At 50.8% G+C, this 70,662-nt stretch overlaps 1 protein-coding gene across 1 annotated transcript; it reads left to right on the top strand.

The window, feature by feature from the left end:
* Positions 1 to 12,890: 12,890 nt before the first annotated feature.
* SLCO2B1 (solute carrier organic anion transporter family member 2B1) lies at positions 12,891 to 68,989 on the top strand (the record flags this gene model as incomplete). Its single annotated transcript, XM_082479998.1, has 14 exons — positions 12,891 to 12,971; positions 23,567 to 23,704; positions 23,804 to 23,966; positions 25,414 to 25,641; positions 26,781 to 26,879; positions 29,764 to 29,894; positions 47,679 to 47,787; positions 55,281 to 55,445; positions 56,985 to 57,177; positions 57,986 to 58,145; positions 63,419 to 63,588; positions 66,126 to 66,190; positions 67,272 to 67,392; positions 68,417 to 68,989. 14 exons carry the CDS (start codon positions 12,891 to 12,893, stop codon positions 68,589 to 68,591), a joined length of 1,998 nt encoding a protein of 665 aa, XP_082336124.1. The 3' UTR covers positions 68,592 to 68,989.
* Between the last annotated feature and the right edge of the window lie 1,673 nt (positions 68,990 to 70,662).

The raw sequence follows: 70,662 nt of genomic DNA, 5'->3' as shown, positions 1-70,662 counted from the left end.
AGTAAATCAAAGAAGAAGGGCAAATGAGGCAAAAAAGAAAGACACTTAGGGCTGGTTATGAGCAGCACCGAGGACACCCAGCCATACAAACAGGCCAGGGCTGAGCTGCTTCAGGAGCTTATAAAAATTCTTGTCTATATTTCACCCTACCAGCTGTATATGATAACCTTACATAGCGTCCGTCTGAGGCAGCGCAGTGCAGCTCGCCCACGGTTGCTGGTACAGCTCCAGCGGGGCATGGAGCATCCTTTATCCAAGCTCCCATCAGGATCTGATTTCTCACCAGTGGTCCAAGCCACATCGATCCGCTCCAAAGGGCCTTTTATCAGTTGTGTGCAGAAATTTCATGACTGCATTTTTTTATTTCTTCCCCCCCTCCCCCGCTCCCTGCCCTGCACTGGTCTACGACGTCTTGTGCTCAAGCAGAAGATGCCAGAAAGGTGAAAAGCATTAGAAAGGAGCCTCCTTTGGCATCCATCTGGGCATCCATCGTCACATCCACCTGCTTTGCCATCCAGTAAGAGGCAGCAGCCATCAAAAGCCATGTAGACCAAGCGAGGGTTTGCCCCCCACCTTGTTTGCACGGACACGTGCAAAGCTGCGCTCTGCATTGGCCAATTCCCACATAAAGCTTCTGAAGGGCTTTTGGGGGAACCGCTGGCATCAAGCTGGCTGTGAGAGCCCTCCTGACTCCCGCCCCTCCTGGTTGTTATTTATTGTTTGGCTATTTTGCAATACACTCTAGTTTTTCTTCATTTTCCCTCCTTCTCTTTGAGTTTTCTTCCCTTTTCCAGCCATCTTTCCGGGCATGGGTGGCATTTCCAGGCTCTGAAATGCTTCATCCTGGCTCACTCAAGCCCTCCTAACCCAGCCACTCAGCCGTGCTGGGCTTCTTGATTCACTGCTCCCTCCTGAAGCAGCAGCCCAAGGTGTCTCTGGGGACCCTGGTCTGGTCAAAAATAGATCCCAACCCACTTTCTCTGTGGTTCCTGGCTCCTGGTTTTGGTTCCAGGGCTGCACATCCCAGCTTTACCCTGAACCTGCTGCACGTGCCCTGGCTTGAGCCATCCCCGGGATGAAACGCGTGGTGTCTGGAGCCATTACTTTGCTAATGGGGACTTGAGGGATGGTTTGGGAGCCTTGTTACCTATCTCGGGACCCTTCGTTAGCCCCCAGGTTTTGGAAATGTTAATTGTCAAAAGAAATGGAGACAGCGGTGTAAGATGCCGCAAAGCAGCGAGCGAGGTGGGGAATTTCTGGCTTGAAACACGATTCAAAGGCTGCAAGGCTCTGAAATATCCTCCGGGAGATATCGATAGTGGGAGGCTGGCCGGAGAAACCCCGGGACAAGATTGCTCCCAGGGATGCAGGAGAAGGTTCGCCGCCAGCCGGGTGCCGGGCTGCAGACAGGTAGCTCAGCCGGCGCCAGATGTGGCTCCAGCTACAGGTCTGGGGACTTCCAGAAAATAAACTCCTTTTTCACTGGGCTTCCTTGATCCACATGAGCGTGCCGTACCTGCTCTCGGGGTGAGCAGGAGATGCTTCTTCCAAAAGGTGTAAAAAACCAGCAAAAAGAAAAGAAGTCGGACGCCTCCGTAATAAAGAAGACTTTCTGCAGTCCATTAATATTGAATAATGGAGGAATGACATTTAGTTGCGGCATGAATTAATCCCCGCTGCTGCCCAAAATATCAGCGTTTCTCCCCTTTGCCGTGCCAGCTCCAGCCCGCGATGGCTGCGCTGGGCTGGGGTTTGGTCCAGCGCTTGCTCCTCATCCCAACATGGCCCCATAACATCACCGAGTCTCTTCTACCCTCAGTGTTCCCCCCCTGGGTGTTCATAACCAGCTCCTCTCTGCCTCTCTTTTGCTGGCTAAGGAAGTTTTCCACTTCTCCTACGCTCTACTCTCAGTTCCCCCTTCATCGTAGCAGCGTTTCTCTGCACCTACCCATCGATCAATCCCTCTTGCGTGCGGGTGGCCGGCATCGTTCCCAGCGCCCGGTGAAGTAAATCTTACTGGGCTCCCCCCAAAAAATCTGGGGACACTCTGATTGCTGATCTATGGATTAGTTTGGAGGGAGAAAAGAGCTGCCCTCGAATGTCCCGTGGAAATAAATGGGGAGGAAGTGGGTGAACTGGTGTGTAGGGGCTCCTCATGCAATACTCAGCATCAGCGTTGGGGGATCAGCTCCGCAGTCCTGGGCAGACCGTGTGCGCAGGTGGAAAGTACTGTTGGGTTTTGGTTTGGTTCTTTTTTTTTTTTTTTAAGAAGTTATACATTAATATATAGCAAACAGCATCTGGATTGCTGCGGGAAGGTTGTGCTCCGGGGAACAATTGGGGCTTTCACTCAGGCTGCGCGTACGAGGCACGAGGCTTTTGCAGCCTCTCCTGCTCTTCGTTTTGCAATAGCTTCCCCTTCGAAAAGTTAGTTTTTCTCATCGGAGCGCGTCTGCATCCGTCGCTCGCTGCGGCCCCTCTGCCTGCTGCCTTTTTCTCGCTTTCGTACCTTTCCTCCAGCTGCTGCTTGCAAAACGGCACTGCAAAGTCTTACAGCTCTTTAGAAATACTGAGCAAAAAGCTCAGTATTCACTCACGGGGAGAAACGTGGGCAGGAGCTGCGCCGAGGTGTAACGAGACGTCGTTTTCGCACGGAGCGGGATGTGTCCCGCGAGAGCTTGGGAAGCAGCAGGAGCAGGACGGTGAGCGGGGGGTCTCTGGGGGGTACCCACGGCTCCGGAGCCCCGGGCAGCCTTTAAAAACCGTGCGAATGATTTGTGTCCTTACACGACCTCTGCGATTCCTTCCCGCTGCGCTCCGAGCCACTTCTGCTCTCGGACTCTTTGTCCTCTCGCCGGTGAGGCCACCCCAGCCCACGCGATGGGTGCTATCTTCTTCCCAAGGGTGCATGATGGGGACAAACTTTTTAGCAGTGCCTGTAGCGATAGGATGAGGGGGAATGGCTTTAGACTGAAAAAGGTTCAGATGAGATATAAAGAGGAAATTTTTTGCAATGAGGGTGGTGAGACACTGGCCCAGGTTGCCCAGAGAGGTGAGAGAGGCCCCATCCCTGGAGGTGTTCAAAGCCAGGTTGGACGGGGCTTGGAGCAACCTGGTCTAGTTGAAGATGTCCCTGCCCAGGGCAGGAGGTGGGACTAGATAGCCTTTAAAGGTCCCTTCCCACCCAAACCATTCCAAGGTTCTATGACGGTAGCAACCACCACCACAAAGGTCATCCAGCACACAGGGAGAGTCCCCATGCTCATGGGTCTGATGGCCTTGATCTGCGGAGCTGCAGGAAAGCTGCCTGGTGAGCAGGACCAGGGAAGTGATCATCCCCCTGTACTCAGCACTGGTGAGGCCCCACCTCGAGTACTCTGTTCAGTTTTGGGCCCCTCACTACAAGAAGGACATTGAGGTGTTGGAGTGTGTCCAGAGAAGGGCTACAAAGCTGGTGAGGGGTCTGGAGCACAAGTCTTGTGAGGAGCGGCTGGGGGAACTCGGGGTGTTCAGCCTGGAGAAGAGGAGGCTGAGGGGAGACCTTCTCCCTCTCTAGAGCTCCCTGAAAGGAGGTTGTAGAGAGGTGGGGGCTGACCTCTTCTCCCTGGTGACAAGTGATAGGACGAGAGGAAATGGGTTCAAGTTATGCCAGGTGAGGTTTAGATTGGATATTAGGAATTTTTTTTTCACTGAAAGGGTTATTAAACATCGGAACAGGCTGCCCAGGGAGGGGGTGGATTCGCCATCCCTGGTGGTGTTTAAAAAAAGGGTAGATGTGGTACTTGGGGACGTGGTTTAGAAGTGGTTTTGTCAGAGTAGGGTAATGGTTGGACTTGATGATCTTAAAGGTCCCTTCCAACCTCAGTGATTCTGTGATTCTATGATCCTATGCATGCTCTTGCAGAAATAACCACCCAAAAGCAACCTGTTTTTTTTTTGCAGGAGGGAGACTTTCCCTTTCATCCTGCCTTGTGTTCCCCCAGGGACTGAGTGCGACTGCTGCTGATCTCATAGAATCATAGAATCACAGAATGGTTTAGGTTGGAAGGGAACTTGAAGACCATCGAGTTCCAACCCCCCTGCCATAGGCAGGGACACCTCCCACTAGACCAGGTTGCCCAAGGCCCCGTCCAGCTTGGCCTTGAACACCTCCAGGGATGGGGCCTCAACAGCCTCTCTGGGCAACCTGGGCCAGTGCCTCACCACCCTCACAGTGAAAAACTTCTTCCTAACGTTCAATCTGAACCTGCCCTCTTCCAGTTTAAAGCCATTCCCCCTCGTCCTATCGCTACATGCCCCAGTGAAAAGTCCTTCCCCAGCTCTCCTGTAGGCCCCCTTTAGAGACTGGAAGGCCGCAAGAAGGTCTCCCCAGAGCCTTCTCTTCTCCAGGCTGAACAGCCCCAACTCTTTCAGCCTCTCCTCATAGGAGAGGTGCTCCAGCCCACCTTACATCTCACCTTACATCAAGCCACTGGATTTTGTGCCATGTCCCCAGGCTGGATATGTTGCTGCCTTTGCCATTAGCAAATACACCTTGAGGATGCGACTGGCTGTCCTCCTTCTTCTGGTGGCCACATCATGTTGGTTTGGGTAGTGGAAGTGAAGGTTTCTCTGTTGACTGCAAGCGTAGTTCAGGAGGTGGCTCAGGGGCAGATGTTCCCTGTGCAGATGTAGGGTCAGGTGAACCCCCTCAGATGCCTGACAGCATCCACAGCTCCAGCTCCTCAACATAACCCTTTTGCAAGTGCCTCATCTCCATGGGGGATGGTGTGAGAGCTCCCATCTGCTGTTTTGGAACCGCCAGGTGAGCTGCAACCCCTTCACCACATCTTGCAGTGCTGGAGCAGGTGAGGACCCCTCCAAGAAGGGCTCGAGCATCTGTCAGGGCATGCTGAGGAGGGCAGGGAGGTCTGTGAGACCTCACCACAAAAACAGGGAGGGAGGCTTCATCCTTCCCAGGCCAGAGAGGGTCAGGGCTGGCAGGGACCTCTGGAGAGCAACCGGTCCTGCCCCACACCGGAGTAGGGCTGGTGCCTCTTCCTCATCGCCTGTAGTTACGTTTCATGGGTTTCAACACCAATTTTTCTCTTTCTTCCGATCTTTTAACTTCTTAGTAGCAGATTTCCTTTTGTTTAGCTTCTTGTGAGGTTTCTGGGATGTGTCATCCCTGACACATTTCTCATTATAAAGAGTCACCGAGCTGCGCTGATCTCGTTTTCACTTTCTTTTTGCCCAGTTGGTGCAAGATGGAAACAGCTCTTTGGGCACATCTACGTACCCATTTTACCCCCCAGTCGTTTTCCAGGGTGGGAATGATGTGTATACGTTGGATTATAAAGCATCTTTGCCACCCACATTTTCCAAGCCAGCTTCCCATTTAACACAGGCACGCTCATAAGTACACACACTGACGCTATTCCAGTTTTACCGCCGGTGAATGTAAATTATCTAGAAATTCAGCAGAAGGAAGACAGATTACGGGATATTTGCTGGCGTCTTGTCTCCCCTGCTGGGATTTAATTTGCTGTGTTACATTCGCCGTTATTTACTCAAGCTCTGCTGAGCCCAGCGCACGCTTTTCCTCGCTCAGCTAACAGGAGCCGCGCTGCTATTAATAAAGGCGCTGCGATAGATTTATGTCCCCAGGGATGGGACGGGACTCTGGTGCCACCGAGCCCGGTCCCCTGCTATCACAACCAGGAACATTGCGCAAGTCTCAGAGAAACTGGGAGGTTTTTGGGGTACTTCTGCTGCTCCGGTATCAAAGAAAGGACAGATTCGGGACATCGGAGCATCTTCATCTGTGCTGCAAAGGTTCATGGGATTATCCAGCCAAGCTCTGTGCTTAGAGGGTTATTCCCCAGGTTGTAGCCCCCCACTTTGACGCTTTGCAGGTCACTCTCGCCTGGGAGCGGTGACGAGATGTCAAGCAAGCAAGGCTGTAATTAATGGCAATGTTTTCTCGTAGCCTGATGGCATCAGTTGGTGTGGGACTGACCAAGCTCAGCTCCCGGCGCCCACAACACCCGGGGCTTGTCGTGCCAGGCTCTGCCATCCCAAGGGATGCTGTGACCCAGGACAGTAATGTGGAGAAAACAGGGCTCTGAGGACAAATCCTTCACCCGTAGCTGAGGGAATAATATCAGCTGATGGATCAGGTTTGCTCTCTGAACAACCGCCCATCCATCACCTTCCCTGGAGTCTATGAGTCATCCTGCGGGTGTTTGGTAGCTTCTGGTTGGGGTCCTGCTGAGCCCCTGCACCGAAAACATCTTGTCCCAAGAGGTGACCCTCGGTAAAGCCTGGCCAACCTCACCAGACTCCTAAACACCGCCGTCGAGCACGGAAAGTCCCTCCAAGTTTTATGGGAGAAGCGATTTTGCTTGAGAGTCTACTGGCAGGTGTATAAGGAAGCAATTTTCTGCTTCATCAGGGTGCAGCGCTGGCTTTAAAGGGCTTTGTGACACCGCTTGGGGTGACGGACCCTGCCACCTCTGCCTGTCACCCTGCATCCCACCCGACACCAGCCTCCCCGTGGCTCTGTCTCCCTGGCAAATGAATTTCACGCTCCTGTGATTTGAGGGACAAAAGGTGAAATGCACCGTTGAGGGCTCCAGCGCAGCAGCGTTTGGCGTCACAAATACCTCGCTGGGCCGAGATAACATCTCTCCCCTCTGATGATGTGTGTAAATGAATACAGCTGTGTCGGAGCTGATGGGTACGGCTGGACATGAGGGAGCAGAGCAGAAACGCTGCTTCATTGTGGGGCTTCACTCCTCGTGGTCGAGGAGGGGAAGGGAGGATGAATAGAGAAGTGTTTGGATGAAGGTGCTCGGAGGGGTTTCTCGGAGCAGAACCGCGGCTCTGCAGGCAAGGGAGGTGTGAAGGTGTGGTGGGGAGCAGATGCTGGCCACATTGTCTCTGCTTTCCACTCGTGGTGAAGACCAACCCAGGAGGAGGAGACCCCGCGGCTAAGGCACTTCCGTCAGGAGGTGTTCAGGGAGAAACATGCCTTTGCCATCATTCCTTTGCCCCACTGTTGTGTTCCTCAGACATCCCTTCCAGTCCATGTATGGGGCAAGCTCCATCTCCTTTGGTCAGCAAGAGGCCATCAGCTCACCAAGAAGGCTTCCAGCACCTGTTTTGTCCTCATTAGTGACTCACCAGGAGCAGAGGACTGGAGCCAAGTGGTGGCGTCTAATCCAGCTTTGCAGAAATGTCCCATCATAGGTTGGATGGGGATCTGAGCAACCTGATCTAGTGGAAGGTGTTGGACTTCATGTCAGGGGGTTGGACTAGATAGTCTTTAAAGGTCCCTTCCCACCCAAACTCTCCCATGACTCTATGATCACCATTGCCAAGAGACCAACTTGCAGAACCTGTGTCTCTGGGGGTCAGGAAGGAGGGGGGGTGGTTCTGGGCCACCCTCAGGTCTGAAGGCAGCTCGGAGCAACCTCTGCCCTCGTTCCTGCAGGCAGGGATTTGCCCGTGGCCACAGCCTGGTTCTTCAACCACCCGGCCCGCGAGACAGCATTCCCCAGCTCACAGGCAGCAGCCTCTGACACACATTAAACTCATTGCATAATCGCGGCATGTTGTGTAAACACAGCCTAATTGCTCTTGGGTAGCTAATTAAGATAGGTGGGAGGGCCACTTCGGGTTTGTGGTTGTAAACGGTGCCGCATTCACAGCGCCTGCAGGAGCTGGGTCTTGCAGACCCAGGGATGGTTGGTCCCTTCCTCGCGACGCGGGTACCGCTGCTCACAAAACGCTTTTCTGGGAAGGAGCTTACTCACCTCCTGCAGTTGAGAGAGGTTCTGGCGCTGCCCCCATCACCCTGAAAACCAAACACCATGTTTTGCTGCTTGGCTTAACCCTCCCCACCACCACCACCACCGCCGCTGTGCGTGGGGGTGACGTTGCTCCGACACCCTCCTTGTGCCGTCTGGAGATGGAGGAGGAGGTTTGGCAGGGAGCAGATGCTCAGCTGCAGGGATGCTGTGGAGGTCGTTAGGAGGTCCAAGCTCTCGTAGCAGCACCTCGGCTTGCACTTTATAGTTGAGGACAAAGTTCGTTCGCAGCCACAGCTGGGTGCAGCCTGCAGAAGTTGCGGGAAGGAGTAGACAAGGCTTTTTGCAGCACCCTTTCCTCCCCGCTGTGCTAAGCCAGCCCCTGCTGTCGCAACCCACAGCCTTTGCCTGTCCCAGCTTACCCGCTGCTCCCCAAACGCTTTATAGGGGCAGGGGGGATCTCTTCCCTGGCTTGTTCCTGGGGAAACTGAGGCACAAAGCTGGGAAGCGGCTGGCTCTGCAGCCGAGGTTGGGAGGTGGGATGCTGTCTGTCCTGGTCCTGCAGGACTGCTCTGGGAGCGGGTTTGGGTCAGGCTTTCTGAAATTAAGGGGTGGAGCTCCGGGACTGACTATTTCTCACCTTTTCCCATTGCACTGGAGTGGCCCCTGCCTGCTCCACGGGTACCACGGTGAATGCACGGGGACAGAATCATAGAATCGTCTAGGTTGGAAGGGACCTTTACGATCATTGAGTCCAACCCTTAACCTCACACTGCCAAGCCCACCACTAACCCATGTCTCTCAGCACCACGCCTGCCCATCTTTTAAATACCCCCAGGGATGGCGACTCCACCACTTCCTGGGGCAGCTTGTTCCAATGCTTGATAACCCTTTTGATGAAGAAATTTTTCCTCATATCCAATCTAAACCTCCCCTGGTACAACCTGAGGCCGTTTCCTCTCATCTTATCGCCTGTTCCTTGGGAGAAGAGACCGACCCCCCCTCGCTACACCCTCCTGTCAGGGAGCTGTAGAGAGCATGGATGCCTGGAGCAAGGCAGGAATATTGATTCCCACCGTGCACGCTCTTCCCGGGGTGCTGGAAGGGGCTTGGGCCATCAGGGAGCTGAGGGCTGCAGACCTGAGCCAGGCACATCCCTCCCCCCTGCACCATGACTCTCCTTGGGGGTTTGGTCTTTTTGCTTTCCTCCCTCCTTACTCTGACGCGGGTATATCTTCTGGTATTTGCCATCTCAGCCCCTCCTTTCTGGCCCCTTCCCCTGCGGCACTAATCCTGCAGCGCCAGTTCTGCCTCCTTCCTGCAGAGGAGCGGGTTCGGTGAGACCTCTTGGCCTCACCTAGGAGAAATTGCATTAATCGAAAATAATCTTTCTCTCCATCCAGAGGGGGGGTCCATCCACTAGGAGTAAAATGTGTCTCTCGCCAAGCAAGCGCCATCCCCAGAGAGTGCCACCATGGGCTGGGCTCGATCCCGTCGAAGGAAACGAGAACCAGACTGACCTTGGCATGCTGCTGTCTTCATGCAGTTAGTTTTTTATTAATTAAGTCTTATCTGCCTTTTTATTTGATCTGGTCATTGTTCTTTGTGCTGGATCAAAGGACTTTTCCTGTTTTGTTTTGTTCTTACATCAGCATTGCAGTTCAGTGGTGTCTAAATGCAAGAGGTTATTCTCATTTTTAACTGCTGGCAACCTCCGCGGCGTTCCAGATCTCTGCCGAGTGTTTCCCCTCGGGTCTCCCAGCTGCTCACCCATCCTCCCTCTTTCCCAGGCAGTGCCCACTCTCGGGTAATACTGACATGGAAGGAGGAAACCTTGCGGAAGGTGAGACGAAGGCGCGCATGGTGGGATGGAGCCAGGCTTGGCTGTGCATCCTTGGCCACCAGCCGCTGCGAGATGATGCAGGTTCTCCTTCATGCAGGGGACTCCCCCCAAGAAAGAGGAACTGAGTTCCTCTGTGGAGGTGTGGGAAATTTGGGGTGATTATGGTGCGTGGCGAGGGGTGAGGGGCTTTTACACCTTGCTTGGGCAGGGATTAGTGAAAACATCTCTACCAGTGCATTCGACCATCTTCTTCTACCAAGAAGACTATGAAAACTGATTAGGGAAGAGGTTGGGATAATTGCAGGTGTAGCAGCTTCCTGGACACCGTGAAGGGTAAAAGGATGCAGACATTTCAAGGAGGGCCTGGAAAGGATGAGCAGGGGGACCAAAATAATCCTAGAGAGCCCAGGAGCTGTCGTTTGCAGGTCTACTTGAGTGCGTCTTTGGTGAGGTGGGGCTAGCGAGGACATGAATAGAGTTAACCAGGGAAAGAAGGGCATCAAGGTAACAGCGGTTACCAGCTCCGTGAACGTGCCCGTCCCTGCAAATCGGGGCTCTGACTCCTTTTGGTTTCCTCCCTGGCTACCCTGGCACCCTTTTTCTTTCCCCTGCGCAGCCCATGAGCTTTCAAGAGGCTCCAGCAGCGAAGTCGGTAGCTGTAAATAATTCATCACAGCGCTGCTCCCAGAGACAGGCAATATCGGACGCCGTGGTCCGGAGACAGGCAGATGCTTTTGCTCCTGCGCTGCTTAACCCTCCAGAGGTTCAGGGGAGCTTTTCGCGGAGGCTTTAATTTACGATCGAATTTACTCTATTGATCCCATCCTGTATTTTGTTGTAGCAATATCTCGTCTCTTGGAATGGGGCTGAGGGCAGCAATTGCTTTTTTTTTTTTTTTTTTTTTGCAGAGAATGCCGTAGAACTCATAACTCAGCCATACGCAGTTCCCCCCTTGTGAATTTACCTCTCCTGTGCAGTGCACTTAAGGGTTGTATAAACGCCACGGTTAAGACAGTCTCCTCCTGCTAGAATTTACATCAACCCATACATTTGTTAATTTGTTTTAAGGCTGCGGTACTTGCTCCTTTGCCTCCCATCGTGGGGGAAATAGAGTTACGCAAGATAATAATGGAAAGCCTTTCACTCCATTTGCTGTAGAGCTCGCAGATGCCGCTGGGGTGGAAACATCTATTAGAGTGCCCTGCACAACAAGCTGAAGCCTAATGGGTTTAACGTGCCTCCAAACAATACGGCTTCCTGAGCGGGAAGTCTGGGTACTAAAAACCCAACAAAGACATCATCCGCCCGCACATCGTTCATTCCGCGGATGTAGCCTGTGAGAAGGGAGGAGGCAGCGCAGGTCCGAAGGGAAGGATGTCTGCGGTGCAGGGAGGAGGACAGTGCCTTCCCACCGATTTGCATTTCTTTGCGTGGTTAAATTTAGGTGGTGGTTGGGAGCCGGAAGGCGAGCGTGGAAGGATCCTTCCAGGGGAGAAGCAAAAACACCGCCGGGGAAAATGAGAGGCGGGAAAGGAGGTCTTCGATCCATCAGAGACCCGGCATATGGAGGGATGGAGAAGGGCTTGCTGAACCCCCTCCTGCAGGCAGGAACTCTGTGCCTCCTGCCTCCAAGCCCATGGGGGAGTCCACAAACCCCACCCTCGTTTAGGCAGAGCAGTGGTTGTCTGTAGCCTGCTCGTGGGAAGGCAATTTGGCCAGCCAGTGTCTCCAAAGCTGCTTGATCTCATGCGCGCGCTTCTGCATGCCTTGCCTTGGTGCCACCATCAGCCCTGTGTGATGGGGACGTGAAACCAGTTACATCCCAGGAGGACATTCAGCAGCAAATGTGGCCTCAGCTGCAGCTGGTGAGCTTGGCCTCGCCTTGGTGGGACATTCATGTCTGGGCAGATCCCTCACACTTGGCCCAGGACTGTTCCAGCACCGTTCAAGAGCTGAGCTAATGCCCAGCTGGGTTTCTCTTCTCAGTCCCTCTTCCCATCTCTTCAATGCTGTGGGTATTTTTCTCACTCTGTAGTGCTGACCTTCAACTCCAGTGTCACTGCGTAATGCATATGGCAAACATACCCAGAAAGCTAAGACAGCTTGATATAGTGCTAAATATGATGCCGAGGCTGGATCCTAACCCAATCACAGGAGCTGCTCTGGGGTTTGTGGAACTGCTTTACCATGGGAGGGAGAATAAGGCTCAAGGGGGTTCACACCAGCACGGTGGAGACCAGAGCCTGCCCCAGGCACCATATGAAGACCCTAGGATTCTCCTTGCGGCTGGGGTTCAGGGCGGGATTAGGGGAGGTCTGGGGATCTGTTTACTAATTGGGATGGTCAATCTAGGTGTGTGGTTGATAGACAAAAAGAAGCCGAGATATCCTGTGTGGTTCGAGGATATGAAGGAGCAATCAGATTCCCACAGTCTGGGACGGTAAAGATTGCCCTCCTTCCTCCTAGGGGTATTGAAATGATTACTACAGGACCATAGAATGGCTGAGGTTGGAAGGGAGCTCTGAAGATCATGTCAACACTCCTTCTAATGCAGCCCAGCTCTCTTTTTGTGCCGCGAAGGAGCATTGCTGGCTCATGTTCAACCCAAGGTCCTTCTCTGCGGAGCTGGTTGGACCCCAGCCTGTGCTGGTGACTGGGGTTGTTCCTCCCCAGAGGCAGGACTTTGCACTTCTCCTGGTTGAGCTTCATGAGGTCCTCCAGCCCTTTGAGGTCCCTATGGATGGCAGCACGACCATCAGCTGTGTTGGTCGCTACTCCCAGTCTTGCATCTCCTGCTAACTGGCTGCCCCACCACCCAGGTCATCGATAAGCACGCTAAACAGTACCCATCCAGATAATGTTTAAACTATACCGGCGTTGATTTTGTTGAACAGTGTTGGCCCCAGTTATGCTCTGGGATGGCTGGGATTTAGGAATACCGAGATCCTGGCCCGGCGCTGAATTGTTGCTGTGGGGCGAGTGAAATGCTTGATCATTTTTAACCACTCAGGTGCCCTGGTGATGAGCGTGTTAGCGTTTCGCACGCTGCTTTTTTTACTTTGCAGAAGCGAAACGCTGAAAGAAAACAAAGCCCAGGAATAATTAATAATTGCTTACGACGGCCCCGCGCCTGCTGCGTGGGTGTTTGCAAAGCACGACAAGATTTTGCTGTGCTGAGCAAGGCCAATTCAGGCAGAGCAACTTAGCATTGTGCTGAATGATTTATTTTGGCAGGCGGATAAAGCAGACCTGACAGAATGACGAGTACCGCTACGAAGAGCAGTTACCCGGATCGGTCCCGGAAAACACTCTTCAGGAGCCCATTTCTCAGCATCAAGGTAAATACCTCCTCCTTTCTCTAATCCCCCCTTGGATTACTGGCCTGGTAAAGTGGGGTTTAGCTTTCCCCGGAAGGCATCGATAGGATTTCTGTTTACAACGTGTATTTGGAAACGGATGGGGTGCTCCTCGCAGCAGAAGCGCCGTTGGACGTGCAGCCGGCTCCGTCCCAAAGCAAGCGGCGGGACGGCGATGGCGCAATGCAAGTTTAACTTTCAGCTTCTGCGGTATTTAACTCGCTGTCGGTGAAACACCCAGAGCCCGAAGCAAACCTTCAAGAGAAACAAATCCCAGATCTCAAAGCAGCTGTGAGCCTTGTGGATGCAATTTTTTTATGATATCCGTGAAAAATGTATGTATGTAACGGGAAAGGGGGACTCAATGCTCACTCTCGGAGCTTCGGCACACAGCAGCCTGCAAAGCTTTGGGTGTTAGTCCCCATCTAGGCAAGGAACAGCATCTAGTTGGCTTAAACCCTGCTCTTGCTTCAATTTATTCACTGAAAACATATGTCCTACGTCATGATTCAGGCCACCCACCCCGCAACGCGGCCTGACCCCGATGTAAGTTCGCCCGGCTCCTCCTTGTTTTGCTGTCGGGCGTTTGGGGTCATGCAGGGAGATGGTTCCTCCACACCTCCACCCAAGAGCTCTGCCAGCTCCAGTGCAGGCAGCCAGATGAGTGGACTTCATTAAGCCCCTTGGAGAAGCCCCAAAAGTTGGTTGTGGTGGGAGCGGCAGGAGGTGGTGGTCACTTCTGCACAGCAGTCTGATGGTCAGAGGGCTGCCCAGGGAAGGCAGAGGACCAGCTCGCCTCACCAACATGGGCATGAAGCCACATTTCCTTTGTCCTGGAGCATCCAAAGCGTTGAGCCATGGGGAACCCTGAGTGAAGGTCCCTTTTTCTCCCCTTCTCAAAGCTGGGAAGAGGTGTGAGGCTAGATGGAGTAGAATCTGAGATCTTCTGGTGGTGGGGCCAGTGTTGCCTGTGCAAGATTAGCACATCAACCTTGAGCTTGCCTGCAGATGTTCATGGCCTCTCACCTCCTGCCCATAGCTGTGTTGGCACCAGAGGGGCTCCTCAGCTCCTTATTTGCACGCTCAGTTGTTTGCAGAGGAGGATCCATGATCCTTGGCTGTGGAGGTGGTGGGGAATCCTGTTCTCTTTGTGTATTTTAAAGTGCATTTAAAAAAAATTCCCATGTAGCAATGATGGTACGGTCACAGCACTCGTGCAACTGGTGGTCTGCTGCAAGGTACTATTGGAGAAGTGCAGCAACACTTGAAAGAAAAAGAGGGTGTAAACATTTAGATAAGATAAGCATCTGCAAAGTGGAAATAACAATCAGCATTGAGCGCAGTGATGTTGGAAAAAAGCGAGTGCTCAGCTTGCATCAGGGAACAAGTTCCTATTTCCATCTTCTTTTCTACAAAAAGGACATTTTGGAAGTTTTGTGCTCTTTTTCTCGCGTGTCACAAGGAAGCAGGAAACCCAAACCAAGCCAACTGTTGGTCTAGCTGGGTGACAACTGCTATGTTCAACAGAGCATGTCGTTTGGCGTGTGAACAACAGCTTTCGAGGTGCTCTTGTTTAAACACACGGCGATGACAGGTACGGCGTGTTTCGCCGCGGGAATTGTTTACTGCAGAGGGGGAGCTTGAGCCACAGAGTTCTGGGGGAGCCAAAGGTGGTTCGATGCGGGAGCAGATCAAAACCCGCTGGGTGAATAAATGGTGAACAAGATGGAAAATGCTTTTTCTATTATTGTGCAGCCGTAGGTTGGGGGATTTTCTTTGTGCGCACGCGGTGTGCACGTACGTGGTTTAACACGAGCACGTCGCTGCAAGCGTGTGGGGGAAACGATGGTTTCATTTACTTAGGAGAGTTGGTAGGGACTTGGTAAGTTGGGAGATCAGATTCCTCATTCCCTCTGTTGTCTTTTCATTTCATTTTAACGCAAGCCGGGGCCAGTCACATAAACCTTGCTTCTTCCAAGCCTCGCGGCAACGCAATGCTGCACGTGTCCTGCTGGACTCAGTGCAGCCTCAGGTCCTCTCCAGCTGAGCGTTTGAGGAGCTCTTTGCGGAACCACGGGCTGGTTCCTTCTCCTTTGGTTGAATAATTGCACCTTATCGATAGTGGCAGCGTTATCACCAATTCAGTGCTATATTGAGTGGAGCTGAAGGCCAATTAACGGACTCCCTAGAGAGTCTCACCAGGTTGTAGAGCAAAAGATGACAGTCAGTGTTAAAGGCTTAAGATTTCTCTGTCACATTTCTGGGGAAGGTTTTGGGGGTTTATGCTTTTTTTTTTTACAAATGCCGGTGAAGTTAATCACCCTCACCCCTTGTGGCAGAGGGGAATTGAGCTCAGAAGAAGCCACCAAGGCAAAGGGTTACCAGAGCAGCAGAGGCTGGAGGCACAGGAGAAGGGGAGAGCTCGGTGCCACACAGTGCAGAGCTTTCTCCCCCCATCCTCTTTTCAGTCCATTCAGCCGTTTCGTTTTTACATGCCAGCAAGATTATCTTTAAAAATAAAATCCCATTGATTTTTCCTTGCGGGGATATTTTAAAGGGATTTGAAACTTCAAAGATTAAAGCCACTGAGGTGCAAAGTCAGCTCGGGTCTGCGAGCAGAATCAACATCTCTTTTGCTGAGCGAAGGTGTCTGTGAAGGTAGATGTGGAGGAAACTCCTCATGGAGAATATTGCAGGCCAGACCTGGGCAGGGCAATGGGCAGCCCTGAAATTGCCCATGTCTATCACTTTCTGAAGGGTCTCTGGAGCCCACCCTGAGAAGGGCAGCAAGGGAGGGATTTTGGTGGAGAACAGTTCTCCTGATGGCCACCCTACTGCTGAATTTCTGCTTGGAGCTCAGCAGGGAAACCCTGATGGATCCCTCCAGGTCAGAGCAGCATCGTAGGAGGTTGCAGGGATGATTGTAATCGCAGCAGGCTGGGATCAACCTCGATAAAGCCATTTCCAGGCATTGTCCCATCATTGCTGGGTGTTATCCCACCATTTCCAGGCGTTATCTCATCATTGTCGGGCGTTATCCCATCATTGCCGGGCGTTATCCTGACTGCAGTCCACAGCCAAGGAGAGCAAATCCTCTCTTCCAATTCTATGGTCCATATTAAACTGCTGAAGGGCTTGTTTTACCCCGAAGGCAGAGCTGACCTGACTGTGCATGTCACCAAGCACACAGTTATGCTCAGCACGGGATATTTTCCGCAGATCTCTTTTTTTTGGTTTTTTTTTTTTTTTGGTTTTTTTTTTTTTGTGTGTTGGTTTTTTTTTGTGTGTGTGTGTGTGTGTGTGTGCGTGTTTTGTTTTCAAGAAGTTAGGTCACCCTGTCCGGTTTCTAAATGACTTCCTCAGAAAACAACATAACTTCAAGTCCAGGGGTTGAATGGTTCTTGCAGAAACACAAAACCATTGCACAATGTGGTTTATGCGTTTGAAGTGGCTGAAGGACCAAAAATCACAGCACTGCAATTTTTATATATATCTCTCTCTCTCTCCAGAGAGAGCGAGCGTGTCACGAAAACTAATTGCCACATGTCAAAATGCAGCTGAGAGGCATAACTCAAAACTGTCCTTCTGAGGAATGCTCCCGGGGCTGATGGCCGCTGAGCCTGTAAGTTACCTGGCCTGAATTCCTACAGTTCATCAGAGCAGATTAAATCAGGGCTCCTGCTGCTTCCGTTAAAGTCCAACATCTTGTCTTGGCTTCAAGGAGCATTTTGCATCCCATGCCGGACACACGAGTTTGGAAAGAGCCGTTCTGCTGAAGAGCTGCCTATGCAAAGACATGGAGGAGTAGTTTGGGACCCTCTGATGGAGAACTGCTACAGAAGGAGGAACTTTTATGGAAAAACTATGTTGGTGTTATGGCAACAGTTTACCTGCAGGTGAAAAGGAAGCAGATGGAGAGCAATGACTTGGGGCAGTAAAGCATAGTCCATAGTGTGATCCATTGTAGTCAATAGAAAGAGGTTTTAGCCAATAAAACCGGGATATCTGGAAGACCTGAAAGGCCAGTTGGCCACTTGAAGACTGTGGTTGCTAATGCGGTCACTGCTCTGTTGTTTGAGGGCTGCATGTTTTCAGGCATCAGGCAACGTTGGTGAAGCCCTGCCTGGTAAGGACACGCGTGGGAAGGTGAGCAGCCCCATGGGGATGCTGTGGTCCCATGGCCACGTGTTTCCCATCCCTGCCAGACCCTGCCTGTTGCCATCCTGCACCTTGAGGACGCGCACAATGACCTTCAAGCCCCAGAGGTGGCTTCCAGGTTCATTGGCGAACACAGCTGTGGATCCAACACCCCTCCTCAAGAGATGGCCCACTTCCTCAAGCTGTCGCGGAGCTGGCCGAGGACATTGACCCTCTATACAAGCTTCAGCCCTTGATGTTTTCTGCTCTGTGCTTTAGTTCAAGAACAAACTAGAGCTCTCCCTGCCCCAAGCCTTTATTACAAGTGGCTCTGCGCAGTGGTAGGGACTTGTGCCCAATTACATGCAACTGGTTGTGATTAAACTGGAACAAGCTGATCCCTCCCAGGCTTGTTTTCTCCTCTCTCTAAGCACAGCCCAGTGCACGGGATTTTATCATGTGTTAAGGCACAAAACCCTTCCTTAAAATAGCAGCAAAAGTCTCCCAAACACATAGAAACAGCGTGATAGGGACTTCCCTGTGACAACTAGGACAAGACTGTGTGTACAGCTTTCAGAGCCCTTACATGGAGGATTTGTTGCCAAACTGCATGATCAACACTAGAAACACAATGGAAGCTTTGTAAGAAGTTTTTTTCCAGTCAACGGAGAGGGGAGACGTTGGTGTTTAATCCCCAGTTCTGCAATTTAATGGCTGCTTAAGATTGAGTACATTTCTCTATTCTCTTACACATGCGGAGTGGGAGCAGCAATACCTCGCCGATGCGATGCGAGGTTTAATAAAGCAAAGCCTGCAAAAATATATTCAAAAATACAGAAAAAAAAGCAGAAAAGCAGCGAGTTCCTCCGAGAGTGCATGATTGCAGAGAAGTTCCTTGTTCAATGTTCAGTGTTCAACGTGTGGTAGAGTGGAGACTCACCCAGTGCTGGTTGAGGAGGGTGTAGAAGTTGGGTTGGGATGTCGTTGCCTGTGGTTGAGGTCATCTCACCAAAGACCTGGTGGGGATGCTTCTCTTCCCACTGGGGCACTGGGAAGATGTCTTGGGCACTCTCCATGCCTGACTGGTGGTGGGAAGCAGTGGTGGCACAGCTCCGGAGGAGGAAGGTTGCTCTACACCCTGGCACTGCAAGGGGAGTGTTTTTGGTGGGGGAACATCAGTACCAGACAGCCTCCATCCCTGACGTAGTGCGATGTTTGGTGTTATCCCAACACAGAGCCTGAGCAGGCTCTTGTAATAATGCTTCACAGATGTTTATTTTTGAAAAGCCATTAAAAAACCTCTTCCTTCTTTCCTTCTCAGCCTACATGAGTGCTCATTTAGATTTTCCGAATTCTTTTAATTCTTCTGGTGTAGAGGGGAAAGGAAGTGAGCGTGGCTTGGCCCATAATGGGAAAGAGGTGCCAGACTGCTGAGCTTGGGGTGGCTTCTGGGATTGCCCAGCTCTGGGGCTGCTGCTGTCTTTCCATGACTCTGACCTGCTGTCGGGATTCTGGTCTTGGGAAAAGGCTGGTGTCTGCAGTCCCAGGACACCTTCTGATCTTCTCTGGCTGCTGGGGTAGCCCATCAGACCCAGGCTGGCTGATGCCACCAGTCCCAAGCCTAGGCATGGAGGGACCCCAGCCTTAAGTCCTTGGGAAAAGTAGCTAGATGGCACAGAAAGATGACGTGGAGGATCTGCCTGCCCCATGGCGTGGGCTATCTCCCAGAGCTAGCTGAGAAAGAAGGGCGGCATCCAGGTCTGCATGTGGTCAGCCCTGCATCACGTATCGTGGGAGGTCCCAGAGGACCCCGGTGATAGACACACTGCTGATAGACCACCCACCACCATCATCAGAGCAACAATGGGGCAAACTGCAAATCGCACGCTAGCAATTACCAACTCTCTATTTTTCACTCATTAAAATATTCCCCAGCCTAAAAATGCCCCGTGGTTAGGGTGGTTGCCCACAATGACTCCCCAAGGAGCAAGAAGGAGAGTCGGCCTTGCAGAACTTTAATGACAAGACCTCCCACTTTGCTACCTAAGGAAAGTAAATCGCCCTCATGGAGAAATGGGAAACATGGGAAGTCTGGCAGATCCTGCAAAAACTCAAGTTTTTATGTGAGATTCCCCCAGCACCGGATGACTTACAATCACTGCAGGAGTTGGAGAAAATGCAGGCAATGGTCTTCACATTCTTGTTTGTTTCTTCCTTCTCAACCATTTCCGTCTTGATTTCTAAATATTTTCCTGCTTGCTCTGGGGTTCTGACTTGTCCCTAAAAGCTTTTGTGCCGCAACTAGTGCAGTTACCATCTGGGTATCCAAGTTTATATAAATCTCTTGGTCTTCGCTCTTGCAACGCGCACGATGCAGAAATGTCATGTTGGCCCCTCCAATGTGTTAGGTTGTTGGCAGTCGTTTTTTAAAAAAAGGCACGCGTTGAAGAAAAGAGCTTGAAATGTTTAATTAAAAACTGCTATCAATAGCTCGATCTTAGGAAGCTCTGCCGGGCAGCCCATGGGGATTTCCTTCCCTTCGTTTCATCCTGCTGTTTGAACAGTGGTCGGATGCCTTTGCAGCTCTTTCATCCCCCCTGCTCCCTCGGTGGGACACAGCGCATGCTTGGGGGCTCTTGCTGGGCTGTCTTTAACCACCCCACCAGCTCCCAGCATTACCCAGGACCCCTGTCCTCCACCTCCAGTTTCTTTAAGCTGCTGCAACCCCCTCACGATGTCCTGCCACCAACGACGTGCTAATACCCTTGGATTGACCCCAGCTTTAGCCGTCTTCCACAGGACTTGCAGTATGGCTTTTCTCCTGCAGAAAAGGGGAAGAGAAGCCTAGAAAAGTGCACCGCAGATTTCAGTGAAGGAGCTTTCTTCACTCCCAGTCTGAATCTGCATCCCCTGAAGCCCTGCCCTCCAGGCTGTGGCACGGAGAGCATTCCCCAAACCCGAGCCGACCTGGGGGACACAGGTGGTGGTTACTCTGAGGGCTGTAGAAAGTGCAGGATCTGTGTTCCGGTGTACAGTTTTGGTCTGGATGACCAGAGCTGCAAGCAGCAGCTTGCTGGGAGAAACTCAAAACCCTCTTTCGATAGGCATGGTGGTGCGGTTGTGTTCCTGGGCACATCCCAAAGGCAGGACCGAGCCTGCCCTGCACCCTCACCCCAGCACGGGCTGGAGGAGCACAGCTGGGCATGGTAACGCTGGTCCCCAGATCAGCTCCTCCGGGGATGGAGGGAGCATTTTGTATGCTGAGACCCTGAGCAGACCTCAGCATTACAACTCATCTGGCTGTACCTCTGAATTATCACCTGCTCCACGGCTTGTCCCTCGGCCAGCTACTACTTTCCCCAAAAACCTGGGAAGCTGAGGACTGGGGGTCATTCCCAGCAACTGTTTTAAGTCAAGCTGCCCTATTTTCATAGAATGGTTTAGGTTGGAAGGGACCTTGAAGATCATCGAGTTCCACCCCCCTGCCATGGGCAGGGACACCCCTCCCCCCAGCCCAGGTTGCTCCCAGCCCCGTCCAACCCGGCCTTGAGCACCTCCAGGGATGGGACAGCCACAGCTTCTCGGGGCACCCTGTGCCAGGGGCTCACCGCTCCCACAGCCAAGAATTTCTTCCGGATATCTAATCTAAATCTTCCCCTCTTCCAGTTTGAAGCCATTCCCCCTCGTCTGATCACTACACGCCTTTGTAAAAAGTCCTTCCCCATCTCTCCTGTAGGCCCCCTTTAGGCACTCTGAAGGCTCAGTGGGTTTGGTAGGATGGATGCAGGTTATTCTCTTCCCACTGGCATCAGAGGATGGCCCCGGCCTGTTTCATTTACAAGTATAGACTCAACCTTTGGGACTCAACCAAAACCAGGCTTGCAGGAGGAGACCTGAATCATGGCTCTTGGTGTCACACCCCTCTTTGAAGCCCACGTTAAGCTTGTAGTGTAAGGGTTATAAATAGAGCCTGTACTTTGAGAAGGTGGAAAGGGATGCTCTAGGTTGGGAGGTTGGTTTCCTGGGAGCTGGCAAGCAGATATAATTTGATTTTGGTGCGTTGCCTTCATTCTTAAGAACGCTGCTGTCTGCTGCTTCTCCCCCCCTTTGCTGGGAGCACGAACAAGCAGGCTCTGCCAGCAGGGAAGGATTTAGAGCAAAGCAGGCTTTGTCTGTAGGGTTAGCCCTGCCGAGATCTCCCAGGGCAGAAGTGCATGTTGGTGTGCGTGTCCATACGACCTCTGGCAACTTGGAGATGTTATAGGCATTTACGCCCTGTGTTTCTCGAGCGGAGCTGAGCTTAAGCTCTGCAGCAGTTGGTCCTCAGGGAAATATCTCCCTCTGTTTACGAGGGCCACGCTGGTGTCAGTAACGCTCTCTCCTTCCAGGCGCGAAGAGCATCTTTCCGGACCATACAAGTTAAAGAGCCAGATGTCTTGGTCAGATACAGAAATGTAAACAAGTGATTTTTTGCTGCAGGACAAAACGCAGCACCATGCGTGCAGCCAAAGGCAAACAGGGTCATATATCTCTCCAGTGGATCTAAAGGCCATGAGGCCGTTTCTTCTTTTCCTGGCAGCCGTGCTGTGATCCGATGGCGAACAGCAAGCAGCCCCTGGAGCCAGAAGAACCGGCGTCTTTGCCCGGTGCTGACACCAAGCCACCGCAAGTCCTTTGCAGAGCCATCTCTCATTCCTGTGCTTTAGTCTGCCCAGATAAGGGAGGATAAAATACCAGATTCCCAACCTGTTTTGACCTCCTGCACTGAAGAGGATGTGGGGCAGTGGTGGTCTACTGCTGAGCTGATGTAAACCAACGTGCCGTGAAGGCTCAGGATTTGGATACCCATTGGGCTGTGTGCTATGGGTGCCTGGAAAAAAAGTGAATCTGGCTTCAACATTTTCATCTGAACTCACGTATTCAGGAAACAGCGCCTGGACGTAGCCAGCGTGTCTTGCAGGAACGTAGGAGTTTTAGCAAAGCTGACTCCAGGAAAGTTTCCCTTTGGCTGGGTGACATTTTCCTAGTCCAAACACAGTGCACGCCTCAGTGGTGACATGAGCCAGGAAGGGGGAAGATCCTGGATTGCATCCTGCTTGGCAGGATGCCATCACATCACTTTTGGTGGTGGCACCCATACCCTGGTGCTCCAGCTCCCAGGGAACCCAGGGGGCTCGACCATCCTCCTCTTCCCTTTTTGCACTGTAAATAGTCCCTCTGCTTACAGAGCGGTCCAGTTTGGCAGTGACCCCACTTCAGCCCTGGATCAGAACGAGACAGAGCAGAAACCCAGGCCAGGCTGAGCGGCTCCTCCAGGCGAGACTCCTGCCTGGTGGGAGCTGGCTGCAAAACAAGCAGAGCCCGAGCAATGCCCTGCTCTGGCCAGTGACTGGGAAAACAGCTGCCAACAGCTTTGGGCAGTGTCCAAGGCTGAGGGCAGCATCTCTGCAAGGACCCAGGGATATTCAGCCTGTCCTACAGCGAGGCGAATGGTCCATCTCCTTAGGATCTAAGAGGATTTGGGTTGGTTAGTTTATTTTAACTCATTTGGGGACTGGAAGAATGCCTGTGGAGAGCCACGTGGCAGCAGGGAAGGAGGTGGCTTGCCAGGTCCTTCCCTTTGCTGAGCACTTTGCAGAGCTGTGGATGGAGGGCAGGTGGTCTCCATCCCTCCTGGGACAGTTCATTTGGCGTTTGTGAAATGCTGCTGTGTGAGGAGCAGGAAGATGGATGCTGCTCCCAGTAATGGTGGGGCAGCTCGAGCCATGTGTTCGCCTGGGAAGCCGAGCGCCAGTACGTCCCAAGCTCTGGAGGAGATGAGGTCAGATGATTTTGTGGGAGATGATGGTCTTTGACAAGGTTTCCTTCTGGAAGTGGAAAAGAACCATCACATTTTCCCAAAGGAGATACGTCCTTTACATCCAGGGCTTCGCAAGAAGGAAAGGAAAACAGAAAGTCTGAATTATTCTCCCTGACCTTCTCCTGACTTTCTCTAACGAAACTGTTTGTTGCTGTGCATGGAAAGGCTCGTTCCTGTCCCAGAAGAGCTCCTGCCAGCACTGGGGATGGCTGCCTGCCTCGCGCTGGACAGGAGTGGGACGGTTGTGCAACCTCCCACTTCTGCTGCTGGTTCTCAGGGTCCAGGCCAACACAAACTAGCAGCGTCCCAACTGAAATGATCTGTTTGTCCAAAGCCACTTTCAGCTGAAGAAACTACACTCTCCTTGCAAGTACTAACCCTATTGTCATTTTTGGCAGAGGACTATTTATTGGCCCTGACCTAATTTCGGAAGACCGCTGATGGCAGGAGAGAGGGTAATGTTTCAAAGGCTCATGGTCAAAGGTTCTTGTTCAGTAATGACACCTTCGTGTAGGAGATGCCGTTTGTTATGTTGCAGCTTGCAGTAATCATGCTGGATGCTCTCTTTTTGTGTTGGCAGTTCTTCGTTTTCTGCCACGGGCTCCTGCAGCTCTCCCAGCTCCTTGTCTCCGGCTATCTGAAGAGCTCCATCTCAACCATTGAGAGACGATATGGCCTCTCCAGCCAGACGTCAGGGCTGCTCGCTTCCTTCAACGAGGTGAAAATGAGCTTGATTCTCTTAGTCTGCTTGGCCAATGCTCTTTCCATGCTCTGTCGTTCCCTTGTGAGACCTCTTGGTCTGTGTGTCCTGCTGCAGGTTGGAAACACGTTGCTGATCGTCTTCATAAGTTACTTCGGGAGCCGAGTGCACAGACCCCGTCTCATCGGCTGCGGTGCCCTCCTCGTCTCCTTGGCCGGGTTCCTCATGTCTCTCCCCCACTTCATAACTGGACCCTATGAGTATGACCAGTCTGTTGCCAGTAGGTACTCTAGGAACTTATTTTATGCCTTTTGGGACAGAAAAAGGAAATGGCCTTCCCTCGAGGGGTTGGGAACTGCAAGCTGTAGGTTTGTCCTCAAGGAATTTTCATTTTCTGAGAATGAAATCATCTCAGTCCTGAGAGGCAACAGCTGACGATGTGAAGTGCAGCCAGGGGACAGCTGGAATCACAGGAGAGGGCATGAAACCCATCAGAGGCTGTGCCTCTGATTCCCCTTGTCTTCTGCACATCCACGCAGCAAACAAAGACCAGGTAGCAGGAAGGTCTTCTCCAACCATCGGAGCTCTCATCTTCTGTGAGTTGAGGCAAGTTGCCCTCGTGCACATGAACTACTCCCTTATTTTCTTAACATAGATAAGATAAGGTTTCATGAACTCTGAAGCCCTTTATGGGAAGGAAACAGGAGGTACGGGAAGGAAGCAAGAGGTACGGGAAGGAGCTTGACTCAACCCAACGGGGCAGCTTTGGGGGTAAAATGCTGTTGCCTGCAATGAGGGAACACTGGTTTCACACCTAACTTCTGCTTGTGGGGCACCTCACCCGTCTTCCCCTGTCTAGTCGAGCTGCCTTTGAGGGAATGCTTTGAGGTTTTAGACCCCACCAGAAAAATCAACCTCTTATAAAAGAAGCACGCAGGTGTAAATCGCTCATGGAGGAGCAGGTCAGGGTGGATGTGGGAATTTCTCCTTGAAAGAAGGTGAAGGGATGAGAAAAGAAAGAAAGGAGAAAACCACACTCTTGTTACCTTCCCAAATCCTGCCACGAAGCTCCAGGAAATCTTTTAGAAACCACCACTGAACGGCTTTTCTCTGGCTCATCAGAGCGAGCGCAGCTGGTTCACTCAGCTGCAGCCACCCGAGGAAGATTTAGTGGGTGAATAATTCATGGATGCAAACAGGGTTCAGGTGCCAACAGCAGTTTGGAAACAATTAGCCGTGGGTTTCAGGAGCGGCTGGTGCAGGTGGCCCTGTGTGGAGCACTCAGAGTTGCATATGAGTTGGGGCATAACCATGGAAATCCTGCTATAAACATCTCCCCCCCCCGCCCCCTTCCCCCAGTATTTTAAGGAAGATAAGGGTGCTAGAGTCAGCACTTAGGCAGCTTTGTAGCCCATTTCTGGGTAAAATGAGTTCTCGTCTCCTGAGTAGCTATTCATGAAATCTGCAGTTTTGCTTAGTTACCTTTATTACAAGGTCTGTCAAAGGTCCTGGAAGTGATCTCAGCTCCGCTTTTCCCATGGAGGTGGCTTTTCATGGCACGTGCACCCGTCTCTCTGTGAACACCTGCACAGCAATCTTTGCGTTTTCTTCCACCGCCGTTTCCCACCCGACGTCTACTGAGTGCACACCGACGTGCTTGCTGCTGTCTTAGGGAAGCTCTTTCTCCAGACCGATCTCCTTGTCTCCTGCTCTCCTTGTCATCGCAGGCATGTTCAGCAACACCACCGACCTGTGCCAGCCGGGGGTCCCGGGATCCCGAGGGAACCTCAGCGATGCCGGCTGCACCCCCCATGCTGCCAGGGAGAACCACGAGGTTCTCCTCGTCATGTTCATCGCCCAGGCGCTGCTGGGCATCGGTGGTGTCCCCATCCAGCCCTTCGGGATCTCCTACATTGATGACTTCGCCAGTGAGAGGAACTCCCCCCTCTATTTGGGTAAGGATGGAGCTGCTGTGGAACGAGGGAAAAGGAGAATTAGCCCTCATAGCAAGGCCAGACGGTGCCAATTTGCCTTCAGGAGAGCAGAGCTTGCAGTAGCCCTTCTGCTCTACCCAGTGCTAGGAAGACTTCTGCAAAATAGTTTATCTGCTTCAAGCTTGGACAGACTGCAGACAGACCAGGAGTGCTGGAAAACGTTATTTTAGTGGAGGTGATGGGGTTTTTGGCCCAAGTGCTGTAAGCCGGAGAGCGACACAATAACCGTGTCCTCCTCCAAAAAGGCTTCAGCAAGGAGAAGAGGAATAATCTGATCTCCGTGTTCGCGGGGCACAGCTATGGGCTCAAGAAGAAGCAATGAAGACTTCGTTTAGGTATAGGAAAAATTATAGGAAGCTAAAAATAAAACCATCTGGGAGGTGGGCAAGTATCCTTCAGCGGAGGGGGTGCTGGAAGAACAGCTTGGATACGCACCTAAAAAGGATGTCCCAGGGTGGTGGGATGGACAAAGATGGTCCTTGCGGGTCCTTCTAGCCCTTTTCCAGCTGTTGTCTGTGGTGGCTTTTTGAACTGAATGGGACAGGGAGGGAGGCTCAAAACCGTGTCGATAAGAGACTGGAAGTACCGCATCAAATTTTGCACTGGTAGATGCTCCAAACCTCTGAACAATTATTTAAAAGGATTTCCTGTAAGATAGGAGTTGAATCTTACACATGTTTATTTTTTTTATCAGTAAGTCATGTGATTTTTTTATCAGTAATTTTATCAGAAATTCAGAGTTTGCTGATAACTTTTATCTCCTTAACCTTGTAAAAAAGAAATCCTTTGCATTTCCTGGATTTCTTACGCCAAGGGGCGCATCTTGTTGCTGGGCACGTTTCAGCCTCTCTAGGAGGCTGCAGAAAAGTGGTGGGAAAGATCTGAGTCTTGCAAAACCTTTCCTGTGAGGGGAGTGTGGAAAGCATGGGGTTGTTCTCCTTCAAAAGGTGGGAGACAAGAAAGCTGCCAGGGAAACAGCCTGCGCTGGAGGTGGACATGGTGGACCCTGGTTCATTGAGGTCCTGCCTTGAGGCACCTCCTGTCCCCCTGTGGTCCCTTTGCAAAGGGCTGAGCCCCTCTCTGCTCTCGCCCCTCTGCAGGCATCTTGTTCTCCGTCACCGTCATCGGGCCAGGGGTGGCCTTCATGCTGGGCTCTGCCATGCTGCGTTTTTACGTCGACATTGACAAAGTCACCGGAGGTGAGTGAACGTGCCCTCACAGCGCCACCCATCACCCTTCGCACCGCATCCCTTTTACTGAGCCGGCAGTGGTCCAGCCCCTCTCTGGGCATCCCAACCCCCAAGGGATGAGGGAGCAATCACTTCCATCACCTGCGGGTGCTCTGGGTGCCATCAATGCTGGCATGGATGGCTCACACACGTTGGTCCTTCCCACCCGACTCGTGGTCACACACACATCTGCAGGGTTAAACCTGGCCCTGTGGCTGCTGTATTTCAGTCAGCACTTTCTTCTCCTTCAGAGGCCTTTCTCCTCTCTAACCTGGAGATATGGTTAGAGAGGTGCCCATCTGCACTGTGCTTTTTGGAGCAGACCCGATTTTCATTCTTCTATGCGTTTTCTGCCATACGCCGGCGGCAGCAGCAGCGGGAGCATTTTTCTGCCAGCCAGCACCGGGGAAGAGTGGGGATGGGATGTGGAGGATGAGCAAAACCCAGAGACAAACACGAAAGGTAAAGATGGAAGGCAGAAGTAAGAGAGAAGGAATGGAGAATGGGTACCAGGACCCCGAGACATGAAGAAGCAGAGGGAAGGGTAGGATGGGAAGAAGGTGAAAACCGGTAGGAAAGAAATGCTGGATAGGGCAAGAAAGGAGCATGAAAGGGATTTTCAAACATCTCTTCTTGAGCCGTGCTATTAAAGCATTTGTGGCCATCTCCATCTCCTGCTCTTGAATCCCTGCCTGGAAAACAAGAGGTTCTTTCCTGGTTATTAACAGAGCAGACACATGTGAGGATATGCTGAGCTGTACAACGTGAGGAGAAGGACGATGGACAGGCTCCTTTGGGTGGTAACCAGAGAACATCAGGGCTGGGGCTGGATGAGCAGTGGGTGTTGACACCAGAGATCCATTAGCTGTGACTCCTTCTCTGTGCCTCCGGCTCATTCCTGCTCACTGACTTCACCAGACGTTTTTTCCCCTGGAGTTTGTCACTCCATACGTTTATGATATTTGCAGCACAAGAGCGCACCGTAGACTTGACACGGCCTCCTGCTATCAGGCCACCTCCAAACTTATTTGCTGCAGCTTCCCATCCTCCTCGGTGGGTGAACCTTGGCCAGGTGTCTGGAGTCTTGTCTTGCCTGCCTCTGAAGGATGAAGAAATGGGATTGGGGTTTGCCTTCTGCCTGCACACCCTGATGCTCAGTTCTTCTAAGCCACCTTCTGCAGATGGACGTTGAATGAGAAACGTGCCTGCATAGCCAGAATGGGAGAACACCCAGGTTTAGAGTTGTCTTCAGCCTAAAGGTGTCTTCAGCCTACTGGGGAAAGCTAGCGAGCTGTGGCTGCTTAACGCTAAATGTAATTTAACCTCACATTTTCTTAGGAAAAAAAAAAAAAACACCTCGGTGTTTATTCAGGAAGAGATTTAAAATTCCAATTTGCTAAATGCATTGTGCAGGGAGGAGATTATCAAATTTCTTTGACGTATCACTTGTTACTTCCGGAGATGGGAGAATAGATGTGGCGGTATCCACCGTACCCAAATCCAGTAAACTGATTGCAGTTTTAATTGCACCCCCCGCGATGAGAATAGCTCACTTGTGTTAAACCTCAGGGTTAAGGAAGAGGTTTCTGTGAGGACTCGTTTCCTGGGATTGCCTGTGAATGTTATCTAACCACAGGTGTCCCCTTTTTCTGGAGAAATATTTCTTGGTTCAGACTCACCCTGTTGTGAATTTGCATTCTGGCTTCTGCATATCCCATTTTATTTATGCCAAGTACCATCCCCGCAGAAAATGTTGTCTTTGGCAGAGTGCCCTGGGGACGACAGGAGAGGAGGCTGAGAGAACTGAGAGAGTTGGGGGGGTTCAGCCTGGAGAAGAGAAGGCTCCGGGGAGACCTCAGAGCCCCTTCCAGTCCCTAAAGGGGCTCCAGGAGAGCTGGGGAGGGACTCTGGATCAGGGAGGGGAGCCGTGGGATGAGGGGGAACAGATTGACACTGACAGAGGGGAGATTGAGATGAGATATCAGGAAGAATTCTTGCCTGTGGGGGCGGTGAGCCCCTGGCGCAGGTTGCCCCGAGAAGCTGTGGCTGCCCCATCTCTGGAGGTGTTCAAGGCCAGGTTGGATGGGGCTTGGAGCAACCCGATCTAGAAGAAAGTGTCTTTTCCTATGGCAGGGGCGTTGGACTAGATGGTCTTTAAGATCCCTTCCCACCCAAACCCTTCTATGATTCTATGAAGTGAAGGAAGTTGGTCAGGAGAAAGGGATATAATCTTGATTAAAACATTTTTTAAGATTGGCTTCCATTGGTCGAGCTGCAGACCAGGCACTGACTGATGGACCAGACTGGTGGGCAGAGCTCCAGGGTACAAGTCCTGCTGTGAACAGGGGGTCCTTGCACAGGCGGTCAGACTGTAAAGAACTAAACCGGCACTCTTGGATGCAGAAAGTTAACTGGTGTTAACTCCATTTTAATCTTAAGAAAGAATTTTTCTTTATGTCTTGACAGACATCATGGCTTAATCCCCTTAAGTGAGTATTTCCAAGACTTTTCACAACATGGGTATCTCTTCTCTGAAAAAAATGTGGTGGGGATGCTTCCCTTTGCCTTTCCAGCTCTAGAACATCCCCATCCCAGTTGTCTCCATCCAAAGTGTTGAGTGGGTTTTTAGACTCCGCGGTGATAAGAAAGAATGAAATGTGATTTAGAGCCATGGGGTGAGTCAGGTGCAAATGCTGCTCAGACCCCAAAACTGATGGTCACCTGGTTGGGAGCCACCACGTTGGAGCACCCTGATGTCTGGGATGACTGTGACCACTCATCACTATCCCTTTGGTGCACTGGGGTCCCTCTGTTCACCTTTGATTTAATGCCCATTTCTCTATTTGTGTTGCAGATGAAGTCCAGCTCACGAACAAAGACCCGCGGTGGGTCGGCGCCTGGTGGCTTGGTTTCCTGGTTGCAGCCAGTCTCGTGGCCATATCTGCGGTGCCATACTTCTTCTTCCCACGGGAGATGCCAAAAGAGGTAGGAGAGAGAGGTGCTGCAGATTGCCTTTTTGGCGTTGAGCACAAACTCACCGTTCCTCCCTCACCCACCAGCATTAGCTGCTGCGTCTGTGGGAAACACCACTATGGAAGTGGTCGTGCAGTTTACAGCTGCGTCCCAAAGTCAGATGTGAGCTGTGGTTTTGCTCTCATCTCCTGCGTCAGAGGCTCTTGTATGCTAAGGAGATGCGTGGTGAAACTCAACGTGGTGAAAGCAGCTTAATAGACGTGCTTATTTCCTTGGTGGGGCACTGGAGCAGCACCTGTGTGTTGGCTCCTCTGCATAGGAACATGTAGCACCAGGCAAGCCCTATGTGGATTGGAGTCCTTCTCACAGCCACCCTCTTGGACCACCTGGAGGTGGGACCCCTTGCCTTCCCTGGAGAAGCAATGGTCCTGCTTCTTCTTCTTCTGCATCTCTTTTGGGAGCTTGTTTCCCTTCAAGAGGCGCCACGTGTGCCCGATGAGGAAATCAGCCCCAGTTCGTTGGAAATCTGAATAAGGCATCAGAAGCCTTTCCTTAGAAAGTGGGCTGTGCCCTCGGAGCGTTTGAAATGCTGAGGCTGGAGGGCAGTTTGTCTCGTTTCCACCACGAAAGCCCCTTCTCACTCTCCACGGGGTTTGCTGCTCGAGCACCCAACTTCACCCACCTCCCCTTCTCACCGTGACCTCCTTGCTGGCCAAAAAGGATTTCAGCACACTTTCCAGTCCCTGAACCCTGTCTCCGTAAAGCCCTCAGAGTTGTCCGGTGGGGGAAAAAGCTTTTTAGCAGCCTGAACCCGTCATCGCGAGACAAACTGATGTCTGCCTCCCTGCAGTTTGCTCGGAGGATGCTGTTCCTGGCCCTTGCTGGAGCCGGCTGGTGGGTCAGGACTTTGCTCTGTGTTTACTACCAGGGTTTTTACTTCTCCGGAGCCCTCCCGAGTGCTTCAGGGCTCACGCCAAGATGCGAAACAGCTTGTGAGCTTCCCAAGCGCTTCGCTGGCTGCGGGTCCCGGTTTTCTGGCAACCGGCGCGTCGTGAGGAATAACGCAAAACAAATTGTTCTTTCAGAGGAGGCATCACGCGAAGTTGCTGGGACGCGCGTAGTAGGTGGAATCGGACTCGTCTCGATGTCCTGGCCATATTCCAGCCTGTGTAATTGTCTTTCACGTATATTTTACCTTTTGGGGCAGCATCAAAACTTTCGTGTCTAAACAAGTCCATGCACTGTCTGCTGCAGAATAATTCTTCATTTCTCCTGCCTGAATTTCTGCAGGAATGAGTGATTCTTAGGGAGATGTGGGTCTCGCCTGCCTGGGAAAATGTGACCTGATGTACCGGTTACGGTTCTGGGGGTGTAATGATGTACTCCTGGGTTATATACGCTGTGAGGTTTGCAAAGGTGCTGCGGTCTCGCGGGGTAACGGGGTGGAAACCGCTCAGCGCTTTGCGGGATGAGGGCGATGCTGAATGCAATGTGGCTGATTTATCCTCCTGAAGCTTGGTTCACTTTAAAGTCATTACGGATGATCTATATTAGCAGAACCTGCTCGGTGTGCAAGAGTGGCACACTACATCTTAGGGGAAATGTTCTTTATTAGGGCTGATGGGGATATTAATTTCGTAAACGGCTCTTGAGAGAAAATAATGTACTTCAAACTAAAACAACCATAGATTTTTTTTTGCAAGTGCTGCACTCCGGTTGGTCTGAGCACTTTTGAAGAGTTTAAGGAAGGATTGGTTGGATATGGATTTAAAAAAGCAGCAGGAAGATTTCACCCTGCTCTGCTGGCTGATATCTGTAGGGAGTGCTCCCACGGGGCTCAGCACCCATCTGTCCCTTTGCAGCCCAGATCTTCTTGAATTTCTCCCCATTTTACCATTTCCCCCAGACAGCTTTAGGGAACGGTTTGCAGTAAAAAATAGTAATAGGAATATAATCTAGGGGATGGCAAAGTTATGAGCAAGATGGTGTTCTGGGTAAAAAGTCTGTCTGCCGTGGGAGCACTCAAAGCTTTGTAGGAATTCTGCGTTATCACGGGTGATTTTCTGTAGCGAGAGCAGAAAAAAAAAAACCCAAAACATATAAATCACTTTCTCTTGCCTGCCCCTGGAGTAAATCAGTGTTTGGCTGAGGGTGTAAGCACGACTGCTTTTCCATCGCAAAGGGCAGCCCTCTTTCCTCTCCGATGAGCTGGAGGCAGCAGCATCTCTAAGGCCACCAAAATACTGCACCCGCCGTTGAGCTTGTTGGAGCCACGATTCCCCTCCAAAAAAGCGTCAGCCGGGGATGTATTGCGAAACCCCGCGGAAGAGATGAATACAGTTGGTAAGACATGCAACGCAGGAAGGAAATGTGTGTTTCCAGCCGCAAAGCTCAGCGCTGCTAAAGCACTGACCCCGGTTTTGCCTTCCTCTGCCCCAGCCGGAGCAGCCGCCCTTTCCCGGCATGTCCCCAGCACCGCTGACGCGTGGAAATGAAACTCCAGAGACTCCACAACCAAGAAGGTTGTAAAGTAGGTATGTTTATTCAGTGCCGGGCAACATGGGGGGTCGCCCCACCACAATCGTGCGCGCCCAATGCAGCGCCCCTCTCAAATATATATAGTTCTTAATTACATAATCATAAGATTTCCCAGGACGCCTATACATATGCATGACCTGTCCCCGCTCCGTATTAAAATTAGCTCTAAGAAGTCATTTTCATAAACTCCTCCCAACTGCGCTTGCGCAATGCCTCCTGGTGGTGGTCGCTGAGGGTCGTGATGATGAAGGCTGATGATTCCTCTTCATCAACGCAAGTAACTTTTTATCCTTGCGCAGACTCAGTTCTAATTTGGTCTTTGTCCAGACTGCAGGGTTGGTTTCAGCCGCTTTTCAAGGCCTTCTCTTATTCATTATCAGGAGCTGTCCTTGGCAATCTCAAGACTTCTTGCTTCGTCCATGTTTATCAGGCCTGTCCTTTAGGTTATGAATCACTACTAGTCAATCAGTGCACAATGTGTTATTGTCTCTATCACATACCCCTGACTCAGTCCCCCCTTTTCTATCGCGTTAGTAAATTCTTTTACTATACTACTACAACGATTCTTTATCTAACATTTTCTCAAAAGATTTGTCCAGATGCCATAGGCATCCCCAGAACTCTGGCAACACAAAACAAACACTTCTAAAATTACACAAATGAATATCTCAAATATTAGTATTCCTACTAATGCCATAAATAACGAACATAGCCAAGCAAAATTGGGAATGCTTCTGGCCAACCTGAAAAGGTGTCAGTTAATACCAATAAATATCAATACCCCTCTTTTCTTGGGAGTTCTGAAAAATCAATCTGCTGTTGTTGCCCAGGCCCGTTGCCTCTTCCGATTTGGCCTATTTCTGGTTTGGGGTATCCTTAGGGTTAGTCTGGAGGCACAGATCACACTGCTGAGTCACTTGTCTTACAGTGGTGTATAAATTTCTAGCTACGATCTCTCTAATTAGGTGTTTATATAAGGCTTCTGCCCCCCAATGCCTTTTCCTGTGTCCTTCTTTTACCAGAGGCCATGTTACATAGGAGGGAGTGATTAGTTTCCCTTGTGGGGTGAGAGCCCACCCCTCTTTATTGTATGACTCTTCTAAATCCGTGATAAGCTTCTGATCCTCCTTGGTATATTCTGGCTTACCTTCTAGGGAGATTTGCCTGTCAGGGACCAGAGCCCCTTCTGGTTTTACCTTTATTTTGGCTACCTGTTTTGCCTCTCTGTCCGCCAGCTCATTTCCTCTTCCCAACTCCGAGTTTACTTTCTGGTGTGCCTTAATGTGCACGATCGCCACTTTTTAGGGAGTTGGGCTGCTTCCAACAGTTTCAGGATCTCCTCTGCATGCTTGATGTTCTTGCCCTCTGAATTCAATAATCCTCTCTCCTTCCAGATAGCTCCATGCGCGACTCCAAAGGCATATCTCGAGTCTGTATAGATATTCACAGCTTTGCCTTGGGCCAATTCCAAGGCACGGGTCAGAGCAATTATTTCGGCCTTCTGTGCAGAGATATTCATGGGCAAAGGCCATGACTCTATTATTTCTTGAGTGGTAGTGACGGCTTATCCGGCATACCTTTTACCACTTAGGACATAGCTGCTCCCATCTGTAAACCAGTCTTCCATGTTTTCCATAGGACTGTCTTTCAGGTACGAACGGCTTGAATATGTTGCTTTGATGGTCTCCAGACAGCCATGGTGCACTGGTTCTCCTGTATTCCCACTGAGGAAAGAAGCTGGATTGACAATGTTGGTGACTACAATTTCCAAATCATCTTGTTCTACCATTATAGCCTAATATTGTGGAGAAAGCCAGTGTCCACCTTTCACTTCCAGTACTGCAGATGTTGTATGGGACTCTAACACCGTCATTTTCTGGCCCAGGGTGAATTTTCGGGCTTCCTGGATGTTTAGTACTACGGCGGCGACTGCTCGCAAGCATCCAGGCCAGCCCTTCGCAGTTGTATCTAGTTGCTTGGAAAAATAAGCAACTGCTCGCCGATACGGGCCTAGATCTTGCGCCAATATTCCTAGGGCAATTCCCTGGTTTTTGTGAGAGAAAGGCAAAATGGCTTACTCACGTCTGGGAGTCCCAAGGCTGGAGCTGACATCAAAGCCTTCTTTAGCAACTCGAAGGCCTGTATGGTCTCTTTAGTCCATTTAAGGGGTTTCTGTTCGGTAGTTGTTAGTGTCTTGACAAGCAACCCATAATTATAAATCCACAGCCGACACCACCCAGTCATCCCTAGAAAAGTTCATAACTCTTTCACTGTTTGCAGTCTCGGAGTTTGGCATATTGTCTCTTTTCGGGCCTGTCCCAAAGTCCTCTGTCCAGCACTGATTTCATAACCTGGGTAAATCACCTTGCGCTGCACTATTTGAGCCTTCTTTGGGATACCCGGTGTCCCTGGAGCCCCAGAAAATTCAACAGACTCACCGTCCAAGTCATACAAGCATCTTTTGTCATGGTGGCAATCAAGATATCATCCACATATTGTAACAGTTTCCCTTCTTCAGGAAGTGGGGCTTCCCAGGACTCTAGATCTTTTGCAAGTTGATTACCAAATATAGTAGGGCTATTTTTGAATCCTTGTGGCAAACACCGTCCAGGTAAGCTGGGTTCTGCGCCCTCTTTTAGGACTTTCCCATTCAAACGCAAATAATTTCTGACTGGCTTCTTGGAGAGGGAGGCAAAAGAAGGCATCCTTCAGATCTAAAACTGTAAACCAAGTTAGCTCAGGTGTTAGTACAGTCAGCAAGGTGTATGGGTTTGCTACTACCGGGTAAAGGTCTTCAGCTATTTTATTTATTGCCCGTAGGTCTTGGACCACCCGGTATGACCCGTCAGATTTACGGACAGGTAGTATAGGAATATTAAAATTAGATTCACATTCCTTTAGCAACCCCGGTTGTAAGAACTTCTCTATTATTGGCCAGATTCCCTCCCTGTCCTCCTTCCTCAGAGGGTATTGTTTGATTCTTACCGGCTGTTGTCCTTCTTTGAGTTTGACTTCAACCGGTGGGGCATTCTTTGCTCTCCCGGGCACATCAGTGGCCCAAACCCTGGGATATACCTGGTTCATGGCTTCTTCACTGATTTTTCCTTCTGTGGGAGGACCAGCTAAGGATAAACTCATTATTTGGATATACTGTTGATTGTTTACCTCCAGAGTAATTTCCCCTTTCTCAAACTTAATCACCGCACCCAATTGTTCTAGTAAATCTCTCCCCAAGAGTGCTTTAGGAGATTTGGGCATGTACAGGAATTTATGGATGCCCCATTGTTTTCCTAATTTATACTTCAAAGGTTCACAAAAATATGCCTTTTCACTTTGGCCAGTTGCTCCTTTTACCACAATATAGTCATTCCCCGAAGGCATCAAAGCTTGGTTTAAAACTAAATACATAGCTCCTGTGTCTACCAGAAATTCCGCTTTCTTTTGTTCCTTCTCTAGCTTCTAGTGGATCCGCTAGGGTAGATTCCCCTGGTCCCCATCAATCTACTTTCACGTGGGCCAACACTCTTCTTTTCTGATTGTTTCGTCCCTTTTCCTTATTTTTTCGCTTTTCCGGACACTTATCTTTCCAGTGTCCAAATCTTTTACACAACGCACATTGATTCCTGCCTAATCAAGGCAGTCCTTGTCTGGATTTTCTTTCTGCCTCCTCCCTGATGATTTCCACCACCCTTCTTTGTCCCCGTTTATAATCCTCTTCTCTGTTACAGAACACTCTCCCTGCCTCATCCAGCAACACCTCCAGATTCCTGCCTTCTGTGGGACCAACTTTTGGAGCTTACGCCTAATATCTCCTGTAGACTGGCCTAAAACCAAAGAAACTAATTGCTGTATTCCTACTTCTAACCCAGGAACCAGCGGTGTACCGCAGTGCATCACATCCCTCAGTCGGTCTAGGAACTCAGATGGTGACTGATTCGGAAGGGCCTTGTTTAATTGCATATAATGCTGACCAGTCTTGGGAATGGCCCTTTCCATTCCCTTTAAAATCCATCCTTGGTATGCTTGTAACCTTTCCATATGTGCTGACCTATTCGGGTCCCACTTTGGATCCTGCAGGGAGAGGTAATTTTTTAACATCCCTTCCTGTAACCTTATAATGGTCTTCAGCTAAATCCCCCGCAACTTTTAAAATTAATTGGTTTTCTGTTTCCGTCATAGATTCTAATAGTAATTGTAAGTCATTCCAATCGGGATTATGTTGTTTTATAATAAAATGGAAATATTTGGTTACACTTACTGGATCATTCCTGTAATCCTTGGCAACCCTTTTCCATGCTTCCAAATCAGTAGTGGAAGAAGGTACCTTGATTAACATTGTCCCTCCATCAGGCCCTACCGCCTCTCAGAGCGGTGCCTGTAAAACTGTATGCTTTCTCCTGGTACGGGAGGATACAGGGCTGTCCGGAGGAGAGGGGCCTCTATCCAAGTCCACATCTCGTTCCTGTGACCGAGGGGGAGGCTTAAGCAAATTAGTTAGATCTTGTTCTGATGCTTGGTGAATCTTGTCTATTTTAGTACACCTCTGTCCAATACTACATGCCGAGCAGCACCGCTTCAATTTACCCTTAAGTTCTTTATTATTCTCTCGCTCGAGAGCGAGTACCATAGGGTCCTGCGGCGGCACCATTCCACAGTCCCTTTGCCACTCCGGATGGTCCTGGAGGGTAAAAAAAAAACTTATCTGCATATGACACCTCATCCCACTTCCTTTCTCTTCTCAAAAATAACATTAATTGCAAAAGAGTATTATAGTCTAATGATCCATTCAGTGGCCATTTAGCTCCATCTTCTAACTTATACAGTGGCCACCACTGATAACAGTATTTAATAAGGGTCTTTCTGTTCTCTGTCCCCTGAGTTCCAGCAATATCCTTCCAGTGGGCAAGGACACAGCCCAGGGGACTCTTTCTAATGATACTTCCCTGACTGTTGCCCATTATGATTCCGTCGCTCCTTCGACTTCCACACAAACCTCCTTTTACAACGTGCTTTCGTCTTTTCCCAATCCTCCTCCCACACGTCCCAGGTATCTGGGACCAGATTCCTCTTTCCACACACCAATTTCAATATACTAGCAGCTTGTTGATCCTGTTTCCGACTACGGTAAGTATTCGGGGATCGACGCTTAAAACACTCTGCCTCCCTTCTCCTGGATAAACAATACCACCTTCTTCCACAATTTTTACATTCCAACAACACCCAGCTCGGATGCCAGCCGCTGGTCAGTTTATGAATGGGAGATACTCCACCCTCGAGGCAAGGGACAGCCCCGCAGTACCCATTAATCGAGGGGTTTAGGTCTGTGAGGTCGGTGAGGATATCTACGATGGGTTGCTCCCAATCGAGAGCCACTACTTGATTAGCAGGGGTAACATAAATTCCTTTCAGGTAAACCAAATTCTCTCCCCACCTTTCCCAACCTCCTCCTTCATTTAGATATTCCCGGGACTCAAGTCCAAACCATTTGAGGAGAGATCCTTCGTTTCCTTCCACCATGAATCAGATGGCTCAGACGCTTCGTCCGTCTCCAGCCGGTCTCCTCGCGGAGGACACGGAACCGCGGATCAGGACTCCACACTCGCTTCACAACTTTGTTGCGTCTCACGCACACACACTCTTTGTCTCATGCACACACACTCTTAGACATAGATCCATATATACCTGTACACACAAAGTTCTTAACCTACAATATCCGGACGCTTTAAACACAGAACATTTCGCTCCACCCAAGATGTTACCTTTCTAGCAGCTGCAAATTATGTGAGGCTCGTTTACCCTTCTCCTGCTTCTTATACAGCCATTAGCAGGTCCTTCCTGGCTCCCGTTGCCAGGATGCAGCGGTAACCTTGGATTCACGCGATCTACTCCCAAGATCGCTAGCGGCCGCTCTATCGGTCAGCGAACCCCTTGCCGGCCCAACAAACAGGGTACCCTCCTCCCCAGGGGACTACGCTGCACGCCAGACGTCTCTGCGCGATTTACCAGCAGCCCCGGCCAAGCGTACGACTTACTGGCCCTTCTTAGACATACCTTTTTTCCGCAGCTTCAGGAGGTTGTTGTCTACTCCCGCGGTGAGCAGCTGGGAGAGGAGGCTCCTCCGAGGAAAGGACTCGGGGAGCGCCTAGGGGCGCCCGCTCCGCAGTTGATCCCGCAGCCGAGCAGAGAGTCTCCTGCCTGGCTCGCCAAAACGACGTGCGGAAATGAAACTCCAGAGACTCCACAACCAAGAAGGTTGTAAAGTGGGTATGTTTATTCAGCGCTGGGCAGCATGGGGGGTCGCCCCACCACAATCGTGCGCACCCAATGCAGCGCCCCTCTCAAATATATATAGTTCTTAATTACATAATCATAAGATTTCCCAGGACGCCTATACATATGCATGACCTGTCCCCGCTTCGTATTAAAATTAGCTCTAAGAAGTCATTTTCATAAACTCCTCCCAACTGCGCTTGCGCAATGCCTCCTGGGGGTGGTCGCTGAGGGTCGTGACGATGAAGGCTGATGATTCCTCCTCATCACCGCCAAATAAATTTTTATCCTTGCGCAGACTCAGTTCTTCTTTGGTCTCTGTCCAGACCGCAGGGTTGGTTTCAGCCGCTTTTCAAGGCCACCTCTTATTTGTTATCAGGAGCTGTCCTTGGCAATCTCAAGACTTCTTGCTTCGTCCATTTTTATCAGGCCTGTCCTTTAGGTTATGAATGACTGCTAGTCAATGAGTGCACAATGTGTTATTGTCTCTATCACATACCCCTGACTCACCGCGGTGGCTCGTGCTGTGGCTTTAGGGTTGCTTCCAGGTTTCTTCTCACTGCCCGGAGCAGGGCTGTTGTTTCTTCTTGTGCTTGGCTCTGGTTTGGGATGGAGATGCGGCGTTGCAATGAGGAAAGGTGGGATGCCCGTGGTAGCTCCCAGTCCGGGATGTGCAGCGCGAAGCCGCATCCCCGATACAATGCAGAGGGGAAGGGAGGGACGGGGTCAGCACGGGGTTTTACAGACCAGCAGATCAAAAAGAATGGACATTGAGATAACCTTTGGGTCAACCCTGTCTAAATACAGCTGCAGCTTCAAAGACAGTCGGCATTTCCTTGGCTGCCTTTGGTTTCAGGGTTTCTGCCTGTCCAAAGCAGGAAAAAAGTAATCAACAGCAGAGCAACCACAAGCTGTGAGGACTTGAAGGCATCAGCTGGGCTTTTCCCCATGTTTGTAAAGCCCCAGCACAACATCTTACCCACCGCACATCCCTCCAGGCACAGCAGACACAATAACACACGGGAAAAGCACAGATCTGCTCTTTCCACAGAGATGTTTCTGCACCACCAGCTGTGGGCTTCATTTCTGGAGGCCAAAAAGGAATTTCAGGCGCCCCAGGCCAAGCTGTCCTTGTGCCACTTGCTGTCTGCAGACCCCTGGGATCACATATGTCAGAGTAGATGATGAGGCTGCCTGGGAATAACATGTCCACACCAAGCTGTGGGTACATTTTCCCACCACAGAGTCCACCAAACAAGATTCCAGAAGCAAAGATTGGCCCATGGCTCAGTCCGCCTCACTGCCAAAAGCACTATTTCTTCTCATCCTACCTTCGTTTGCCTTTCTTTCTCCTGCCTCACTCTATACAACTCATCTGAGCCCTTGGTGGTTTCTCCAGACCAAGGACCATCCTCCTCAATGGGCATCATCCAGCAAACACTGAATACAGCAGAGCCCTCAGTCCGTTTGGAGACTTATCTGCCTCTTCCCATCAACTAAGATGGATCTAGATGATTTATTCTACAACCACATTCCAGCTTTACCCTTATTTGATAGCATCTTTCTTTGATGTTCCTGGAATGATTTGTGCTCTTAACGTTGACATTAATGATAGGAAGAGTTTGCTCTTTTGATCTTCTTTCATAAATCAATCGCTCCAGACCCAGAACATTTTTATTCTGCTGCTTTGAAACTTGTCAGTAAATTTCTAGCACGATACCCTGAATAATCCTGTTTGAGGGATGGTCACAGCAAAGCTGTAAAGTTGTCACGATCTCAGGCAGGGGATGAGGATAAGGCTGTAACTGGACAAACTGTTTCCAGTCAAGACCAGTTTTTTGTTTGTTTTTTTTTTTTTTTTTCCCAATAATTCCAGTTTAATCCTGCCTCCATGAGCCTGAACCAGGTTGTGTCCTGGGTTGTGGGGAAATACAGCAGTTGAGCTTTTTTGAGTTGCTGAGTAGCCGGAGTTTAGCTTGGGCTTTACCATCGATCCCTGGCGATGTTATCACGTCCTAACCCAGGCAGTTGTACTCTGTCTGCTAAAGGCTTTCCCTCTGCTTTTGCTCGGGCACAGTGTCTTGCCGGCTTACCGGCTGTTGCATGGCAGCTGGTAAAGCACCTCCACGGTCCCTGCAGCTCCGCTGGTGATGTGAAAAAAGGCTTTGAAAAGGGGAAAGGTGCTCCGGGGAGCACCTTAAACAAAAGCAGGAGCATTGCCCTTGCTCAGCATTTCTCCCGTGCAAGATCTGTCTTGTAAGCTCAATTGTCTCCTGGTTCAGATTTCACTCTGTGACACGCCAAAGTCACGTAGAACCAAACATCTCCCAAGGGGGGGAGTGACACTTCCTCCGCGCCCTGACAAAGCCTCCCCTGTAGTGCCAGCTCAAGTCATCTGCAGACAGATGCCTCCTGAGAAAGCTCAGATGGATTTTATGGGAAGCAGGTCTACACGTCCCAGTTGTACCCAAGCCCTGGTGGCTCCGGTTTGCTGTCACACGATCCCCTCTGGATATCAGTCCACCTCATCAGTGCTTTCCTCCCAGATGTCACCAGTAAGTGGTTTCAGAAACTTATTGCACGTTGCAAAGCATGTTGTCTAATCTCCAGTCTATGTTTTAGCCTTTAGCGTGTTATTCTGCCCCTAATCCTGGTTAAATATTTTTTTTCCTACTCATTGCCATATTGGCATGGTTATAGAAAGCCTTCGTTTCGCTGGGCGGGGGAGGCTAGCTGGTCCTCTGCTGCCAGAGAGCTTCTCCGTCCCAGGAGCTCTGCTCTTCACCCATGCCAGCCACCAGCTGGTTCCCCTACTCAGGATCTGGTCTTCAGCGCTGGTGCAGCGGGATCTGCACTTCCCCAGCTCTCCTGGAAATGCCGTCCTCAGTTCCTCCTCACATCATACTCACTCCTTCCACAGCTGCACCATGTGCTTATGCAGAGATAGACCTGGAGCTGTTTGTCATTCTCCTCCTCTCATTTCCGATATTTCCAGCTGTGCAGCAGAAATTATTTTTAAACCCTAAGTGCACGGCTGTGCCCTTTCCACTAAGTTTGGTTCAGTTTCTGTTATTTCAGCCCTCTACTTGCCTAGTTTTTCCTACATGGTATCCCATCTCACTCTATGGACAATTCCCACCTTCCTTCTCCTCTGCAGGTTAAGTAGTCCATGTCTTCTCACTATGCCAAGGGGGTTACTGAAAATATTAGCTGGAGCTTCTGCACCCAACCATATGGTGCTGCACCTTCTTCTTTGCCCAGGTCTGTAGAGAGTAAACCTGCAGCATTGCCTTTATTTATTTAATCATTGGTGGTGGTGAGGAGAAAGAAACTCTTTCTGCTCCATCAGCCCCTTGCCCAAGGTACCCATCCATCTGGGGGACACGTGGGTGCCAACCAGAGATGAGCAGGATGTTGCATCTTTCGTGTTGGATCCTTCTTCATCTCAAATCTTCACATGTGTCATTTCAACTGGGAAAAATGCAGAAATGGGATGGAAAGAAACCATACTCCTTCCTTGGCGTTGCTAATGGGGGAGGTAGAAGGGGCATGGTCATCTCCTGTGAAATGGGACGGAGAGGCTGGGTGTTGAAATCCTTTGCAGAACAAAGGAAGTGTATTTCTGGGGGTGTTTCACAGTGGAGTTGGAAGGATATGAAGTGTGGGAGTGCTCAGAGTGTGCAGTGGCTCTGTGGTGGCCTGACAAAGTGGTGGTGACGGCTCTGTGGTGGCCTGACAAAGTGCATCTGATACAACTTTCTGCTGGGATGGTGGGGGACAGTATCTCCCGATTTTACTTTCAATTGCCCTGATGGACAGTTGGAGCAGACGCTTGGCAAAAGAGGGGAATGCCGAGCTGGATGTGCAGCTCCATCCTGGAGATGTACACGGCAGAGCAGAGGGTTAAGAAGTCACCCCCCATTTCCCAGGGCAAACCCCATCTGTCTGGGCAGTGCCGCAAGCCATGGAGTGGGGAGGGCTGGCAAGTTTAGGACCACAACCTACAGACTAGATAGACTTTTTTCATCCTAAAAAGCAACGTGTCCGTGGTAGCAGGAAGGGTCTGCAAGCACGGAGAAACCTTGAATGAGATGCATTTGTGTCCTGGCTACGCATGTCCATCTCAAATGTCTGGGCATCGCCGTTCCTGCTGGAGGGGCATTGCTTGGCAAGGTCCAGGCAGCCCCTGTCCCTTTCAGTCTCAAAGCAGATGGTTTGTGATGAGGAGAAGCTCCTGCAGGTCAAATGCAGCCAGGACCCCTCCTGCCCTGCCCTGAGGATGCTCCATGGATGCTCTCGGCTACATCACAGGATTGCACCAGCATGTCCGAGCCTGCAAGGAGCCTGCTGCCCTGCGCCGGGGTCCTTGGGGACTTCCCAACCCGTGGAAGGTATTTGCAGGGTTCCAAAGAGCTGACAGCTCCGTCTGGAGTTGTCCGCAGTGGTCCCAAGGGACATCCCAGGTCCAGCGTGGTGGGACGGTGCTGGGGCAGCGACTCGGCCCGTCTGTGCAGGCAGAGACATTGTGCAACGGCGCTGGGGAAGTGAAAAATAACTTCTCCGGTTTCTGTCTCGGGACAGATTGCCAGCATTTATACAGATCCTCCCACGTCTTATCCAGCAGTGACCTGGTGCGCTTCCAGTGCACACAAAAAGCTGAAATGAAAATAACCGACGGGGAACTGTCTTAAACGCCGGTTCCAGTTTGGGTTATCAGTTAGTGGGGAAAGGTTAGAGAGCGGGGACAGGGAAATCTAAGTCTTTGGCTGGAAGATTTTCCTCCCGGGGCCGCGATGCTCTGAGGCTGCCTCATTAAAGCTCCTAGAGCATCAGCAAAGACCGTCTAAAAATACACGGCGTTATTTGGGGAGCAGCTGGGCGGGGGGCCAAATGGCAGGGTGTGGTGGTGCCAAGGGCACGTTACAGGAATGGGCTGGTCTCTACATTCGGATTTTCCCCCAGGGAACTTTAAAGACCGGCGCAAACGGTGGCTAAAAATAATCACCCCGTTTCGCCTGAGCAAGGTGCCTGTCGGCTGGTTATTTTAGCACTCGAGGAAATAGGGTCCCTGGTGGGACCTGCACTCGCTGGAAGAGGCGTAATGAAGTGTTTGTAGGGAGCGTGACCTTGTCAGGAGGCAAATAATTATTTTTCAAGCTATGAGGTTTTTACATTTTGTTTGCTTAACATGAAAATAGCTCCTCTGACCTTATTTTTCACTGAGCCGGGAGCGCTGGGTTCTGCCCAGCCAGAGGGAAACTCGGCAGAAGCCTCAAATTAAGCAAGGAAAACCTCTCTCTCACAGAGCGGGTAATTTATCCCTTTTTCCACTGGTTTATTTGAATAAACCCAGACTGCCGGCACCTCTGGCAGGTGCAATAGCAGGCGGGTGAAAGCAGGAGCCCGGCTCGCAGGCAAGCTGCCTTTGTTTGCCTTTCCCGCAAAGCAAGTCCAGATCTCAGTCATACCTGATTTATTCCTGTCTGTGCAGGGAAACGGGGGCTTTCCCCGGGTCGAGGTCAGGGGAGGGATGCTCTTCCTAATGCAAAGCGTGGGGGAGCTTCATCCTCCTCTCTCAAAAGCCTGTCCGCCTCCTGCATCCCTCCACGAGGCTGGAAGTGACGGCGATAGATCAAATCCCGTTGCAAAACCATGAGGTGCAACGAGAGCCCATCCACCGGGCGACACGCACCAGTAAATCGAGTTCTTTAAGGAATGATGCCGAAAAATCCAAGCGTGGGGGCATTTTGCAAGACGTTTCCCACATTTGTTTGGTTTTCCTTGGCATGATGCTTCGGTGGGTGGCTGGGATAGTGCCGAGCAACCAGCACCTCCCAACGCCGGCTTGCCAAATTGTCTGCTCTGCGTAATGCTGAAATTCCCCGCGGCAGGAGCACGGCATCGTTGGCAGGGCTCGAGCACCTCCAACAGTAGAGCCAGCACCGCTCGCCCCCCCTGACCACAGCGAGCAGGCTGGATTGGCAGTGGGACCGAGGGCAGCCTCAGTGAGTTTGCTGAGAGCACCAAGCTGCGTGGAGCTTGGAGGTTGAGACGCCTGAGGGACGGAATGGCATCCAGAGGGACCAGGACAGGCTGGAGACATGGACCCGTGTGAACACCATGAGGTTCAACAAGGCCAAGTGCAGGATCCTGCACCGGGGTTGGGGCCATCCCAAGCACAACTCCAGGCTGGGTGGAGAATGGATGGGGAACAGCCCAGAGGAGAAGGACTTGGGGGTGTTGGTGGATGAGAAGCTCAACATGACCCAGCAATGTGCGCTGGCAGCCCAGCGAGCCCCCGGCACCCCGGGCTGTATCCCCAGCAGCGTGGCCAGCAGGGTGAGGGGGGGTTGTGCCCCTCTGCTGCGCTCAGAGCCCCTTCCAGTGCCTAAAGGGGCTCCAGGAGAGCTGGGGAGGGACTGCTGATCAGGGAGGGGAGTGATGGGACGAGGGGGAACGGTTTGACACTGACAGAGGGGAGATTGAGATGCGATATTAGGAAGAAATTTTTCATTGTGATGGTGGTGAGCCTCTGGCGCAGGGTGCCCCGAGAAGCTGTGGCTGCCCCATCCCTGGAGGTGTTCAAGACCAGGTTGGACAGGGCTTGGAGCAACCTGGGCTGGGGGGGGGGTGTCCCTGCCCATGGCAGGGGGGTTGGAACTGGATGGTTTTCAAGGTCCCTTCCAACTCTTTAACCATTCTGTGATTCTCTGATTCTGTGATTATTGCCGGTCCCTCTGCCGCTTGCTTCCCAGGAGCATGAACATGCCTGCTTCATCCCAGAGGAATGCGTGTCTTGATCCTTTCAGGCAGCAAAGAAGTATATCATGGGGCCAAACCAGAGCGGGGAGAAGAGTTTTCCCCCTCCTCCAGGGCTCTGCTCCTTGGGCGGGTGATGACCCAGGAGATGTGCACAGAATCGTCCCACTTGCAAGGGTCACACTCATGCAGAAGCATCCCAGACTGGGGAATTTGGGGCTTTTTTTCTTTTTATTTTGGATGTACAGACAGTGCCCAGCAGACTGTTAGCTCTCTGAAGTACAAACAGCTGGGAGCTGAGAAAGCCACAGTCAGTAACAGCTTGAATGCATTTTTGGAAAACACTGCAGTTTTAGAGACCCTGTAACCTAATTGAAAAGTGAAAGGAAGCTGGATTTTTATCGTTGCATTTGAAAAATGTATTAAGCCCCGAGCCCTACCGATAAAAACCATGAAAGGAGTTTTATTGCTTTTGCCTTGTAGCGGCTCTTCAAAAAGTGAATGTGGCATTTGCAGCATGGGGCATTTTGACCTCTCTGATGTTTAATAATCAGTCTCGGTCTGAAAGGAAGAGAGATCATTTTCGCCAAAGAGCTGTCCAGTTCTTTCTGTGAATTAAGAACATCCAATTTCTGTTGAATGAACTCATTTGTCTGACTCATATTAAACTCGTCTCGAGAGTTGCAACAGCGCCGTTGCTGAGCTGATGTGGGATGTCAGAGATGGGGCCACTGGCTCTGTCCTTCTGGCTAAAATACACTGTGGTTTTCCGTGAAAACCGCACTCCCGCTGAACACTTGCTGCTATTACACATGTATAGTAGCATATCTAATCTAATTAACGCCCTCCGTCCCAGCGATTCCCCTAAATCCTGCCGAACAGGGGATGAGATGCGCATCCAAGAAATCCTCCCTTCCCTTGGCCTCCCGCTTGCTAATGGGATGTTGGACACTTGCCTCGGGCACGCAGTCATCTAACGAGGCTGGGATGGACTTGAGATGATCCAAGCCCTCCAGCCTCCACCCCTCCTCTTCTGCCAGCAGTGAGCGGTGGCAGCGTGACACCCAGGGCACAGATCCCGTGAGCACCTGAATTAACGTCCCGCAGAGCTGTAAGCACCAGCGGAGGCTAAATTGAGCAGAGACACCTGGACCCATATGATTTCCATCTGCTAAGTGTTGTTCCCCTAAACAGAGAAGGAATAAAGGGGGAGCTGCAGCATCCGTCCTCTTCTATGGACCAGAGTGGGAGTGGATGTCCCTTCTGTACTGCTCCTGTTCAGTGGGAAAGATGTGGCTAAAAACATCTAAAAGCATTACAAAGAAGGAGTTGCTAGAATTCATCTGAGGTTTCTAGGAGCAGGAGAAGAGTGGGAAGAGGCTGGGAGAGGTGAAGGCTCTGTAGACGCTCCCCTTGCCCCCCAGTACGTCCCTGCTCTGGGTGGCTCTGGCTCAGCACCTCTCGGTTTAGGAGGTGAAAAATATTTTGCCTCCACCCCAACCCCTCTCCTTTCCTGGATCTTTTCCCCCTACAGTTGCTGCCTGCTCTCCTTGCTGGTTATAGGGGCAAAAGCACCTGCAGAGCAGCTTGTTACGGCACACACGGAGACACCGGGGAAATACTCAACTCATACTCATGATGATCTCCAGAGGTCCCTTCCAACCCTGATCATTCTGTGATCCTCCATCCAAACTCAGTGTCCAAACCTGCTTTGGGTGGAGGTTTAGCTGCATTGGTCCTTGGGTTCCTGTGCCTGTGTCCCCACACACGGGGGCAAAAGCAACCCTCTGGGGAAGAAAACTCTCTCCCTATGGGTATCCGTCTTTCCCGATGCAAAATCCTGAATTTCCATATGTGTGTGAGCTGAGCACCTGGTGTGCTCTACCTGGGTAACGGCCCGGCTCGATATTTATGAAGCGTGATTCATTACTGTTGGCAAAGGTGGGGAAGCTGGTTCTTACCCCTGTGACACAGCATGGATGCTCTTGGCTCCATCAGAAACCCAACGGTGCGGGCACAGAGCAGCAGCCGTGAGTGGGAGGACGTCTGCCCGGCGGTGGCTGCACATCCCGTGCTGGACACGGATGGCACTGACCAAGCCCAGAAACATTGCAAACTCCATCTGCAAGAAGCATGGGCTGCTGTCTGTCATGATTTGGGAGAAAAAAAGTGATTTTAGCGAAAACTTTGGCGTGGTCGGCGCAGTGACAGCCTCTCGTTTGTCCCCAGGTGGCGAGTGGGAAGGAGAGCGACAGCAAGAAGAGCGAGGATGTGCTCAGCCAGCTCAGGTCGAGATCTGAACACGTCCAAAACCTCCCTCTAACCAAGTTCATCAAACGTAAGTGTGTGCCTCCCCCACCTCCCACTTGGACGGGTTTCCTCCATTTGCACAAACATGTGTCCTGGCAACGGGCAATGCACTGGGCTGCGATGCTGGTAAGAAAAAGGGATGTTCCTCCCTGTGCTACCCCCTAGATAAGCCCTCAAGATGCAACTTAGATGTACTGTTGGGTTTAGTTAGATCTGCAGATCTCTTCCTGGTCTGCTCACCACGGATGCTTGCCCTCACGTCCAGACTACCCCACTCATGCTGACCAAAGCATCTGGGGTTGGTAGCTCTCAATGTTGTGTGGCTTTATGGGTTATCTGGGCAGTGGGAAACAGAGGCCAAAACCTCATCAGAGCTTGAAGCCAGGCAGGAAAGAAGGGTGCAAGCTGTGTCATGGGAAGGGAAAGAACCCCCCAGTTAGAGGGGGTTTGCAGTTTGGGTGCATACGACTGCTTTTGCTCAGCTTCCAGGTCACAGCAGGAAGCAGACCCCCAGCAGCACTGGCAGCTCTTCATCCCCAAAAGCCTCCTCAGACCCTCTTTTTCAAGGCTGGTGACAATATCAGAGCCAGGCTGCCCTCCCCGTCCCACCGAGGATGGCCGGTGCTGCCTGGAGCCAGAGCAATTAAAATCAGACTCATGTTTGTACAGAATGATCTTAATTCGGTGCAATTAGCTTGTTTAGATACGAGTGGGCTCTTTGTGCTGAAGGGAATCAGCTGTGGAGGTTACTGCTCAGGGTTGGGTTTTTTGAAGGAAATACTCTGCACTTTGGCAACTGCTTAAGAAAAGTGACCCTCTGAAGTCAATCCATGTCAGCTTCCTCCATATTTCCTGAATATTACCCCTTTAATTTATTGGAAATTCTCTGGCTTATTAAGGTCAGCGCAGGGCAGGCACAGCCAGCCGAGCGTGGGCAGGTTTTTATTCTGCTGCACCATTTGCTCGCTGGCCTAACGCTAAATTAGAGGAGCAAGTCGGGGGGTTTATTCCCCCGCCGACCTTGTTGCACCGTCATTTAGAAAACCCGTGTGATGGAAGCGATTGCGCGGGAACAGATTTATAGCGCTCAGATGGGATTTTCACACCGACGCTCTGCTCTCTGCCTCTGAAAAATGAATAAAAATGAGCTCCCTGCTCCTGGGTGGAGAGAGAAGGAAATATCTTACCTCGGCTCGAGCTGCAGGTTTGGCTCAGGGCTTGCAGCAGAGTTGCTGTTGTTAAAGCTGCGGGACCTGTGCTAATAAATTCATTATCTCTGAGAATTTATCCCCTAAAGCCCAGTTCTGAAAAAAAAAAAAAAAAAAGTATCTGTATTTTTTGTCGGAAGAGCAATCTTGCTGAAATCACTGGGATTGCTAATACAAAACTCTTTTTAGAGCCAGAGACTGGATGGTAGCTAGCGTGTGGTGGTGTGGATGGGGACAATTTGAGTGAAGTCTGAAGACTTTACTGCTAGTTCATCTATGGGTCACTGGAAAGAGAATTTTACCTCCCGTTTTGTGACTCTCCTGCTTATTTTGTTTCTTCTTTCTGTCACCAAGCATTTTTTTCCTCTCTGTTTTTACTATTCTTTTCTATACCGTAGTTTATGAAAACCCCGTTTGGAGATTTTCCAGCCTGAATCACCCTTGCCATTTTATACCTTCTGTTGTTTAAAAAGAGAGACAGAATGCAGCATGTGCGATGGAGAAAAGCTGTAGGACAGTCTGGTCCCTGTACCATGTTCATAGTGAACCCTTTTTACACCACACCCCCCTAAAAAGGATGACCTGAAGGCTCCTGAAGGAGAGGGGTCCCGTTTTGCTGGTTGGGGGATTTGTGCTGTGAGATCTTTGGGACATACCTCCTTGGTTTTTCTGATGGGATTTGGCATCTCTGGATGGGGCGTGGGGAGCAGGAGCCCACTCTGCAGAAAGGCAGGAGATGGACAGTGCCAATCCACCAGCAGAAACGACACCAGGCAGATTCCTATAACACCTTACAAGAGAAATAGAAACCTGTATGTCAATTCAGTGTTATGCTCACAGTTTTTCCCCTGCTTGTAAACAAATATATTAGTTTAATGGGCAAGGGGACAAGTCTAATGCTGGAGATGGCTATTGGCAAGAAGTGGCTTGGGCTTCATCTGCTTGCTGGTCCGTCTGCATCTCGAGGGGAGATTTTACAGATGGTCCCTTTCCCAGAGCTGCCTGGTACTTTGGTGCTGTCCCTGGGACAGGCAGCCCCAGGCCTGCCCAGCATTCATGGCTATGGGTCCCCGTTCACTGATGGCTATGGGTCCTCTGTTCAGGGTGACATGAAGGTTGCTGGTGGCTACAGGTCCCTGATTTGGGGTGGGATGAAGGCTGCTGATGGCTACGGGTCTCCTATTTGGGGTGGGAGGAAGATTGATGGTGACTATGGGTCCACTGTTCGGGGTGGGATGACAAAAAGCATTAGGATGCCAGCAGGGATGGGATCAAGCAAGGACCATGCAAGATCTCAGATTTTTCCCTGTGATATTTCAGTCCTGTTCCTCCCACATCCCTCATAAGGCAGAGTCCTCCCCTCTGGTTGAGGTGTTTGAATCCCTCAAGTAGGTTGTAAAATCATAGTATTGTTTAGGTTGGAAAAGACCTTTAAGATCAAGTCCAACTGTAAACCTAACGCTGCCAAGTCCACCACTAAACCATGTCGCTAAGTGCCACATCTACAAATGGCCCGGGAGATTAGGGCTGTGCTTCGTTATTTGGCGCATCTGCAGGTCTTCACCCACTTTCAGTTAGGAATTACTTCGTACCATTGGCGTTGGGTCTGGCCAAACCATGCACTCGGAGTTGGAGTCAATTGCGTCAACGCTTGGGGTTGGCTCATTGCCGGTGTTAAAGCGTTTTGCAAACTGGCCTGGCACTTTCACCTGGGGCACCCACGTGGGATGGCTGCAAACTCAACCTGGGACCAGGAACGCTTCGCCCGGGAGGAAGACAGCGTCTCCCGTTGAGAAGTTTCCCTTTCCCCGTCTGCTGGAGGGAACAGGGATGGCTCTCCCTGATGGGTGGGGGAAATGCATCTCCTGCTCCAAAGCTGGCCAAAGCCCGGGGAAACTCCAGGTGAGAAAGACACTATCTATTTAGGCTGTGATTCAGCAAAGCTCTCGAGGCTGCTCCTTGAGCAGAAGACTGAAGAGTGCCTTTAACGGTTCATAATTTTCTTAAGGGCTTGGCAGAGACAAGCCTTAAATTACTAAGCTGACCTGGAGGAGAAAGATGTTCAGAAATGCTGTTTAGTCACTTATTTCAGCTTAAATGGTGCAAAATGAAGCGTGATTATGGAAAAGGAAATGCATTTTGTCATTTGTTCTGTTGCTTCAGTGCACACGGAGATAACTGAGAGCAAAATAAGGCTTGCGGGAATTTTTGCCGTTTACTTTATTGGGAACAAAAAGAGGATGGGTTAGAGCCCGTCCCATGAGATGCTTCGCGTTCTCCGTTTCTCTGGAAGCCACTGGGCTTTAAGTCTTTCTGGGTCAAGGTGTGATGAGCAGAGAGCGGGTTGCAAAGCCCTGGGAACTCTGCCTCAAGGACAGGAAGGGCTTTTCCATCCACAGTCAGCAATAACAGGATGGAGCTGTGTACAGGATAAATACTCAGGCAAAGCGCTGGGGACATTTCCGAACAATGAGGTCAATTACCCAAGGAAGGAGCAGGCTCCACGCGCTGGAGTTATTCAAAAGTAGGAAAGTCAAAGCACTGTTGGGAACGCTCTTGGCTCTTGCACAGATGCTCTGTGTGACATTGGGTTGCACCCTGCTCCTCGTACTCACAACCTGCTCCTTTTGCAGGCGTTGGACCTGCTCTCAGTAATCAAGAAAGTAGGATTTAGCTAGCCTGAAGTCATTTCCATTGCTAATTTCTAGGCTTCTGTTGAAAACACCTGGGAGGATGTGCAGCTTCTGTTGCACGTACTGGGAATTAATGCATTAAAGGTGATCTTCAAAGCAATTAAAACACTGGGCTTGTGACTTGTTTGTTTCTCTATGGTGCCTAAAGTTGGTTTCAAGGATATTTTTTTATCATTATTTTAAAGTTTCCACTTGCTTTTAGTAGCTACTCAGCTTCCTCCCTGGAGCTATAAGGAAGATGGAGTTAGTAACGAGACGGTGATTACAAAGGACGGCAGTCTTGCTGCCTCCCACCATGAAGTGGGAGCCCTGCTTGCTGTCGTAGCTTTATCGCTCTGATCTGGGGTGGCAGAGGGGGTGTAGTTTGATTGAAAAGACCAAAGAACTCTAGGGAAAAGAAATCTTTTTGGTGGAAGATTCCCACTACCTCTCACAAAAGGCTAGATTAGCTCTCTGGAGATCTTTTAGCAAGTAAGTTGAGGTTTCATATTTGCAATACGTCTGAGATATTCCAGTATGTAGGAAAATGCTTCAAGAAACAAGACCTCTATTGATACGTAAGAGCAAAACCATCTCCCCTCTTTGGGGTTCACCTTGGTCTATCTAGCACAGAGATAACCGTGACAGTTCATTGACTCTCTGGTGGACTGCTAGCCTCCCAGCTCTCCTGCGTGTCAGCGTGTCTTTGAATGTGCCTTCCATGCCTGGACCCCCTCCAGTGACCTGTGTTTGCTGCTCCCCAATGTCTGTAGCTGCTCCCCTAACCCTGAAAGCAGAGTGCTGAGCCACAGAGGTGATACTCCCAAGAACGAGCTCTTTGCCTTTGTCTGTGTGGGACCCCCTCGCCTCCATGGAGGGACCTTTGCTCTTCACTTAACTTTTTAGGACAGCTAAAACAAATACACAGCTCGGGGCAAGTCCCAGATAAGCACCAGACAGTTGTCCCCACTGCGGTCTCCCAGCGCCTCTGTGCTGGAGCAGATATAAAGATTGTCCCGATTGTTTGTGAGCTGCCAAGAATTAACACCATTAATTTATGGCAGGCCCTTGCATTAATCCTCCCTGTTAATTCCTTATCTCTGCTTCAGCATATTGACTTGCAGAGCCCTCATCTGGGAAACTCATCAGCTGTTTGTGTGGAAGTCGCCCTTACGCGCGCCCTTTGCTTGCGTCGCCGCCAACCCGGACGAAGAGCGCGGGGAGGGGAGGGGAAGGCGATGGTTCAGGGGGAGCAAAGGCTTGTGCAGAAAGCGGGTTTGGGATGTGCACGAAGGAGAAATCGCTCCAGGCTGGAGAACGGCAGCCTCACAGCTGGCGGGTGTCAGCATCGGGCATCCCGAGTCCCGCGGCGCTGGGAGCGGGGCGGCTGTCTTTGCCGAGCAGGCTGCCGATATCTTTTTCTCAAGCAGAAAGGGTTTCAGCCACGGGGGAATTTGCTGGAGCGTTTCTTGCCTGTAATCAAAAAATACATTTTTATGATTGAAACAAAAAGGACATTGAAATGGCAACTGCAGCAAACAAATAAATTAACTTTTAATGACTTCCCAGCTACTTTGGTATTTGCTTGAGCAGAAGCCCTGCCAGAAATCTTCAGGGGAAGGATTGTGTTTATGACATCCTGGTACAGTCTACCTGTTGAAGGAAGGAGATACCGATAGTGTTTACAGAGGTTCAGCTGAGGCTGAAAAACTGTCACAGAGACACTTGCCTTTCTCATAAGGCATGGAAAGACCCTGGCAGCTCAGAGCTCAGCAGGAGGGATCGGTGCAGAAGGCGGCAAATTTCTCCTCTGCATTAGCATTGAATAGAATCAATAGAATCATAGAATCATGGAAGGGTTTGGGTTGGAAGGGACCTTTAAAGGCCATCTGCTCCAACCCACTGCCCTGAGCAGGGACACCTTCCACCAGCCCAGGTTGCTCCAAGCCCCGTCCAACCTGGCCTTGAACACCTCCAGGGATGGGGCAGCCACGGCTTCTCTGGGCACCCTGCGCCAGGGGCTCACCACCTGAACAGGCAACAATTTCTTCCGAAGATCTCATCTCAATCTCCCATCTTCCAGTTTGAAGCCATTCCCCCTCATCCTACCACTACATGCCCTTGGAAAAAGTCCCTCCCCAACTTTCTTGTAGGCCTCCTTCAGATATTGGATGGCCACTATAAGGTCTCCCTGGAGCCTTCTCTTCTCCAGGCTGACCCCCCCACCTCTCCCAGCCTGTCCTCCCAGCAGAGGGGCTCCAGCCCTCCCAGCAGCTCTGGGGCCTCCTCTGGCCCCGCTCCACCAGCTCCATGTCTCTCCTGTGCTGAGGCCCCCGAGCTGGAGGCAGCACTGCGGGGGGCTCTCCCCAGAGCAGAGCAGAGCGCAGCAGAGGGGCACAGTCCCCCCCTCACCCTGCTGGCCACGCTGCGGGGGATGCAGCCCGGGGTGCCGGGGGCTCGCTGGGCTGCCAGCGCACATTGCCGGCTCATGGGGAGCTTCTCATCCACCAACACACCCAAGTTCTTCTCCTCAGGGCTGCTCTCAATTCCATCTCAATGTCAGGGTTGCTTGTGCACATCAGCCAAGATCAATTTTCTTAGGTCAAGATGCTTCACTTAGAGTTTACTTAGGAAGCATTTCTCTCCTGAAAGGGTGGTCAAACACTGGAACAGGCTTCCTAGAGAGGTGGTCGATGCCCCAAGCCTGGCAGTGTTTAAGAGGTATTTGGACAGTGCCCTTCATAACACGCTTTACCTTGGTCAGCCATGAATTGGTCAGGGAGTTGGACTACATGATTGTTGTAGATCCCTTCTAACTGAAAATATTCTATTCTATTCTTTTCTTTTCTATTCTATTCTATTCTATTCTATTCTATTCTATTCTATTCTATTCTATTCTATTCTATTCTATTCTATTCTATTCTATTCTATTCTATTCTATTTTATTCTACTCTTTTCTGTTCTGTTCCATTCCATTCTATTCCATTCCACTCTACTGCTGCTGACGCCTCCAACAGTTTCCCATTGCACTGTTACAGACAGACCCTTTATATGCCGCCTGTGTGCACGTGTGTTCAGGGCAGTTCCCCGTCTCAACTGCATGGGCTTCAGCAGAAATTAACCATGACCAACCTTAGCAGCAAATCAAAAGGATTTACAGATGTGGAGGTGAGCTCTGCAGGGATGGGACATGTCCAGAGAGGGTTTGCTCTCTTCTGACATTCACTTTGAGGCTGGGCCTGTTTTCCACTGAAAACCCTACTTTTTTGCTTCATCTGTTGCAACAACTAACTTTTGCCATTGATTCACCCATCCCACGGCTGGTTCCTGAGGGATCGTCAGCTGCCCTCTCTCACCCTGTTTTTATCATTTTCAGGTGTTTAATTTTTACATTGTCCTGATGCTTCCTCCTGACTTTTTAGTATCCAAATGGTCACGCAGTCAAGCCCTGAAATGACAAACCCTGAAAGCACACATTCTGCCCCTTTGTAAATGAAAAGTTCGGAAGAGCTCACCACTCCAAAAGAGTTAACTCTGCACAAAAAAACTGTAGGAAAACTCAAGGTTTTGCCACTTTCCATGGGTTAATATTTTGCTGTGTGCCTCCTCTATATGCAACAGGTTTCCCCTTTTCCTTTCAGATTTTCCTCTGGTCCTGCTGAGGAACCTGCGCCATCCCGTCTACCTGCTGGTGGTGTTGGCTCAGGTCAACCTCTCTGCCATGGTTGCTGGTTTAGCAACGTTCATGGGGAAGTTCCTGGAGAGACAGTTCTCCCTCACGGCATCCTTGGCCAACATGATCATCGGTGAGTGTTGCTGTCAACGCTTGACAGCTTTTGAGCACCTATTAGAAAATAACCCGGAGATTACTAAGAAGCATCAGGTCCTTGCCAATATGATTTCTCAGCTACTAACTACCTTCCTTCCTTTACATTGCAGCCTGAGCTTGCTAGAATAAAACCACTTAAGACCTGGAGAAATGTTTATCTAAAGCTGTTCGTTATAATCAAGGAGAGGACACCAACTCATTGCATTAAGGGAGCAAAGAAACACCAGATATGAATTGTGCACATTTCTGTGGTGGGGATTACTTTACATCGATCATTGGGTTAAGGGTCTTTAAAAAAAATAGGTAGTCAATAAAATTAAAAACTGCAGAAATGCGTGCATGCATTTTGAAGACACTTTGCAGCACGAGACGAGTCAGGCTGGTTTCATAATCATGTCTAAACTCTTCAAAATGTTTGCTATAGTCAGACTAATTGCTTGTAACGGTTGGGCTAATTGCTTGCTGTTGGTATTGTTAGGAAGGAAAGGAATAAGTGTTCAGCAGGATGTGTGCTCATGAGATTAGACTGCTTTTGCTTGCATTGTAATATCCAGAATGTCCTGTCCGGGGCTGAGATCTCCCTGTGCGAGCTTCTCATGGTAATAAAAATACGAAGAATAAAGCCCTACTCTTGTAATCAGTTGGAGAGTTCGGACATCTAGACACAGAAGTATTTAAAAGATATTTTCGAACAAACAGCGAGCGTCCTCAGAGACAGAGTCTTCTGAAGTCTGCAGCAAATAAATCGGGAGAAAGTGAACGGAGCGGACTGGCAAAGCCCAGCAGCCCAGGCTAAATACAGGCAGAAAGGTTAAATGCTGAGGCGGTGGTGTCCTCCGCTGATGCGCCCCGCTGAGTTGTTCCCAGGCCTGATTTACCCGCTCTGTTAAAGACGTGCGCCGCATTTCGTGTTCAAATTTATCTGGCTTTTGTTCCCAGCTACTGACTCTTGCTTCGCCTTTTGCTGCTAGATCAAAAAGCTTTCTGTAGCCGGAAATCCCTTCCTTGTGGGGGTATTTATGGGCTGAAAGCAGCCTCCTTGATGACTCTTTGTTGAATTAAACAGATTGTACTTCTTTGGTGTCCCATTAGAAAGGTGGTTTTTGCAAAATGCTAAGTCTGTCATGGAAACCTTCACAGTTTTACCATGATGACAACAGAAGTGGGCCCATTACTGTATTTCGCAGAAATTAAATATCCTCTCCGGGCTCACGTGATATTTTCCCCTGTCTACACTGAAAAATCACTTTTGCTGGGTGAAGCATCAGCTTTTCACTGGTCCCTACATCTTCCATGCATGGATACGTAACGCAGCCAGTTTGCTGCGGGATCCTGCTGGTTTTGCAAAACTGCTCTTTCTTAGCATTCCTCCGCCAGCCCCTGCAAAATCCTCGGTCCCCTCCAGATCATAGACGCTGAAAAACAGGAACCCAACAATGAAGCCTCTGGGCCTTCGCTATAACAAAGGCACTGGTACGGCTCAGAGGATGGAAAACAAGGACCTGCCTTTCCCCAGGTGCTGTGAACATCCCTGGGGCCATGGTCGGCATCGTGGTGGGTGGTGCCATCCTGAAGCGGTTCCAGATGTCCCTGAGGCAATGCAGCGCCATGTGCGTCCTCGGCATGTTCCTCTGCCTGCTCCTGGCTTTCCCCCTCCTCTTCCTCGGCTGCCCCACGCAGAAGGTGGCGGGTGTTACCTACAGCGAGAGGTACTGACTGCTTCGTCTTAACTGGGCATGGGTGGGTCATTCCTGGGGCTGTGGGTACCCCCCATCCTCAGCTGCACTCTTCAGGGTGGAGAGGAGCGGGAATTAAGCAGAATACCCCAAAATCGGTTTATTCCCTCATGAGGAACTGTTAGCAGTGGTAGAATAAGGCTAGAAAATAATGCTTTTGTGCATAAACACCAAATCTGCTGCGTCCTTCTTCCTTCTAACTTCATTGCCTGGTTGTGAAACCTGAAGTGAACGCATTTTTGGCACAAACAGCACAAGATTAAAATTTCATCTGGGAAAGTGCCGCGCGTTACTCACCGGCAAATAATTTGGGCAAGGTCCAGCCCCAGGGTCACACCTTCAAAGCTGTGGCTGCTTCCCTACGCAGCTAAACATGGCAGGACCTTCTTGTCTTCCCTCAAGGCTTGATCCAAGTGTCTGTAAATTCACATGTTCAGCGTCCTGTGGTCTCGGTGGAAGCTGGTTGGAGCTCTCAGTGGGAACCTCACCACCTCCCACAGCGTGGTGTTGCATTACCCCAAGACCCCACGTTTGAGACCAAATATGAAGGAAGTGGGTGACTCCCTTCACCATTTGTGGTCAGGATGCTTTGCCCAGGCAGCGCAAAGGCTTGGGGGGTTAGAGTGGAATTTCTGTGGGTTCTCGCTTATGTAGGGGGAAGGTTTTATTAAGCAATCAAGTGTTTCTTTAGTCATCTCAATATATATGCAGTGTATTTTCTATATAAGATGCATGTTAATGTTGCTCAATGCCAAGTATTAATATTTTCTTCCTGTCGTAGCTCTGAATTTGGACACCACGCCTTGGAGTGTAACCTCCAGTGTAACTGCCCCGAGAAAGCCTATAACCCCATCTGTGGCTCTAACGCTATTGAATACATCTCACCCTGTTCCGCCGGCTGCAGAGTCGTAAATATCAATGCAGACAACAACTCGGTCCTGGTGAGTCATTCCCACTGCGCTAGTGTCCTGGCTTGGGGGTGGCTAATGAGGGATGACCAATGCAGCGCTCAGGTCTGGCAGTTAGGTTTTCTGATGTTCGTTAGTGTTGGACAAGCTCTGCACGACCCTGTGGGATGAGCAGGGGAAGGTTGAGAACGTCCCAGGAAAACCCCTTGTAGATGGTGTCTCTCAGCTCTCTCTAGTATAACACAGCCCTTGCCAGTACAGGTCCTTGGCCAAGGCAGCAAGCAGAAAATTTTTAGGTATCCAACCTTTTAGGATGTCAAGGTGTCTTCCTCCATCCACTGCTCCACCCCAGGTCAGGTTTTGCTCCACAAACCCTAGCTTCATTATCTCCCACGCTACCCAGCAACCTGAGTGGACTTCTTGCATGGATGATGCAAGGACCTTCTGCTTTCCCTTCCCACCTAAACAATGACCAACAAGGTCACCTTTCTTAGCTGTCTTTCTTGTGGTGGGACAGGAGGACGTACAGTATGGGAAGGGCTAATCACAGCACCTAGCATGACCCCAAGGCCGTGGGTGCCTCTTGTACTCCAGGGATGCTTTCTCCACGGGGTGAGTCAGCCCACCTCCAGGCTCCTGCTGTGAATTGCCCCATCCGTGTTCCTTCAATAGGGACCTACCAAAACCAGGTTCCCAGTTTAGGCATTATATGCCGGAAGTTCTCTGAAACTTGGGTGGAGTTCCATTTTTGCAAGGTTGTGAAGGCGAAATCTCAACACAGGGGGTACACATTTTCACACACCTCCATGTCTTGCAGCAGGTATCACCCAGCCTGCTCACCCAACACTATTTGCTTGGGCTTGACCTAAATTACTGCTCAAAGCCTAGAATGAACAATTTATGTATTTATTTATTTATTCATTCTGAAGCAAAATGCAAAACTGCACTTGGTCCAAACTGCCCTCCTGCAGAGGTGGGGGGAAATACCAGCTGAAAACGCTCAACTGGTACCTACAGTTGCAGAAGCAGCCTGGTTGTTTCCATCATATAACTTGCTTTAGTTATGCTACGTCTATAGAATGTGTATAGGGATGAAGAGAGGGAAGGTAAGTCTCGCTTTTGGGGACACAGGGAGCCACTCTTTGTGCTCTGGGCAAGCCAAGCCTGAAGGGACCATTGCCCCAGTGCACACAGCACTGACATTTAGCAGAACTTCGCTGCGTGCTCTGGTTGAGCCCCGTTACAGCAGCGTTATTCCACCTTCCAGCCTGCAGATTTGCAGGTTAAAAAGTCATGATCCAGCTGCAGTGTGCGTCCTCTCCATAAATACCGGTTGTCAAGCCAAGCGCCTACGTGAGAGGATAATTTAGTGGGAGAGTCCCGATGTAGGAGTTAGAGAAATGGGTTTTGCTCTTGGCTTTCCCTTGATTTGCAGACCAGGCAGGGTTGTTTTGCTGCCCTGTGCCTCTCCCTCCTCTTCTGCTCCCTGCCTGTCACCAAAACCCCAGCAGGGCTGAGTTTTCACAGTGCCAGTTGTTTGTTAGGTCTCCAGGCAATACAGTTCAAGAAATAAATAGTAAGGAAATCTTTGCCAATTCAAATACCTATCTGAAAAATGTTAGCAATCCATAGAGGGCGAGTGGTTTTCCTCTGTGTTCTTGGCACAGGATATAATGGCAGCATGGGACCGTCTGGGCACTTTTTAGCAGCATTTTGTTAATTAACAACACTTCATTTTAATAACAATTATGTTTTCTGCCAGAGCTTAGTCCCAAATGTGCTTTTCTGCATCCCTGTGCCCGCCTTTTGTGCAGCAGATCCTTTTCAACTGCTCCTTCCTCCTCAAAGATGCCTCCAGCCCTTTGACATCGTGGGGTCCTGAACGTGACCCGCTCCTGCATTCGTTATACGTATAATTATGTGTAGCCACACACTACAGCAGAATTAAGGCTGCCTTGACGGTGCCCTGCAAACGCTACACGGCACAGCCCGCATTAGCTCTTCCTTTAGCTCTGAGATAATTTGCCGAATCTTCTTCCCACCTATTGATGTGTCTTGACCCAATTGAAGTTGTGTGAGAGGTTCTCCAGTGCAGGGACGGTACCTCGGTATGTTGTTATGAATGCCAAGCCATGTGCCACCACGTAGTAGCTGGTTGCCTCTCCCTGGGACGGGGGAGCTCATGACACCATTTTCAGCATCTCTTTGCCAGCGCAGGGACCTTGTGCCACTCATTGCCTACTACTCTCCATGTCCCAAATGCCTGGGTTTCTAGAAACCCTCCGAGCACGCAGAAAAACCTACAATTTTGCGCTCAGCTTTGCTGCCACCCTTCCGGTGAAGGCTTGCACAGTGCAAGCTTGTTTGTTTTGTTTTGTTTTGTTTTTTTTCTCATTTGAAAGCGCTTGTACACTGAAAGCCGTTTCCTTTTACATCGCCCGATGTCCCCAAATTTCATGGGCAACAGCAGGAGCCTGGGAACTTTGCCCAGGAGTGGAACCTTGCAGGGACATCCTTTTAGTGTTTTGTTATTTGTTCGGGTCCAGCATGCCCTGTCGAAGTGAGGTGGCCACAAGAGCTCCCTCAGGCCTGCAGAAATATCTGTGCCACAGGGTTCCTGGGTTTCTGAGCCCTGCTCTGCTCTCATCTTGCATGGCCAGGGGTGGGAGCAGGGACAACATCCCTCTGCTGCCAGCTGGGTCAGATCTGAGCTGGTCAGCACACACCCCAAAATTTGGGGCACCGGGAGGTCCCAACCAGGGAAAATCAAAGAATCATGGAATGGCTTGGGTTGGAAGGGAACTTAAAGGCCATCTAGTCCAACCCACTGACATAGGCAGGGACACCTTCCACCAGCCCAGGTTGCTCCCAGCCCCGTCCAACCTGGCCTTGAACACCTCCAGGGATGGGGCAGCCACAGCTTCTCGGGGGACCCTGCGCCAGGGGCTCCCCGCCCGCACAGGGAAACATTTGTTCCTCAGATCTCATCTCAATCTCCCATCTTTCAGTGTCAAACCATTCCCCCTCGTCCCATCGCTCCCCTCCCCGATTCAGAGTCCCTCCCCAGCTTTCTTGTAGGTCTCCTTCAGATACTGGAAGGCCACTATAAGGTCTCCCCGGAGCCTTCTCTTCTCCAGGCTGACCCCCCCACCTCTCCCAGCCTGTCCTCCCAGCAGAGGGGCTCCAGCCCTCACAGCAGCTCCGGGGCCCCCTCTGGCCCCGCTCCACCAGCTCCATGTCTCTCCTGTGCTGAGGCCCCCGAGCTGGAGGCAGCACTGGGGGGGAATCTCCCCAGAGCAGAGGGGCAGAATAGAAAAAAATAGAAATAAGGCAACATCAGGCAGAGTTTGATGTGAGCAGCTTTTTCTTTTAAGAGAACAATTGCTAAAAGGCGCTATTGGGGACGTTTGATGCGCAGCCCTGTGAAACTCAGCTGTCCACGAGTCATCCCACTGCCCGTCCCTGCCTGGAAACCACAGCCCGTGTCTCAGGCTGCTCTTGGTTATTCTCCTCTCTCTCCACTGTGCTGGTTGTTTTTTCCCAGCCCCAGTGCTGCATCAGCCTCATGGCATGGCTGCCCAGATGATGCATTTCACGGGGACGGGCCACTGGTGGCTTTGTGGCTTGTCCCCACCTCTCGGAGGTTTTTTGCAACCGGGGTCATGCTTCCTGCTCTAAAATCCTCCGAGGTTCCAAATGAGAGGGGCAGAGCACGGTCTTGTGCCTCTCCAGCATCTCCAGCTCTTTGTCTCCATTTGGCTTTGTGCGAGCCCCCTAAATATCGTGACTACAGTTCTCTGTAATAGGTGGTAGTCACACATATCAAACAAGTTTTAATTTATCTAATTGCATTTTTGTTAACTGCTTTGGCCCAAATTAATCACAGCTATCAGACGCTCTTATCTGTAGAGGGGATGGATCATCCTCTGGAGACCCATCTCTCCTTCCATGATTGCAGAAGGAGCCCAGATGCTGAGTTTGGTTTAGTTCACTTTAGATGGCTGGAGAAGATAAATCCCAGTCTTAATTTAAAATACTAAATCCTCCTTCCTAGAGGTGGGAGGAGGTATTGTGTCCCCTTTCTTCCCAAATCTTCCCTGGTGCTCTCAGCTGGGAGCAGTTCTTCGTGGGTGTCTTTTATGGGCATCGGCCATGCAACTTCCCCAGGCAGTGAGGTGGGAATGAGGATTTAGGAGACCCCGCCTGGGGTGCCCCCACCTCTGCATCACCCTTCTGCCATCCCACTGAGAATCTGTCCCCTCCAGCAACAATAAAATCATGCTCATTTTATGTAAAGGTCTCTTCCAAAAAAAAAACCCCGAAGTGTCTTTTTTTTTTTTTTTTTTAAAAAAAAAAAAGAGTTTTGACTAAAATTTGGGGAAAAATAAAAAATCCATATCCCTTGCCCTGGGGCATCCTTCCTTTGCTAATGCTGAGCTGGTTATTTATGACCTTCTCTCAAAGGTGAAGTTTTGCATTTTCCCTTAGCAAGTGTTTTCTGATTTAATACTCCCCTGAGCTTGAGCTCTGGTTTTGATTGCCAGCTCTGCTCAACGCGTAGCCCCTGGATGAAGGGTCTCACAGCAGGAGACAAGCTGGGTACAGGTGATGGAGCCCAGGCTGAAGACCCCTGGAGATTTCCTCCAAAAATTTTAACACGGGCCAGCAAGCTCACATCGGGCTTGAATCTGCTGCGGGTGGGATTTTTCCGTGCCAGGAGTCCAGATTTATGCAGGATGCCAAAGCGTTCAGCTGGCAAATGATGACATTGAAATAAACCTGTGCATAAGTGCCTTCAACGCAAAAGGGGCGTGAAACATAGGACTGGAGGGATTGCTGCAGGGGGTAGAGAGGCATTGCTGGGGCCCACATCAACAAGGCATGGACGCATCTGGGTTGAGAGCACTTCCAGGGGCCTCTGCAACCACAGAGAGATGAACCAAGGTACCACTGTAGATGAACCAAGGTACCGCGGTGGTCCCAGCCTCTCCATCAGCTGTGCGGGCTCACCCTTGTGACATCATAATTATGGGACCTGGTGGGACTGGGACCTCTTTTCAGAGATGGTAGCAGGTGGATGGTGGAGGCTGGACGGGAAAATGGGTTTTCTCATCCACTCAGTCTGTTCATTCTATGTGTTTCCTTTTTCCCCCCCTTCTCCCTGAAGTGGTGAGTGCTAATTACTGCTAATTATTTACAGAAAAAACCTAAATACCCTCCCTCCCTGTGACAGCTGGCAGCTACCCCTGGTATCTCCACAGCCTTGAGCAGGTGAGCAGCCTCTGGGTTTTGTCTCCTCTTTGCAGAACTACACCAACTGCAGCTGCATCTCCGAAAACGGGCTTGAGGGGTTTGCCAAGCCCGGGACGTGCGGTACCGGCTGCTCCCACCTCTTCCTGCCCTTCGTGGTCCTGTCCTGCCTGGCGGGGATTCTCGCCAGCACGTCCCACACGCCGTCCTTCATGCTCATCCTCAGGTGAGCAGATGGGGTTGGCCATGGTCTACATGCAGCCACTCCTCTAAGCATGGCAGAAAAGGCATCCAGGGTTTGGGTTTGGGAAACCAAGACGTCCTGGACTTGGGGAGGAAGGTTTTCTCCAGCTGAGGGATTGGAGGGTTACATCACCCCTATATTGTACCTCGTGCTCAGTTCCTTTTGCTTGTTCCAGTTGCTTTTACATAGTTTTTTGCACGTGTTGGTGCAGGGAATGGAGAATGGGGTTTCCCTGCTCCCATCACCTGGCGGTGCACGTGGTTGTCCATCTTCTAGGCTCTGTCTGGCTCGGGAGCAGGCTGTGCTTTGCTAGCAAAGACCTGACATGTCTGGGCAGAACAGAAAAATTGAGCATCTCCAGTCTCAAATGTTGAAGCAGGAGAGGCCTTCAGGACTTGCTCTTGAAGACTCTGCACTGACAGAGCTCCTGCTGCCCTAAGACTACAAAGAGTCTTCCAAGGTGTCTTTGGCTGCTGCTGCTGATCCCTGCAGAGTTAAGAAGCAAGTGGAGATTGCAGGCTGCTGGAGGCTTTATCATGGAGCCACCAGTGCTGCATGGCCAATTGCTCTTGAAGGCAACGTGGTGTTCACCAACAGGCTTGGGCAAGGAGCGGCCGGTGGGTGAGTGGGTGTCACACCATGTCAGGCCCCCATGGCACCTACCGTGCAGGAACACCACGTTCAGCACCCCCCCATTCCTGGTCCCAGCACAACTTTCAGATCCAGCAGCCATCCTCTTCCTTCTCCCCACCCACTGCTGATACCTCAGTAACGAGGCGCACCATTAACTCGGTGTTAATTTAGCATGGCAGTGCTTTGGCACTTTTTAATGCAGCTCCGTGTTAAGTTAAGAAGTTTAATTACCTTCTTTCCTTCTGATGGATCTCGCTTGAATACAGCCACCCTCCCCAGTGCAGAGAAGCAATTAGGACTCTAGTTTCCCACACCCTTGGAAAGGTGCCTACAGGGCAGGCAGCAGCAGGCTGGAGCTAGCCTTGACACGAGCCCCAGGCTGGTGGGGCTGGAGCCTGGGATGGGCAGGGGAGGATGAGGCTGGGGCTGGGCGGGGGGAGAGGGGAATCTCTGTGTTAGTACATAAATGATATTTCCAAGCATAATTTTGGATTGAGAGCAGCCCTGAGAAGGACTTGGGCGTGTTGGTGGAGAAGACCAACATGACCCAGCAATGTGCGCTGGCAGCCCAGCGAGCCCCCGGCACCCCGGGCTGCATCCCCCGCAGCGTGGCCAGCAGGGCGAGGGGGGGACTGTGCCCCTCTGCTGCGCTCTGCTCTGCTCTGGGGAGACCCCCCCCAGTGCTGCCTCCAGCTCGGGGGCCTCAGCACAGGAGAGACATGGAGCTGGTGGAGCGGGGCCAGAGGAGGCCCCGGAGCTGCTGGGAGGGCTGGAGCCCCTCTGCTGGGAGGACGGGCTGGGAGAGGTGGGGGGTTCAGCCTGGAGAAGAGAAGGCTCCGGGGAGACCTCCGAGCCCCTTCCAGTGCCTAAAGGGGCTCCAGGAGAGCTGGGGGGGGACTCTTGATCAAGGGGTGGAGCAATAGGATGAGGGGGAATGGTTTGACGGTGAAAGAGGGGAGACCTAGATGATATCTGAGGAAGAAATTCTTGGCTGTGCGGGTGGTGAGCCCCTGGCGCAGGTTGCCCAGAGGAGCTGTGGCTGCCCCATCCCTGGAGGTGTTCAAGGCCGGGTTGGACGGGGCTGGGAGCGACCTGGGCTGGGGGGAGGTGTCCCTGCCCGGGGCAGGGGGGTTGGAACTAGGTCTCTTCCAACCTAAACCATTCTATGATTCTGTGATGATTCTGTGGTCAAAGCACTCCAGACAGTTGCTTTTTAGGGAAAAGCTGTGGTTAAAACCTGTTTTTACCTTGACTCCCAGGCATTATTAAATCACCATTTATGCCATGAGTGAGTTATGTGTACACCAGTTGGACAGAGAGGAAAGGGAAGCTGAGTCCCCTGAGGTGCGCTGACCTAGAGGTCCTCTGCCACCCAATCCTCTCCCATGTGTGACCTTAGAGCGAACCACAGCCTGAAACATTTATTTCAGAAAACTGGGGTACCAGCAAAACATACACTGGGGCATCCCAGCTCACAAAAAGCCACTTCCTCAATGGATAAATCACTTTTCTCTTTCAGTTATAAAAAGCATCCCTTGTATTGCTCATGTTTGGCAGAGCCAACGGCTATATTGGTTTCTGTTTGTGTTATGCTCATACGGATTCTGTAAATTAAAAGCAAAAATACTTAGCTGAGCTCCTCCCCATCTCTTACGGAGTTTGGTAGGTTTTTCAGGCCCAGAAAAGGCTGTGGTATGCTTCTAGCCCTAATGAATGAAGCTTCATCATTTCTGCTGACGTAAACGGGAACTGCCTGGGGTCCTCGGTGCCTGGGTTGAAGGATGGCTCTGTGGGTGAGGTACCGTAAGGCTTCATGTGATGCTGGGGAGGGAAACATCCGTCTTTGCCGAAATGCCAGAGGGCACGCTTTCCATTTTGTTTTTCAGGAGCATCCAGCCTGAAGACAAATCGTTTGCGGTGGGGATACAGTTCATGCTGCTGAGAGTTTTAGGTAAATTAAAGAGTGTTGAAATGCCGTCCTGAAAAACTGTGGCAGCTCTTGGGGATTCATGAGTATTTCATCCCTGAGCAGCCCCAGGGCTGCGGAAGTGCTGTTTGTTCAGACTTTCCGACTGGTCAAAGCCTGTCCTGAGCCAGGGAAAGATGCTGCCTTGCAGGGTCTGGGGGGGCTACACATGGTGGGGAGGGGATGAGGCATCTCCATGAGGGTACATCTATGCAGCTAAATAAAAGAGGGCAGGGAATAAGTTTATGTAGAGGAGGGTAGCCCTTGGCTGTGTGCAGGTACTCCCATGTTTGCCTCCAGCATATCAGGGTGGCTGCAAACCACGTCCTGCAATCCCACTAGTTATTTTTCCTTTGGTGAAAATTCATGTTCACCTGGAGGCCCCCAGAACGTGCCACTGCAGTCACAGGAAGGAGGGTACGTGCATGGTGCATGAAGGAGGCGAGCATCATTCCTGGGATGAGCGATAGTCACTTATGGTCCCTGGCTCTGGGGAGACCTCACAGCAGCCTTCCAGTCCCTAAAGGGCCTACAGAAGAGCTGGAGAAGGACTTTGTACAAGGGATGCAGTGATAGGACAAGGGGGAATGGCTTCAAGGTGGAACAGGGGAGATTTAGATGAGATATTAGGACGAAATTTTTCACTGTGAAGGTGGTGAGGCACTGGAACAGGTTGCCCAGAGAAGCTGTGGCTGCCCCATCCCTGGAGGTGTTCCAGGCCACGTTGGATGGGGCTTGGAGCAACCTGGGCTGGTGGGAGGTGCCCCTGCCCATGGCAGGGGGGTTGGAATTAGATGATCTTCAAGGTCCCTTCCAGCCTAAACCGTTCTATGATCCTATGATTATCAAAGAGCAATGAGATAGAAGGACCTTCTTTCATCTTGTTGGGGTGCAAACACACAACCAGCCCTTGCTGTGTTGTGCAGGACCAGTGGCTTCATGGGCAAGAAAAACCATCCCCAGCCACTTTCCACCCTAAGACATGGGAAAGTAACCAGGGTTGGGTCTGTCCCAACAGAGGTGCTCCCATAACATAACAAAGCCCCCCCTGACCCTCTGCTTCCAGCGTGGATGCCGGGGCCCGTTCTGTACGGCAGTGCCATTGACACGACCTGCATCCTCTGGGAGAAGAAGTGCGACAGGAAGGCAGCCTGCAGATACTACGACAATAACCTCTTCAGGCAAAGGTAGGGATGGGCGGTCAGGATAAGGGCTGGGGCTGCAGAGGGAAACCCAGGGGGAACGTGGCATGAGGCCACCTCCGACATGGGATAAGTTGTTGTATATGCCATGGTAAGCAAACAGGGACAACTGGCATTCCCTGGCCAGTGCTAACTCCCAGCGCTGCTCAGGAATGGTTTGGAGGGAAGTCATTGGCACAAGCCAAAACCATGCCAAGAACCCTGCTAACTTGATGGTATAGACCACAGAGGTCCATGTCCAGAAGCAGTCCCCGCATTATAGTAAGAAAAATCCTTCACTGGAACAACCTCCAGAGGGATGTGGTGGAGTCCCCTTTGCTGGAGGTTTTCAAGATGCGAATGGACAAGGTGCTAGATAATCTCATCTAGGCTCCCTTTCCCATGAAAGGTTGGACGAGATGATCTTCTGAGGTCCCTTCCAACCTGGGCTGTTCTATGACGCTATGACTACTTATTTCACAAGCATATGTACAAGCAGCCTGTCCTGACACCTTCTCTGTGGAGGTAATGCAGCAGCAGGGGTGACTCCAGCCTTAAAGCTGCCTGTGAGGTGGTGCAGGGTCCGTGCAGAGTGCCTTGCACCCTGGGGTTCATCTTCCAATAGAATAGCCCAGCTTGGCACACAGAGGACACCACATCCAGACTGTGCATGGTGGGGAGGCTGGAAGGGAGCTGTAGGTGGTCTTCAATCCCTGTTGCAAATTCATCGTTAAGTGACTCCCTGTCCAGTAGTTGCAGCAAGTCCTATTCACCCTCAACCCCAAGACATGTTTTTATATGCCTCCTTTTTACCAGGAGATATGATTTGTCAATGTAACACCAAAGAGAAGTAGCTATTCCTAGCTCTTCCTAGCTATTCCTCCTTCTCGGGAGCCAGGCTTGCATCTGTTGCTTGCCCACTGCTGAATGTGCCCAAGGGGCCCATCCCCATGTTCAATATCTGCTGGCTGCCTGGGGACATCGGGTGTTAGTGCTTGGCGCCCTGATTTCTTGTGTTTCCACACCACAGGTATCTTGGTCTCCAGTTTTTCTTTGAGGTGGGCGCTTTCCTGTGCTTCGTGACTGTGTATATGATTCTCAGACGGCAGGAGAGGGAAGCCGGTGACGCAGCAGAGGCAAAGACAAACCCAGAGAAGGAGAAACTGGCAGGAAACTCCATAAAGAGCCCAGAATCCAAAGTGTGATGCCAAAAATGTGAATTGAGATCTGTGTTCAGGGAGGTGAAGCCGTGTGAATCACCCCACACTTGAACTGTGAAGGATGGATGCTTGGAGAGATAGACGATGGGGCTGCTTCCTAATCTTCTGGGTGGGATGTCCGACTCCTGTAGTGCCATGGGAGTCTCTCTGTACGCTGTTCTACGCCTGCCACCTCCACCTCAATGGTGCAGCTTGCTCCTTCACGTGGACTAGTCCACACACATTAACCTTTGGGCACAGTCTTCTGGATTTATGTCCTCCAAAGCATTTGTTCCTGCTGACAGTGTTGGTGATAACAGCACAGAGTATTAACCACACAGCTGTAGAGTTTTGTGTTTTTTTTTTTTAAATAAATCATTTTTAATAAATGGTTTTGTACTGAACCCATATATCTCCATGAGTGATGGTCTGTCCTTGCCCCCAAAATGTCACTTGTGCTTGGTTCTTTTTGCTCTCGTGGTGTTAGATGGTCTCTCTTGCTTGAAAGCTTCATCCAGCTCCAGCTGACGTTGGTGGGAGTTTTGTCCCAGGCTGTGGACCGTTGCAAGGACCAACCCACATGCTTCACCCTGCCGCTGCGTAGATGCTGCTTTGGTGGCAAGGGGCAGGGATGAGGGTTCTGGGGAGGGCAGGACATCAAAAGGAACCTCAGGTCCAGCCCAGGAGAGAAACGCCGATACCCACAGCCTTGTAAGAGCTTTGGCAGCGTGGCCGCATTTTGCAGCAACGATAATAACCATTCTTATTTTTGCATTATCGGTACTTGCCACAGGAGCTTACTGAAGCATGTGAGTGTTAAGGCTCCTCCTTGTTTTCCAGACTGAGAAAGGCAGAACTTTTCCAAGAGATGCAGGACCAGAAAGGGAGGTTGAACCCAGCCCTCCTGCAGACTGGGCAGAGCTTGTGGCTCAGCCGTTTGACCACAGAGCCAGACGGCCTTGCTGCGCTTCTTGAAGGGGTTACTGTCAGATGCAGCCGTTAATTATGGAGAGAAAGTCGAGCCTGGTGTTATTTTGGTGCAGCTGCCTCTATTTTCTGCATTCTTCCCATCTCAGGGCTCCTTTCCACCCAAGCACAAATTGTGTCTCTGGTCTCACACCATCAATGTGCAACCACAGACCATTGGGTAATTTGTCATTTTTGGCTCCAGAAGGGAATTCAGTAGAGAAACCAGAACTTTTAAGTTCAGCCCAAATATGCAGAAGAAAAAAGAAATACACAGTGGAGAAACGTCATTAACACCTCACACCCTGGCAAATAGTCCTATGGTGAGGTCTGGAGTGTGCAGAGAAGTACGGTGGTGGAGAGTGAAAAGGCTAGTGGTGAAATGGCTGGTGTAGATATTCCGCCAGATTGTTTGCCCAGCCATTTTAAGAGACCCAATTAACATACTTCGGAGTGAGAGACTAATATTATTTTATTTTTTCAGGTTGGTTTTTTTTTTTTTTTGCATATTTTTGTGCAGTGCCTTTTTTTCATTGAGGAGATGGTTAAGAGAGTCTACAGCCCTGTTCACAGGTGTCTACACACAGAAGTGCCTTCTGGCTTCAAAGAAGGTGTTAGAAGACAGACGTGAGAGTGCATCCTGAAGAGATGTAGGTGGATCCATTCAAGGAAGGATGAGTAGCATATGCTCATCATGAGCACCAGAAAGCCAAATCTGGGGGAGTTTGGCACTATTCTGGGTTTTCAAGCCATGACTAGGCAGCATCTGTTTCTAAAACAGACTACGAATAGGAAGGAGGTTCTTTGGACAGGAGTAGGGAAGAGATGGGCCATGATGTTCACAGCGGTCCCTCCAGCTCTTGGCAGCCCATGGTTTTGTGGCTTCCTCGCTGCATCCGGTGGTGAAGAAGGTTCTTTCCTGGCTAAGCACAAGTCCTCAGCTGGCAAATGGTTTCATGTGTCGTTCAGTACAAACTCAAGTCGCTCCAGGGTACTTTCCAAACCACAACAAACTAATACAATTTATTTTGTCCGGCGTGGCAACTCAAGAGCTGCAATGCGCTTTGCCAGGGATAACCCAGGATAGGGTTGCAGAGTGACTTTATAAAGT

The sequence above is a fragment of the Vanellus vanellus genome, assembly GCF_965231255.1.
Source record: "Vanellus vanellus genome assembly, chromosome: 1".
NCBI classification, from domain to species: domain Eukaryota; kingdom Metazoa; phylum Chordata; class Aves; order Charadriiformes; family Charadriidae; genus Vanellus; species Vanellus vanellus.
The sequence above is the reverse complement of the archived record's forward strand: the minus strand, read 5'-3'. Positions and strand labels throughout refer to the sequence as shown.